A 72,089-nucleotide genomic window follows, 5' to 3' on the forward strand; every position below is an offset into this window, starting at 1 on the left:
CTTTCCACCTCCACCACTATCCACCACAGCCACTGTCACCATTTATTTTAAAAAAATTATTAGAGAATGTCATTTTGTTAATTTAATTTATTTGTTACTAAGAGGGATATTTTGGAGAATTTAATTTGAAATTTATTTCATTCTAAATTTTAAATTGGTCCAACCAAAACACTACAATGATTATTTTCATTCCATTTCTACACATTTAATATTTACAACCAAACAATAAAATGAGAATGACCATTTAATTTAATTTCCATTCTCATTTTATTCTTACTTGCATTTTATTCCATTCTTGCACGCTAAACGCAACTTTAAAGCTGTTGTTCACATAAATATGTCTATATTCATATTTTTGGCTCTTTAGACTTTTTAAATTTGAGGAATCCCTAATAGAATAGACTAGGAGCTGGTAGCGCGCTGTAATTTTGTTCTTTAGCTTTTTATTTTTTTTATCTTTTTATAAATATGATTTTATTCATTTTATAAAGTATTGTAATATTATCAAATACTTCATAAAAACGCTTTTATTTATTTATTTATTTATTTTATGGAAGGTCCTTAAAGGGTATTATTGTAAAACTAAAATTAAAAATACTTTTAAAACCCTATTTAGTAACAATAATTTTTTGGCAGTTCGATCTACCCTTTTTTTTTATATTACGTATAACAAGTCAAACGGCCCACAGCAAAATCATAGAAAAAGATACAGGATTATGAATGAGAAATTTGATTTATTAGCTACTAAAAGTTATCCAACTTAAAAAAAAAAAAGAAAAAAAAAAAGAAAGAAAGAGAGAGAGAGAGTAAAAGTAATCCAAATTAACCCCTCAAACACACACAAATAAAATAATAATATGCTACTGAATAAGTTACTTAGCTTTTTCATATGCTTAATTCTTTTACCAATTGACCCTGTGGTTCGATCATCTCTCTTTCTTTTTTCTTTTTATCTGATAACGGTATCTATAACTCTAGCTTCATGAGAATCATGACTAAAAAGATACTAGTATGTAGCTATTGAAAAAAATAATAATAATAATAAAAAAAAAAAGGGAGAATATGGAAAAAAAAAATGGAAATAACATTAAAAAAAAAAAAAAAAAGGTCAATTTCACCTAATGTTTACTAAACTTGTTAACACTTCAAATTTTGGTTGCATAGTATCTCCAAATTTACTCAAATCCTGAGTGAATGCCATAAAGCTGTTATCATTCAGTTTGAGTTTTCAATCTCGCTATCGGAATGAAAATTAGCTAGTATCATATGGTTTAATAACAAAATCAAGTCTGGATATCACTAATTCATGGGCTTCGATCAGTTCTGAAGAGGAAATATTTTTAGTTTTTATTTTTTAATTAATACAATTAACCCATATTCAAAATGCACCAAATTTCAAAAAATAAAATCGCATTCAACATCAAGTTTTACCATTACAATCACGAGTGAATCTTCTCAAGTAGATTTGGTTGCCAAAATAGTCAACCAACTGGGCCTTGAAAAATTATTCAAAAGACGTAAGAAGCAATTTTTTTTTTCTTTTCTAGAAAGAGTGTCCAAAAGCAATAAAGTGTTGATCGAATGCCATAGAACAAGGCACAAACCAAGTTGATTAAGAATCAGACATGAACAATGCCCAAAAGTTAACATTTTTAGGTATCTTCCCATTTTAAACTAATTAATACTCGATCATGCTAAAAAGAAAGATGTACCTGGGTAGTTGGAATCGGTTGAAAGGTTCAAATTATCATGTTTAAGATATGTTCCATTGGATTAAAAATGCATAGCATCTAATGGCAAAGATTAATGATCAGTCGGTGCATAAAACTTATCTATAATCATAGTAAAAGGGCCCAAAGTTACTTTGTGATAAAAAAGAAGATACACACACAAGATTCGTAGTTAAAGAAAGGATTAAAAATGTCATCGAAGACAGAAAGGAAAGGAAAGGAAAGGGAAAAAATAAAGAGAGAATCATCATGTTCTAATGATTTAATACGTAGCCATGTCAATGAACATGCATTTTGATAGAGAGGGAAAAAAAAATGTGGACTGAATCTCAGTCAAAAAGGATGGGAGAGGGAGGACATGGATGAGCATTACGCTAGGAACACTGTCTTCAAAGCAAAGCAAGAACATATTCTTGTGGGGTTGTCTGCCTTTTCCAAGGGCAGTGTGTCCTAAAACCTAACATGCATGCAACCAATTTGGTTATATATATATATATATATATATATATATATATATATATATAGTTTTGTTTTGGTAAAGTTATTCTTTAAGGATTTTAAAATTCAATGCGATCCCTATTAAGCCCGTGTGAGCCCAATATTGTCTTTTTATTGCTAGTTTATGCTTCTCTGATCCAAGTTTGAGATAGTTTGTTCTCATAATTTGGGCTGGTTTAGTCCATTGCAGATTTTTGAACTTAAATTAGCAAAGCCCTAGCTTACAGATGTATATTTGGGCTGAAAGCCCAAATTTGATTCAGTTGATCAGACAAATGTTGGTCGCCCAAACATCTAAGCGGGCTCGTATAAAAATACAACTTAAAAATATAGACAGAAAACATATATATATGAGAAAGAAAAATATAAAGAAGAAGAAACGATAAGCTACAATTAAAAAGAAAATAGATACTTCATCAATTGTTTTATTTTTGAAAGAAAAAAATTTGAGTACTTTGATTACAATTTAGAAAAAATATATCACTATTATCGAAAAAAAAAAAAAATCTCCCAAGTTTAAACTAAACAAGATTATTACTTTAGTAACTTATACAAATAGTTATAGAATTTGTTACTTAGTAAGTGACAATTAAAAGTATTAACATGTCTGATATTGTAGTTGTTATTAATGGTTTCACAATATTTTGGTTTATTTTCCTTCCCAATGCTTCTAAGACTTGCAAATATATACGTTTATTCAATGGTTGATCCGAGAAAGTAGAGAAATGTGTGGATTATTTTATTATTATATATAATGTGTTATTTTGTTATTGGACCATATAGAGGTGATTAGTTTCACCTTACTCATCAGTGAGTAACTAAATATTGTCCTTTTAAAATTTAGTTTATGTCAATTTTGATCAAAAAGTAATTAGAGTTACAATTTGCACATTTTTTAATTTTATGAACTGAAATACACATTTTCAAAAAGTATAAATTATTTATGCACAAAACCTATATTTCAAGAAGTTTTATGTACTTAACCCTTATTTTTAGTATATATATTTATATATACACATATGGTACTGTTAATTGAGAAATGTCTAGAAATTTTGATTTCCATCTAATCAGAACAGGCACACGGAGCATTAAAAATAAAAAAGTATATACAATACCCATCAAAACTTGAATTTCATTAAAATAAAAAGGCAAAGACAATGTATGAGAAATTCTAAGTTATAATAAAATATTCTTATCGTTGCACTAAGTTTCACTCTACGTGATCTTTTTAAAGTTATCGTTCTTTTAAATGAAAAATGGTAACACAAGCGAAGATATGGGTGGGCAAATTTTATATTCTTATTACTACCCTTATTTTTTTTTTTTTTCAGAACACTTATATATTGATATTTAAATAAAGAGTTTGAAAATAAATTTAGCTTGTAGGCCATTAAAACTTATAGAATTTCAACTGAGACATTTTTAGCTATACATTTGATGCTCAAATACTGTGAAACAGAAATTTAAATTTATTATTATTTTAGTCCTTACCACACAATACATCATTATTTCATGGGTTAAGTGCAAAAAACCCCCCTTGATATATAGACTTTGTGCAGAACAAGTCCCTACTTTTTGAAAAAGTGCATGCAAATCCTCAAAATTCAAAAAATGTGCATAACCGGTCCCTCTGACAACTTTTTACAAAAAGTAAAACTTAAAACCCCATTTTACCCTTTTGTTTCCCATTTTGCCCCTCACCATTTGTGCATAAAAGTCCCTCAGCGTTGTGCATAAAAGGCTCCCCCATACTGTGTTCAGCAGCCAATATTTTGATATAGATATAGAAAAAATATTAACAGAAAAAAAAAGAACTTTAACAAAAATAAATAAATTAAATTTCACGTTATCATCACTAGTAAAATATACCCTTTTCTTGTTTTTTTTTTTTCTTTTTTTCTTTTTTTTATCAATAGGAAGGGGAAAAAAAAAAGAAAAGAAAAGAAAAAAAACGGTGGGTACGTTTGGTTATGGAATTAAATTACAATTCTAGTTCAATTTATTTTTTTTTAATTATATTAGAATTCTAATTCTGTTTGATTCACCTTTAGAATTTGTATGGATGTATAGAGTAATATTTATTTATTTTTTAACAAAAATATAATATTTATCTTATACTTATTAAATTATTATATATTATAGCAAAACAATATTAGCACCAATTTTGATTAAAAATGGCAAACATGCAAATATAGAATATATATATATATATATATATATATACAAACCCAAAGAACCCAACAACTAGAGAGATGTAATATTTTTTTATTTTGTAACAGAAATATAATATTTATCTTATATGTATTTATTAAATTATTATATAAGCAAAACAATATTAGCACCAATTTTGATTAAAAAGGCAAACGTGTGTATACAGAATGTACATACACGCATATATACATACAACCCCAAAGAACCACCCAACAACTAGAGAGAGAAACGGCGCCCTCCACCAAATTGCCTCCGCCGCACCAAACTGAAACGTCGCCTTCAGCCTCTTTTGCCTCACCTCACGCATATAAGCGGCAAGGATCCGAGTCAAATAGCAACACCCGTGGATCTCTACCATGGAGTCTCTGTTGTGCAGTCGTCTAGAGAGAGAAAGGGAGAGAGAAGAAGAGGTCATTTATGGATCCAAAAACAATTCTTTCTCTACTCATCTATGCCTAACCGCGACACCACCCATCTGCCTTTTTTTTCTTTTTTGGTTGAATCCCATCTGTCTCTTTCTCATATGATATATGATGATTATATGTTAATATTCCAACCCATCCCCAATTTACAATGGCCATTAATCATTTATTTAGACAAAAAAAAAAAAAAAAAAAAAAAAAAAAAAAAAACGGCGAATCCGAACTGGAACAACGGCTGAAGCTTGCGACGGCGAACCCGAACTGGAAGAGCGGGCGATGGGTTTTGATTTTTTGAACAATCTGAAATGATATGCCGATATGGGTTTTGAACTTTTGATTCTTGCAGCAGGTAGATAAACTAAAATATATGGGTTTTGAACTTCTGATTCTGCAGAGAGAGAGAGAGAGAGAGAGAGAGAGAGAGAGGGGGGGGGGGGGGGGGTTGTCAAGTTCAGAGTTGAGGATGAGAATAGCCATGGAGGTGGAGGCTAAAATGATTTGCCCTAATGATATATGGTGTGTGCACGTGTGTGTGTGTGTGTGTGTGTATGTATATAAATGACAAATTTATTTAAATTTTAAAATATGAAAGGGCTTGGTTTTAAATTTAATTATATTCAGCTTTAGGTTATTCTAATTTTATACAATTTGAGGTTTATATTATTCTTCTTCCAAACAAATCCCATTTTATACAAATTTGGACAAAAGGGTCATTTTACATGCTTGTATTTATAATCATTAATTTATTCAACTGAAGTGATGGTATTATCGTCATTTTACACCACCAGGGATCCAATCGCACCAAATTGATAGTATAGGAGAGTTTTTTTACCACACAGGGACTGATATGCATTATATCGATAGTAGAGAGGAGTTTTTTTCACTTAACCCTTATTTCATGTCCGTATACATATATAGAATGTATATATCTATTATATTAATTCAACAGAGAAAAATCAATCATCTTCTCTCATATTTAGTGAAAATGCACCAACCTATTTCGTCAATTATTCTGATTTTATTTCATAATTCACATGCCAAATTTCAATGAGAAATTAAAAGGCTCTGTTTGGTAGGCATAACAATGGAGGCCCTCCGATTAGGCCACAACGAAATCCTCAAGATATGGCAATCGCTTCAGTTGGACCTAGTCCAAGTCCTGTGCTCTTCATTCCTCATTATCTTCATAATAGCCATTGTCTACTTCATGTCCAAGCCTCGCTCAATATACCTAGTCGACTATGCCTGTTACAAGCTTCCAGTCACCTGCCGAGTCCCCTTCTCAACCTTCATGGAACACTCACGACTCAACCTCAAGAACAACCCCAAGAGTGTTGATTTCCAAAAGCACATTCTCGAGAAGTCAGGCCTTGGAGAAGAGACTGCTTTGCCACCTCCAGTTCACTATATCCCTCCAAACCCTACCATGGAATCTTCTAGACGCGAAGCCAAGCTGGTCATTTTCACCGCCATTGATTCACTGATGGAAAAGACCGGGATTAATCCGATAGACATTGACATACTCGTTGTCAATTGCAGTGTCTTTACGCCAAATCCATCGCTGTCCACTATGGTACGTGGTGAACAAGTATATGCTGAGAAGTGATATAAAGAGCTTTAATCTTTCTGGGATGGGTTGTAGTGCTGGTTTGATATCAATAGACTTCGCTAAAATTAAAACCTCCTTCAAGTTCATCCCAATTCAAATGCACTTGTTGTTAGTACTGAAATCATCACACCCAACTATTATCAAGGTAAAGAGAGACCCATGCTTCGATCTTCCCAATTGCTTGTTTCGTATGGGTGGGGCTGCCATTATTCTCTCCAACAAGAGGCGTGACCAGAGTACGTCGATCCAAGTACCGGTTAGTCCACGTTGTCCGGACACACAAGGGTTCCAACGACAAGGCTTACCGGTAGTACTTCCTGTTTGGGAGCAACTCCTCGTCCTTTTCACACTCATCGGCAGGAAAATCATTAACCCTAAGTGGAAGCCATACATTCCTGACTTCAAACAAGCATTCGAACACTTTTGTGTCCACGCAGGTGGCCGTGCACGTGGAGGCATCAAGGATGACCTTGCACAGGTTTGGTAACACATCATCATCTTCACTGTGGTATGAGATGAGCTACCTTGAGGCCAAAGGTAGGATGAAGAAAGGTGATGGGATTTGGCAGATAGCACTTGGGAGTGGTTTCAAGTGTAACAGTGCAGTTTGGAAGTGCATTCGCACCATTGAGACCCCAACTGATGGTCCTTGGATTGACTGCATTCATAGGTATCCAGTGCACATCCCAGAGATTGTGAAGCTCTAATTTTATAGGTTATTGCATGTTATTATTTCTTCTTCTTCTTTCTTTTCCACTTTTGATTTTTTAAACTTCATGTCTTTTTTATTTTTATTTTTTATGTTGCAAAACATGTCCACAAAACATATGGATCGAATAACAGTCCTAATAATTCAAACATGCACATCTCTCTCGCTCGATAGTCGATCCTGTAATTATGTGAACAAGACAACAGACTGATGACCCAATGAATTGATCCAAGCCCACCAACGTGCAAACTTTTTCTTTCCCTTTCTTTTATTTTTTATTTTTCTTCTTTCATTTTTTTTTCCCCTAAAACTTGTGTCATTCAAGTCCAACAGTGGTAGTGAAAATTTTGTTCTTGCCTTAGTCGTGGTAAATAGCAAATAGGGAAGCATGCAGAAATGAAACTGATCGAGAACAATAATTTAGAAATCAAACTTTTCTCAAGTGGAGGATTAGCTATTCAAAGTTGAGCAAGCTCTATGTAAATTTGTATAATTTTTTTGCTTTTAATTTAATTCTATTACCAAATATAAAAAAAATCCTTAACCCAGCTTGGGAGATGATGTCATAATGACATCATTTCTCGAAGTAATATAAACTAATACAATTATAATTTTTCATAAAATTTGAAAAAAAAAAAAAAACTGCCAACCTTCTAGACGTACACATATCTTTGGTACATCATTATATTAATTAGGAGCAACTAACGTTATCCATTAAACGCTTATGAAAGTGAAGTGAAGGGATTTATAATAAGATCCTCTTAATTGAGCCTTTCGGTGCTCTTCCCTCAAATGTCTAATACTTCATTGGTTGACATGGCGCAACTTCCACCCACCTTTTGGAGAAATTATTTTGTTAAGCAAGTTGAATGACTACAAAATTAACACTGTTACTTTTTGAGTTATGGGTGTCTTTAGCAACGGTGTTAATTTTTATTATGTACGGGTACTGAGATCTTGTCGAGCGAAACAAATGTTAAGAAATGTCATTATTAAAAAAATGGGTCAAGTTTGTATCTGAGTACATCCATTGGATCAAAGTTGAGGACGTTGTTCGTCAATAGAACAAATTATAAAGAATGTGTAATACTTCATTGGTTGACATGGCGCAACTTCCACCCGCCTTTTGGAGAAATTATTTTGTAACCAAGTTGAATGACTACAAAATTAGCACTGTTACTTTTTGAGTTGTGGGTGTCTTTAGTAGCGGTGTTAATTTTTTATCATGTGCGTGTATCGGCAGCGGTTAAGAGTGTCTTGTCGAGTAAAACAAATGTTAAGGGATATTGTTATTAAAAAAATGGATCAAGTTTGTATCTGGATACACCCATTAAAAAAAGTTATATGTCAATAGAGCAAATTATAAAGAATGTCACTATAATTTAAACAAAAATTAATATATGTAAAGTTGTCTGTAGCAATGAGGAGTAAGATAACACAAGATGAGACAATATACTAACGCGTAGAAATAACCAATATCTAATGTGTGAGATTATATAACTATTACTATGCGATTACTTAATAGAATTGGTAATTTTTGTAACAAACAAAAGGTGAGATTATATAATTAACACACCGTTAAACATAGAGATGACAAATTTTCCATTCTCGCTCCACCCCGTTTATAGCGGGGATAGAGATCCTTTTAACGAAACGGGGAAGGGGATAGGGGCAAATTATGAATTCCGGTCGGGGCGGGGACCGGGGCCGGATATGGGGTAAACCCGCCCCTCCTCGCCCTGTTTAAATGTGAAGTTATTAATATATTCTTACATATAATAATTTATTACTAATTAAATTAGATTTAGAATATATATGAAAATAAGAAAAATTGTATTTTTTTTTAAATAAAATAAAAAAAATGGGGCCGGGGCCAGGGGCGAGTATGAGGATGGTGGCAAAATTTTAAGTGGAGATTGAAAAATTCATTAGGAATGGGATGATGAGGAATGGAATATCCGATCCGTTATCAACTCTAATTAAGTATTTTGTTATTTATCATCTTGTACTTTTTAAAGGTGTGTTTATGTGGCTTACTGTGAACCAAGTATTTTGCACCTCATGGAATTGCATCAAAGGGCTCAACGGAGAGGATTTTAAACCCTTACCTTCACTTTCATTAGGATTTTGATGTTGTTCTCTCAAGTGTTCACGGGTCAATTAAAATTTAAAATGCTCATAATCTTGTCATATCAATGTCACCAACTTAACTGTGTTTAAGTGTGAAGTTACTAATATATATATCAAATAGTGACTACTGAACTATTATCGCATCAACCATAATGGGGACGCATTAAATTTAGTTAGTTCATTTAATTCATTGTGTTTCAATTTCAGCCTATAAATGCCTCCCTTCCTTTCCATCTTTTTATATAACCACATTCTTCATCTGTCACTCCCTCTTTAGTCTCAAAATGGCAAAAATATTGCCTGATTTCTCAATGTCCATCGAGCTCAAGTATGTCACCTTTTTGCTCATCCCAATCGTCATGGTAGCCATAACCACGGAGGTCCTCCGATTAGGCCCCGGCGAAATTCTCAACTTATGGCAATCAGTTCATCACTTGGACTTGGTCCAAGTCCTATGCTCTTCCTTCCTCATCATCTTCATATCCACTGTCTACTTCATGTCCATGCCTCGTTCCATATACCTGGTAGACTATGTCTGTTACAAGCCTCCCGTCAGTCTCCAATTCCCGCACTCAACCTTCATGGAACACACAAGACTCAACTTCAACAACTCTAAGAGTGTCGATTTCCAAATTCGCATTCTGGAGAGGTCCGGCCTCGGAGAAGAGACTGCTTTTCCTCCTGCAATTCACCTTATCCCTCCAAACGCTACCGTGGAAGCTTCTAGATCCGAAGCCAACCTCGTTATCTTCTCCATCATCGATTCATTGATGGAGAAGACCGGGGTTAAGCCCAAAGACATAGACATACTCATCATCAACTGCACAGTCTTTTCGCCAACGCCGTCCTTGTCCTCCATGGTGGTGAACAAGTACAAGTTGAGAAGCAATATAAAAACCTTTAATCTTTCCGGCATGGGTTGTAGTGCTGGTGTGATATCAATAGACTTGGCTAGAGACCTTCTTCAAGTTCATCCCAATTCAAATGCACTTATTGTTAGTGCTGAAATCATCACACCCAACTATTATCTAGGCAATGAGAGAGCTATGCTTCTTCCCAATTGTTTGTTTCGTATGGGTGGTGCTGCCATTCTTCTCTCCAACAAGAGACGTGACCGGAGTCGGGCCAAGTACAGGTTAGTACACATCGTCCGGACCCACAAGGGCGCGGACGACAAGGCTTATCGGTGCATTTTCGTAGAGGAAGACAGTGAAGGTAAAGTAGGCATTTCACTATCTAAAAACCTAAGTGTAATAGCCGGCGAAGCCTTGAAGTCAAACATGACCACAATCGGGGTATTAGTCCTTCCTGCTTCAGAAAAAATCTTATTCCTGTTCAATCTCATCGGCAGGAAAGTCTTTAACACCAAGTACTGGAAGCCATACATCCCTAACTTCAAAAAAGCCTTTGAACACATGTGCATCCACGCCGGTGGACGGGCTGTCATCGACGAGCTCGAGAAGAAGCTTCATCTGTCCGCAGAAGACGTAGAGGCATCAAGGATGACCTTGCACAGGTTTGGAAACACATCATCATCTTCAATATGGTATGAGATGAGCTATGTTGAGGCCAAAGGTCGAATGAAGAAAGGTGACAGGATTTGGCAGGTTGGACTTGGAAGCGGTTTCAAGTGTAACAGTGCAGTTTGGAAATGTAATCGCACCATTAAGAGCCCAGCTGATAGTCCTTGGATTGACTGCATTCATAGGTATCCAGTACTGTGAATCCCACAGATTTTGGAGCTCTAACTTCACGGGCGGCGGCGGCGGCGGCGGTTATTATTATTATTATTATTATTATCCAGTACGTCTTTTTTTTTTTTAAATTTGTCTTTTTATTTTTCTTTTTCTAGCAAAACTTGTCTACTAATAATTTATGCATGCTTGTATGCATCCAGTATTGATATAGACCGTGTCCTATATGTATGTATATTATTTGAGTTTCGTTTGGTATTTCTAATTGTTCAAGCATGCACATATAATTATCTCCGCCTTTTGGAAGTGTGTGAGCAAGTAAAAGATTTTAGAGCATTGACTTAGGGCGCCATGGCATGAATTTTAATGTGGGCGCATAATTAAAAAATAATAATAAAAATAAAAAAGTCAGTTCAGCTTAGGACACTCCTGTTGAGAGCAGAACTTGTATAATGTGATTAAAAATTAAAAAAAAAAATTATAAATCAATCCTAATATAATTTTCTTTATAATATTATTCTTAATAGCATCTATATTGAGGAAAATACAATCTAAAAAAATGAAAAAAGCGTACCTAAATAAGTAGTTAGTAGAACTGATATGAAAAATCAAAAAAAAAAAAAAAATTATAAATCAATCCTAATATAATTTTCTCAATATGCATAAAAATAAAATTTTCTCTATCAGTTCAGATTGATGACCCAATGAATTGATCGAAGCCCAGTGCAAACTTTTTCTTTCCCTTTCTTTTATGTTTTTTCTTTCCATTTCTTCATTTTTTTTTTTTTTTTTCTCTCTCTCTCCTAAAAATAGTGTCATTCAAGTCTAACAGTGGTAGGACGGCAATTTCCTCCTACCCGGCAGGTTTTCGTCCCGCCGGCCCCTAATGAAGTGGATTTAGTGGTCCCTAAATGGGTTTGGGATAGATATGATAAAATAATTGAAAATCCGCTTGGATTTAGTGGTCCCTAAATGGGTTTGGGATAGATATGATAAAATAATTGAAAACCCGAAGCGGATTTGGAGCGGGGGCGGATTTAGTGATGAACCCGCCCCGATTATATATGTACCTTTTATTATATATATATTTAATATTTTTAAGATTCAGTGTTATTTTGTTGGAAGTGTCCGTTAATATATTAATATTCACTACTTAGTAATTTCAAATTTGGGTCAGCTTATTTATCAGTCCAATTTGAGTACATTAGGCTAGTTTTTTTTTTTACATAATAAAAGTTGCATAACTCGGCCTGCCCTTGCTGCGCCCTGCGTTTAAACGAAGTACATAGGGTTGAGTCGGTATTTTGTCTGCCGAAGTATGAGCGATGATGGTATAACAATTATAAATCCGTTTCGAAGTAGGGACGGAGTTGATATGTTAGATTTTCTGCCTGACAACTCTGTCCCATTGCTATTTCTAAATGGTGATAGTGAAAATTTTATTCTTGCCTCAGCGGGGTAAATATTATAGAGGCGAGGACGCAGATATATAAATCTGAGATTATTTCAGTTTTACACACATATACATATTTCTTGAACATTTCTAAAATGTGAACTATATGAGTTATGTGAATATGTGATTAATAATCAATAGGTTTTAGATGGTTTTACTTGGAAAATTGAGCCCTACAAGGTAGGAATATAGGATGTTTATTTGTAAGAGCGTTTGAATTTAATCTGGTTATCTAAAGCCCACATGAGCCCAATGTTGTGGTTTCATTGCTCATCCCTGAGTGAATAAGGATTTTTGAAACGAATCTGATCTAGTAGTATCTCAAGCCCACATGAGCCCAATGTTGTTTATTAATTGCACACCCAGGGACGGCATAAAATTCAAGTAGCCACAAAGATGAAAGTCCATTGGGTCACTATTGAATATCCAGCCCAGATGAAAGAAAGTCCAATGGGCTCTAAACGCGATTTAAGTTCATTGGGCTGCATCTTACATACTTTTTGGTTGTTTGAATGAAGTGACACTTGGATTACCGTATATTATAACGGGAACACAATTTAAAAATAGGAAATAAAAACCAACCAAAAGATATATATATATATATATAGTGCTGTATTCACTCTCCATAAATTCATAACAATGTGTAACCTCAATAGTGGAGACTTAAAGCACTCACAAATAAACTCCACAAGAGGGATCCGTGTCTAGTGTTGATGTGAAAATCCTCGCGACTCGGAACGACGGCGTTTACCTGCAAAACAAAAAAGGATATTACCTCGAATAGCACCGGTGGGGTGCCAACCAAGGACCCTCAAACAATCAAGTTAGTACTTGTAATCATATCACGTAATAATTATGTATATTCTGTTTCACGTACCTTCTTTAATGGCTTGGTGCCCTATTTATGGTTGTCGATTGGAATCAAATTCGTTCCGCAGGTCTCCCTATATCTGTTTGTTACCAGATTTGTCGGGATAAGATTTACTCATTTGACTTCCTTAAATTGTGCTAAGGTTATCTTTACCCTGTTGAACCACGTCATATTTCATTATCCTTGATTTGTATTTGTATCAGTCTTATCCAATGGAATTTTTTCCCTATCATCTAGTAAATTTGTATTGTTTTTTTTATATTATTATTTATTCAAATTTTTTTTTTATTAAAAGAAAAAAACAAAGTGATTTAACCCACTAATAAAATTTTTATACAAAAGCTTAATACTCATCCTTTAGTCCGTACCATCAACTGATCGACCATTGCATATGGGCCACAATTTCTGGACCCAAACTTGATTATGGGACTGCTTCATTTTCCACTTCATAATTATTTAGTAGAACTCGTACTCGGATTTGAATTTATTAATTCTCTTATATTGTTCTTAATCAAGTTTCTTCAAATCTTCGTCTTTCAACTCATGTATTTTAGAGTATAACTTCTTCTTCTTCTTTTTTTTCCCCCATCAAGAAGATATTATTATTATTGCAAAAAGAAATATATTGAATTTAGGAGGGAAAAATGATGGGCTTTCAACCCTAATGGTCGTTCTTAGTGAAAGCCCATCATATTTAATATCAGGAATATATGAAATGGATTCAGGTCTGAATTTAAAATTGGGACTATCAAAACAAACGATTTTGAGCCAACTCTTAAAAACCAAGATAAAGACCGAATTTTGCTATTCTTGGGCTTTTGATACAAATCTGTTTGGAAACGTTCTTTTCTCAATTACATAAAAGATGAGCCTACTCAAAATGGTTTTAGGAAGGTGGTTTTAGATTACACAAGGCTACTCAAAATGGTTTTTATTTCTAAATTTTATATTTATTACACAAAATTAGGATAAAACTTATTTCTTTTTAGATAACAAATATATTTCATTTTTTGATTAAAAATTTATTATTGTCCGATTGTTTTATAAATTTGTATTTGCTTTGATAAGTCAATGGTTGGTGCAGAGTCATTGATTTTTTTTTGAAAGGTTCAAAAAAAAAAAAGTTATGTTTCAGAACCAAATTGAACCGGACCCTTTCAAAAAAAAAAAAGTTATGTTTCAGAACCAAATTGAACCGGACTTTAACCTTTCAGTTCAGTTCCAAATCTCAACGATTCTGAATTTAATTTTTCAGAAACCATTAGAATCGAAAGTTAGCCTGAAACCTTATCGAACTGAACACGCGCATCACTAGTTTGTGCCATACCCATTTTGTACATATTTTTCTGAAAAGGTTGAAATGATGTGCTTAAAAGTAAAAAGGCGTATTAAGCAATTCAAAATTTTAAAATATTGTGTAATATTTTTTTATATCCATTTCGAAGAATTTACCTATTTAAAATTTTAAGATTTTGACTTCTTGTGACTTTGAAAAAGGTATCCTAATTTCATGTATATATAATTTTTCCTAATAAAAAAAGTAGCCAATGGTTTGAGGAATTGTATTCAACTCTTTTACCTAAAAAAAAAAATTGTTTTCAACTCCGCCCATGTCACATGACAACATTAATGGTGATTAAGCACATCCATCAGTTTCAAGAATTGGATGAGAGGTGCAGTTTAATTTACATCTATAAACTTTGATTCATGAGATTTCTCAAAAATTAATCATTAATTTGTATTTAATATGAAGTCTAAGAGGAGTCGAGCAACAAGGTACATCACTGGTAGACTGGTAGTAAGCAATTGGTATCTTGAAATTAGAAAAAAAAAATTTATTTTAAAATTTGAATTAAATTTTTTAAACTTTTTAATTTCAAAACATTAATTCCATGTAATCCAAAATTGAAAAACAACTTTGAAACGGAAACTTTCACAACAAAAATTTGGGTCAAATGGGTTCCATTAGTACTGTCATTCTCTATACATAACGGATTGATAATGACCACTATTGACTTAAAATTCTTATATTTTTTATAGTAGGAATTTTTCAATTTTTTCATATTTTATATACTTGATTGAAAAACTTAAATAATATGCAAAAATAAAAGAAGTGAGTAATATTAAGCATCAAATTTTCATGCTTATAATATCACTCATCTAGTTCGGCCAGTTATAACCAGGGATGATTAGTCCAACCAAACACGCCATAGGTGGTCCAACTCATTTATTCAAGCTAAATGCCAGTACCTGATACAGTGGCTTTTATTGTCCCTTTAATACGGGTCCCGTCGTATGATGTATATTTATATGCTTAGGAGTACTATTTTTTGTTAATTTATTTTCTAAAAATATAGGTTGCCAATTCAAGTGTATGTGCTACTAACTCACGAATAGACTTAAATCAAAAGCAAACAATTTAATTAACGCTACAAATTGATAATTAATCTTTTATTAACTCTTAAAATATTTATGTCATTAAATGATATATCAATCTATTCCAACTAATATGTCTCTTTTAAAAGTCTGAGACACTGGTCATTAGAGTCCCCCAAATAAACCATTCAGTCAATTGAAACATTATTATATAGAGATAAGTGCAAAAAACACTCTTAAAATATATATTTCATAATATTTTTATCCTTATTTAAAAAGGTGTACAAAAAACACTTATTTTCTTTTCAATTTATATGATAACACCTCTCAATTAATATAATGCTCATTTTACCTTTTTATTCTTTCAAAAATGCTCTTACCAGACCGATCTTCTCTGATCAAATCCCAAATCCCTAGTTAGTTAGTAGTAGTTTTTTTTTTTTTTTTTTTCGAGACCGTCCGCAACCTCCACCTCTCCATCAGTGACCTTCAGCATCTTCTTCCCATAACAGCTCCGATGACGACGTGCCCAGTTAGAATCTCGTTGTTGGGTGCCATATATCTGTTGCTTGATATGCTGCCAAAAAATCTGACCCACATATGGCGATGTGGACCGACAAGCAAGGTGGTTCTCAGAAGGGTAGAATGGCCACTGATGAGGATAAAAATAATAGGCAACTCAAAGTCAAAATAAGATAAGGGTAAGGGATTTATCCTCCCCAAAATTTCTATGGAATTATAAAAAATCTTTGGTTACCATGTGTAACGACAGTTATCATTCCTGTAAGAAGGAAACGATATCATCTTGGATCAGGGAGAATCTCGCTTTAACAACTACTACCATCAATGCTTCTATAAAAGAAATGATCAGTTAACCTAAAAAGGTACGCCATAAATTTTATAAGTAATCCTTATCGGATATTAGATCGTCAAGTACTAACTTGACCGTCGGAGTGCACCCGGCCGGCACCACGCAGGTCATTACTTCTCTTGTTTTGCAGGAATCGCCACCGACTCCGGAGCGTATAGATTTTTGGCATCAACAGCTGCAACGAGCTCGACTGGCCGACGACGGTTGAGAGGGGTCTGAACGGCGAGCAAGGCGATGACGAACCGGCGAGGATGAAGAAGGTCGGCGAGCAAGGAGAAGCTCGTACGGAACTAATGGTGGTTCGCGAAGGCAGTGAACTTGGAACAGCGGCCCTGCAATTAAAGGGGAATCTCGGCAGGTGGTGGCGATAGCAGCGAACAGCGATTCTAGCAATGGGCTGTGGAGATAATTGGTTTGATCGTGAGCTTGCGACGCCTCCGTCTTTATCTCCCTCTCCGACGATGCCTCCATCTTTATCTCCCTCCCCAACGATGCCTCCGTCTTTATCTCTTCCACTCCCCCGCGACGTTGACATCAACCTTTCACTCCCTTCCCGGCGACGTGGACATCAACCTTTCACTCCATCCCTAGTGACGTGTATATATGTGTGTGTCTGTGGCTGTGTATGTATATATATATTTATAATTTGTAAATTTACAATAAATTGAGGGATATTTTAGTCATTTCACAATTTATTATTATTTTTATATATTAAAATGTGTTACTAAAGGCATTTTAGTCCAATTTTTATACATAGGATCTATTTGCACAACTGTCATAGTTTAGGGGTGTTTTTAGCACAAAAAGGGTACAATATGTATTATAAACATACTATAAGGATGTTTTTTGCACTTCACCCTATTATATATAGAGTCAAGTGCAAAAAACACTCACTATGTACAAAATGTGTAATAAACGCCCTTAAATAATAATTAAAATTTGTCTTTGGAGCAAATTGCCCATTGATCATCAATTTTGACCAAATATTTTATAAAAATTCCAAAATACCCTTAAACAATTATTTTATTTTATTTCTTCTCTCCATCCTTTCTTTCTCTTAAAAACCGTCTTATGTACACTCAAAAAAGGAGAGAACTTGGGCGACAGTGACGCTTGCAGTTGGAGTTCAGAACTCGGTCATCATCGGATTTGCCGCCACAATATATAGAGTTTTTCGGTCAATTTGGAAGATAGTCACCAAGCTCATCATCACCGTAGCGTCACTGTCGATAACTTCAATCCATACTTGCCCACCTTTTGTCGCCGGTTCTGTCCTCGCATATTCGCTAGAGTTCATCCAAGCCATTATTCCCTGTCGCCGCTTTAAGCTTGCTGTTCTCCAAGCTCGCCGGTAAGCTAGGTGGGCATGGGTCTCGTGTAGAGCTTAGCTAACTGTTGGTTGTCTTTCGAAATGGTGATTGATTAATAGATCGGAACTAGAATTAAAGCTTTGTTGTAGTGGGTCTAGTTTGCTCAAGGGTTCACGCGGTTTAGGTTGCTCCACTCTCTCTCTTTGGTGGTGGAGGAGAGAAAAAATATTTTGTTAATTAACTTAATTTATTATGGACAATGCTTAGCTACTCACCTGTGAGTATCTTCACCTTGAACAATTTACCACATTAACTTTAATAAAAAAAATAATTCACGCTTATTCAATAGTTAATCTGAGAAAATACAGGATTATCGATTTATTATTGTTTTGTTTATTTATTTTAGGGAGGTATTTTAGACATATCAATTGTTAAATTGATGTGATGTTCTTATTTGCACAAATTAAAATAATAGGGAGTTTCTTGCACATCTTATGTACAATGAGGCTTTTTTGGCAATTAACCCTTCTCTATATAAATTTAAATGTTCATGAAATGGTCTCTAAGATATACGTACGGAGTAATTAAATCCCAAAAAACAGGATTTACGTACCTTAGTCAGCAAAAGTAGTTGTACAAACTTTATGATTACGACTGTTCATAATGATATATAATACAGCTCATATACAGAGATATATATATATATTGACATGTCCTCTAATGAAATCCAAAAATTTATAAATGCTATAAGAAGGGCCTTTTCAGCTCAAGTCGTCACAGTTGTTGGATAAAAACATGCACGTAAGATATCTCCATCCAACACACAGGTTGCCAGCTAGCTCATCTAACATAGCCCTCATAAAAGCTGTCAATAATTACCAGTAGTATATATTAAGAACATGCAGTTGTGTGGTATATCTTCGTTTATAAGACATTAAAATAATACACAATATTGCTTGATGAGTATCTCAGAAATTACAACTTTATGACATTACAGCAGTAAATCTCGTGGCATCTAAAACTAAATGCAATCCAGAATCTTTCCAGACACTTATTTTTTTTCCTGTACGTATTTTTTGGTTTGCAGACAATTCTAGCTAGGAAAAGAAACAAAAAAAAAGAAAAAGAAAAAGAAAAAGAAAAAGAAATGAAATTAACAAGTTTTGAAATCACGAAAAGTGGCAAATTAAACAACAGTAGTAATGAATATCGAGTAACCCCACCCATAGGATTAGAGCTTCACAATCTCCGGGATGTGTACTGGATACTTCTGAATGCAATCATTCCAAGGGCCATCAGTTGGGGTCTTAACGGTCCGATTACACTTCCAAACTGCACTGTTACACTTGAAACCACTTCCAAATGCTATCTGCCAAATCCGATCACCTTTCTTCATCCTACCTTTTGCTTCAAGATAGCTCATCTCATACCACAATGAAGATGATGATGTGTTGCCAAACCTGTGCAACGTCATCCTCGACGCCTCCACGTGCTCCGCCGACAGCTGGAGGTTCTTCTGGAGCTCGTCGATCACAGCCCGGCCACCGGCATGGATGCAGAAGTGTTCAAACGCTTGTTTGAAGTCTGGGATGTATGGCTTCCACTTAGGGTTAAAGATTTTCCGACCGATGAGTGTGAAGAGGAAGAGGAGTTGCTCCGAAGCAGGAAGGACTAATGGCCCTATTGTTGTTATATTCGATTTCAACGCCTCACCGGCTATAACCATCAAATCTTTAGACAGTGAAATGCCTACTTTACCTTCACGGTCTTCCTCTTCGAAAACACAGCGGTAGGCCTTGTCGTCTGCGCCCTTGTGGGTCCGGACGATGTGTACTAACCTGTACTTGGCTCGACTCCGGTCACGTCTCTTGTTGGAGAGAAGAATGGCAGCACCACCCATACGAAACAAGCAATTGGGAAGAAGCATAGCTCTCTCTTTGCCTTGATAGTAGTTGGGTGTGATGATCTCAGTACTAACAACAAGTGCATTTGAATTGGGATGAACTTGAAGAAGGTCTCTAGCCAAGTCTATTGATATCACACCAGCACTACAACCCATACCGGAGAGATTAAAGCTCTTTATATTGCTTCTCAGCTTGTACTTGTTCACCACCATAGCCGACAACGACGGCGTTGGGGAGAAGAGACTACAATTCACAATGAGTATGTCGATGTCTTTGGCCTTAATCCCGGTCTTCTCCATCAACGAATCGATGGCGGAGAAGATGACGAGCTCGGCTTCGTATCTAGAAGCTTCCATGGTTGGAGTTGGAGGGATGTAGTGAATTGCAGGAGGCAAACAAGTCTCTTCTCCGAGTCCTGACCTCTCGAGAATGCGCATTTGGAAATCAACGCTCTTGGGGTTGTTCTTGAGATTGAGTCTGGAGTGTTCCATGAAGGTTGAGTAGGGGACTCGGAAGGTGACGGGAGGCTTGTAACAGGCGTAGTCGACTAGGTATATGGAGCGAGGCTTGGACATGAAGTAGACAGTAGCTATGAAGATGATGAGGAAGGAAGAGCAGAGGACTTGGACTAAGTCGAAGTGAAGTGATTGCCAAATCTTGATAATTTCGTCGGGGCCTAATCGGAGGACCTCCATGGTTATGCCTGCCATGATGGGTATGAGCAAGAAGGTTAGCATATGTTTGGCTAGGTACTGGTACCCAAGTTTCACATACTTGAGCTTCACTGAGTTTGAGAAATCCGGCAATATTTGTGGCATTTTTAGTGAGAGAAAATCCTAGAGAGAGAGAGAATGGGTGAAGGGAGGGATGTGGGAATATAGATCCCGGGGTAAGGGGAAGGTGGGGATTTAAAGGCTGAAATGGAGGGGCAATGAATGGAGGCAGATGAGATGATTAAATGAACACTTACACTTCATACAACGCTCTCTTAGCTGGACCTAATTTATGTCCTAACTTCTGCAAATAATTAACATCATCCAATTATCTTTTTTTTTTCTTTTTTTTTTTTTGTTTTGTTTTATTCCTTAGTTTTAAGAATGAATGTGATTAAATTAAATGGAGTCTCTTGTTTTTTTTTGCATCATCCACAAAAGAGTAAATTCAGACACACCTCAATTTAGCTGGTGAATGATGAGTTAATGTTAGAAGTGGTGTTTTAATCAAGAATTAATGGTGATATATGATAGTGTCACGCTGACAGTTGGGGGTGGTTGTAAGATAGGGTCGTGACCCTTACCTATATTCTTAATTTTAAGGTCACTCACACAAGTATGTTTCGGTTAAGTATTTTACATAGATATGCTAACACGTACTTTGTTTTGTGATTGGCACTTATCATTTGCAATTGTCTAAATATATATATATATCTCTATCCATCTCTCTCTTTCTATTATGCTTGTCACCCAACATAACGACTCTGTAATTAGAACCTAAGATCTCACAAACAAAAAAAGCCAAAATTTAGTGAAGTGAGTCCTTAACCCGTACTCACTTCACACTTTATTATCGATATATATCTATATGTATATTACTATTAAAAGTGTTAAGATTTTATTATTATTATTATATATAATATTTTTTTTATTAAATAAAATGTTTACTTTGATTACCCAACTTGTTCAACAGTTCACCTCTTACAATTTCCAAGAGTTAAAAACTCTTTAATCTCCCCTTACACCTCTTTGAATCCTCTTAATCTGAATGGTAAGAACATCTCCAGTGCCGTACTAAAACACCATTTTGTAAAAATATACACAATGTGTAAAAAAATAATTATATCCAACAATATATTAAGATACATTATTACCTTATTAATGTATAAAATCGCGCGTTATGTATTTTGCATAACCCTTTTTACGCAACCACATCAACATATTTTATCTCTCGTCCCTCTTTCTCATTTCATTAATAAATCAACATATGTTAAATAGGTTTGTAAAAGTTATTTGAGATCTTGGGTATGACACGTAATTGTCAGATATATTTTTACACAAAATATATAAAATAATGGCTGGAACTAAAAAAAATTAGTCCAATATTTTTGTATAAATTTATTATGACTCGTCGAATTTACAAATATATATATATATATAGACAATAATTAGAGATGCTCTAAGAATGTCAAAGGTAAACTATTTTTCTTTTTTTAATTGTTAAATCACACAAGCATTTATTTTTATTTAATTACGTTTTTCATTTGAAAGACAGAGAAGATGTTAGTATGTTACTTGGGCTAAGCCCTTCATGGTGTAAAGCAATTTTTGCTGCGTAAAAGCAGAAAAAAAGGTGCATGATGCATCATGCATTCATGGCAAGTTTATTTTTTTCTTTCAGTAATTAGAAATGTATTGATAAAAGGCCAAAAAAATATAGGAAAAATTACAAATAAGGTGAGTTCGGTGTCCTAAATAATAAAATAGTCTATTTTAAAATTTTATTTTTTAATTTGATTAAATCGAATAAAATAATTACAAATGCATCAAGAATTATAATTAGGGTTAAATGCTCTTACATCCTTTCAAGTTTGCTTTTATTGCTCACAGATTAAACTAGTGGGAAAAAAAGCCTAAACCTCCCTCAAGTTTGGTTAACTTTGCCTCGACACCCCTTTCTTTAATCGACTGTTAAAAAAGTCAAAAGTCAATTAATTAAAAAAAATAATGCCGAAACTACCCTTGACTAGTGAATATGAGATGTATGAGGTCATAAATAAATTTGAGTCCAACTAGGCTATAGATAACGTGGACCTTGACCTTTTTTTGTTTCATTTTCTATTCGGTTGGATATTTATGATTGAGAGGCGTATGATTGGTAAAGTTAACTATATGTTTCATGCTAACTAATTTTTTGTGTATAATCAATTCAATTCATAAAATGAAGGAAGGCAGAGGGAAATAAATAAATAGAGAAAAAATATGACATCATATTATGAACATTATATAATATATATTAAGTAATGGTCGATTTATATTGTTGGCTTAATAAGTAAAATTGTGTATCATGATTCAAAAAATCAGATTGGGAACATACGTACACTAAATGTTGTTTTTTGAATTTTCTTCATGAGATGACCAATCGTACAGGTGTATTCCAGATTCTTATAAATATGGTACCTGCACTTCTTTGATTCATGGCTTATGTCTAAATTAAAATGATATTTTTAAGTTAATTTAGGTCGATATTTGTGTCCAAATTAAAATAACTTAAATTGGGGAAGAGTAGTTTTGGCATTATATATTTTTAATTAGTTGACTTTTGACTTTTCTAATGATCAACTAAAAGACCAAATATGGTGGAGGTTTGGACTTTTTTTTCACTAGTTTAATCCATAGATAAAGGCAAACCTGAGGGGAGTGTGAGAGCATTTAACCATTATTATTGAAACCCAAAATATCCTCCAAAACCTTATTATAAAATACCAAAATAACCTTCATATAATCATATATTTCCAAAATACTAAAAAAAAAAAAAAAAATTAGGAAACTATAACCTTACCCAATACTAATAACTAAAATTAAGGTGCTAAATTTAGCAGGTGTTAATTACGACCAAAAGTTTAACATATAGCAGAGGTGAAATAAAATGTGTTAATTACTATAAATATAAATTAAACACCTTTTAATCAATACTATTTAATCTTGTTTTCACTATCTTTAATCTCTAACTCAACATCTTTTAACCAATACCTCAATACATTTTAATTTTTATCTCAACACTTTTAATCTTTGCCTCAATACCTTTTAATCTTTACATCAATACCTTTCAACACTTTTTAATCTTTTTTCTCAATACTTTTAATTTTGTTCTCAATACTTTTTAATATTTTTTTCTCAACACCTTCAATCTTGTTATCAACATTATTCTTCATTTTTTCTCAACACCTTTAATCTTAATTTTAATTTCTTTAATCTTGTTCTCAACACTTTTTTTTTTTTATTTTTTTTATTTTATCTTATTCTCAACACCTTTAATCTTGTTCTCAACACTTTTTAATCTTTTTTTCTCAACACATTTAATCTTGCATGTTTTCAACATTTTTTAATCTTTTTCCTCAACACCTTTAATCTTGTTTTCAACACCATTTAATTTTATTTTTAACACATTTTAATCATTACCTCAATACCTTTTAATCTTTATCTCAACACTTTTAATCTTTACCTTAATACATTTAATCTGGTTCTGAACACCATTTAATCTTATACTCAACATTATTTAATCTTACTATCAACACCTTTAATTTTTTTCTCAACCCCTTCAACACTTTTTTTTTTTTTTTTTCTCGATACCTTTTAATCTTATTCACCTTTAAAGATAACATTTTTTAATCTTTTTCTCAATACCTTTAATCTTATTTTCAACACTTTTTAATATTTTTTCTTAACACTTTCAATTTTGTTATAAAAACCTCTTTTCTTTTCTTTTTTTTCTTTTTTTTCTCTCTCTCTCTCTCTCTCTCTCTCTTAACACCTTTAATCTTATTCTCAACTACTTTAATTTTGTTTTCAACATTTTTATTTTTATTTTTTTTTTCTCAACACCTTTAATCTTTTTCTCAACTTATTTAATTTTGTTTTCAACACTTTTTAATCTTTTTAACAACACATTTTAATCTTATTTTCAACACTTTTAATCTTATTTTCAACACTTTTTAATAATTTTCTCAACACCTTAAATCTTATTCTCAACAATTTTTAATCTTTTTCTCAACACATTTAATGTTGTTATCAATACATTTAATCTTGTTCTCAACATCCTTTAATCTTGTTATCAATACCTTTAATATTGTTTTCGGCACTTTTTAATCTTATTCTCAACACTACTTAATCTTATTTTCAACACCTTGAATCTCTAACTCGACACATTTTAATCATTACCATAATACCTTTTAATCTTTATCTTAACATTTTTAATTTTTACCTTAATACCTTTTAATTTTTACCTCAGTACCTTTTAACATTCTTTAATCTTTTTTTCTCAACACCTTTAATCTTATTCTCAACACCATTTAATCGTGTTTTCAACACCTTTAATCTGTAACTCAACACCTTTTAATCATTACCTCAATACCTTTTAATCGTTATCTCAACACTTTTAATCTTCAACTCAATACATTTAATCTTATTCTCAACACCTTTTATAGGAAAGTTGATTGAAGATTATATATGATATAAAGCTTCATAATACAAGGCAATTATTAAAAAATGTACAACTTTTTAGGTACACAAAAGGTGGTTCTAATAGTGATTTCCTTCTTCTTTTTGATTGACAAATCCAATATTATCTTGATTATAATATGAAATAATAATAATCTTTTTCTTAACACCTTAAATCTTGTTCCCAAAATTTTTTAATCTTTTTTATCAACACTTTTAATCTTATTCTTAACACTTTTAATCTTTTCATCAACACCTTAAATCTTGTTCGATCTCTAACACTTTTTAATCTTTTTCTCAACACCTTAAATCTTATTCTTAACACTTTTTTATCTTTTTTCTCGACACCTTCAATCTTGTTATCAAAACCTTTTTTTTTTAAACACCTTTAATCTGATTCTCAACCTCTTTAATCTTGTTCTCAACACTTTTTTTTTTTTTTTTTAACACCTTTAATCTTTTTATCAACTTATTTAATCTTATTCTCAACACTTTTTAATCTTTTTATCAACATTTTTTAATCTTATTCTCAACACTTTTAATCTTATTCTCAACACTTTTTAATATTTTTCTCAACACATTAAATCTTGTCTTTAACAATTTTTAATCTTTTTCTCAACACATTTAATGTTATTATCAATACATTTAATCTTATTCTCAATACCTTTTAATCTTGTTATTTACAACTTTAATTTTGTTTTCAATACCTATAATTTCTAGCTCAGTACTTTTTAACCTTTATCTCAGTACTTTTTAATCTTTATCTCAGTACTTTTTAATCATTATCTCAACACTTTTGAAAATACGATTAAAAAGTGTTAAGAATAAGATTAAAAAGTGTTTAAGAACAAAATTAAATGTATTAATAACAACATATATTGAATGTGTTGAGAAAAATATTAAAAATTGTTGAGGATAAGATTTAAGGTGTTGAAAAAAAGATTAAAAAGTGTTGAGAATAAGATTAAAATGTGTTGATAAAAAGATTAAAAAGTATTAAGAACAAAATTAAATAAGTTGAAAAAAATATTAAAGGTGATACCTGGACATACAACTATTTTATTTTGAGAACAACCTAATTGATTAATGAAGAACGGATGTATCATGTGGTAGTTTTCGGATGCTTTTCCGTACGTGTCGAAAAAAGAAAACCAAATTCTTTCTAGTAATTTAAAGTACTGGTAATGAGACCATTAAAAACTCAAGGCGATAAAAAATAAAAATTTGTGTGAAATGGTGTTACATTTTACTTATTAGCAATTTATGCAATTGAATTGTTATATTGAAAATAATAATATTTGGGTCTAACACATCGTCCAACATGTTCATCCAATCTAATTCAAGTATTGTTTGATGAAAAAAGTAATTTTATTTCAAATAACTTATTTTTTTTAAAAATCCGGTCTTGTTATAATACTGTGGTGCAAAAATTCAGATACCTTAAATGTTCTCGTCTATTACATAATTAGCTATATGAATCACTCCTAATTGACAAGGACATGATCCAATTAATCATTTATGTCCCTCGTCACAACCGCTTCGCATTAATAAGTTTCTGTCTCTCAAGGCATTCTAGCTGAATTTGTAGCCTCATCATCATAACTACCACGTTTAGAGGCTTCCTTTGAATCATATCATAGCCCTTTATTTATTTATTTATTTTTAATTTTTTTTTATCCTCTATATAGATGCAATTACACTTGCCCATAAAAGGAAAAGAAAAAGAAAAAGTAGTTAGTTTGATATCCTCGATCTAGTCTAGTATTTGATCTTATAATATTATTAATATTACTTTTAAGAGTATTTAATAGACATATTAAATTTTCAAAAAAAAAAATTAAGATGCCATCCAAACATAACATAAACGTCTAGTGTGATGGAACTCTTTAATTGCCCCACAGCCAAGAAAAAATTTCTTCCAACCAGACGACTAAAGATTTAGTATTGCTGAAGGAAAACACCAATGAATCATAGTTCAATTACATGAAGTAGTAAAAGCTGTTATATAATATCATAGAAAAATACAATGCTGTAATTAGAGGTTCAAATATCATCACTTTCAACCAAAAAAAAAATGAAAAAAAAAAAATGCATTGACAAAAGTTCATTTTATCACATCTAAAATTTTGGCATTTAGTTTAAAGGCCAAATACCAAGTGTTGAGGTTAAATTTCGCCGCGGTCTAGTACGACATCGTTTCCTGCAAAATAAGGATGGCAAAGTCAAACACCGGTGTGGTGCCGGCCATTGACCCTCCGACGATCAAGTCAGCAAGGATTCTCGATAGAGAATTTTAATCGTAATTTGCTTAGTAGGAGTTTTTTTGTGCGTACCTTATCCCCGAGTCGTCTTTGTCTTTATAGTCACTTCCCTTATTCTTGATAAGGGAGTTCCATCGTCCTTAGCCCATGGAGCCTACCTCGTGGAAATCCTATCCTTGATAAGATTTGAACTTATCCCATGACAAATCCTATCCTATATACGATTTGTCATCATTCTTATCTAACAGAATGGTTATCTTTAATAACGAGATATTATCGTCTGAGAGTTGGAGAAATCTGGTGGCAGGTTAATATTTAATTCCCTTTTTTGTTAAGTCAAGATAGGCTAGGGTTATTTTTCCCTATCAGTTGCCCCCTATTTCTGGGTACGTGGTGGACCAAGGAAATACTTTCTATATTCCATTTGTTTCCTTTTTACTACAGGCCCCTTCCATATTGTAGTAGGACTCCTTTACAAGAACTTCACTGTTACTTGAAAAAGAATTTTCTTTCCTATAAATAGATAAATATATATTTATTTATTTACCTTCCTTTTCTTTTTGGTCTGAAATCCTCCAAACTGGATCCTAACTGTGAGTTTATTGTGGATCGTTGTAGATACGTAATTAGGTCAAGTTGTCTCTACCAGGTTATTGGTGTAATTCCAAAGTGGTTTTTCTATTTTCGCGATATCCGATACCTCATCATGTTCGTGCAGAAAAATAACTTGAATACTGAATCTCAATCCGAGGACTCAACCTCTGAAAGTGTTGAAGAACTCGATCCTGACTATGCTGATGAATCTGGTGTTGATTACTCCTCAAGACCAAGGACTGCTTTTTCCAAGCAACCTCCTCGCGAAGGAGAATCCTTAATGAAGGATGAGAATTTACAGAGTTGTAGAGTTAAATATTCCATTCCTTCATCTATTCGTCTTCACAAACCCAAACCAGAAGATAGATGTTCTTCTATTCGTTTGGGTGAGGTATGTTTTTTCGAGTCGACTTTTGCTGCGGGCTTGCGTTTTCCGATTCACCCATTTGTAGAAGAAATTCTTTCTCATCTGAAGATAGCTCCTTCTCAAATTGCTCCTAATTCATGGAGAATTATTATAGGCTGTTTGATTGTTTGGGGAAAGTGTGGCAATAGCCGTCTAACAGTAAATCAATTCCTGCATTTTTATTATGCCAAGAAGAAAAAAGACAATTTTTGGTACTTCCAGTGTAGATCAAAGAAGACATTCCTCCTTGTTGCAACCCCTGAAAATAATAAAGGTTGGAAGAGTCGTTTCTTCTTTATTTCCGGTGCATACGGGAAATTTCCAACTATTTGGAATAATTCAGATCCAACAGGTAAGATTTATTTGTATATAGTTTCCAAATTAATAATTTTTTTTTTTGCACCCGAGGGAAAAGTACCCTCGGGTACTGTTCACGAATAGGATTTTTTTTTTTTTTTTTTTTTTTTTTTTTTTTTTTTTGTTGCACCCGAGGGAATAGTACCCTCGGGTACTGTTCATGAATAGGATTTTTTTTTTTTTTTTTTTTTTGCACCCGAGGGAAAAGTACCCTCGGGGTACTGTTCATGAATAGAAATTTTTATTTTATTTTTTATGTGCAACTTATTATTCTTTTTCCCAGAATTTAAGGACAAACCAACCCTCTCCATTCCAGAAGTCGAGCATGTTGGTAATGCCTCTTCTTACCCAGTAAAGACCTTTAGCGATCTCATAACTGACGAGGCTTTAGATTTGTATGTACGAGCTCATAGCTTAAAGGAAACCTCCACCCACTTAGAGAAAGGTAAGAAAAACAAACATACTTATATGTGAACTTATTGATTTTTAGTTAATATCTCATTAAGTATTTCCCTTATTACTTTTCATGCAGGCAAGAAGCTTAGTACAAGACTCCTAGCCCAAGTCCGGTCAAGTAATCTCCCTTCTACTCCTGCTTCCAAAAAATTACGAAGGGTAGGAGAAGGGAATCATGGTACATCCGCAAGCCCTGGAGTGTTATCAGGTCCTACTCTTGTACCTCTAGGTTTCAGCGGATTTGGTGGGGTTCCTACTAGTTTCGAAAGTTTTTGTTCAGTATCAACCAACCAAGCCTTTTCCCACGGGGAATCGATTCTCGATGACGCTAATGTCGCAAATGACAGGTTACATAAAATGGTAGTAAAAGACGACACTGCCAGATTGCAGAGTCTGCCAGCATCTGAGCTTTCAAAGAAATTTCTTCATCTAATCGGCTAGGTGAGATTTTACCCTTATTATGCGCATCTATTTTTTTTCGTTTATTTATTTATTTATTTTTAACTGTTCGCCACTATTTATTTATTTATAGGGCACTACATACTCTGTTGTTATCGCCAAAGAATACGAGAAGCTTTCCTTAGAGATGGCTTCCCTCAAGGCTAAATATGAAGATGTTACTTCTACACTTAAAATAAAAGAAGATGACTTGACTAATGCAAAATTAAACTTTCAAGATGAGAAAGTGAAACTTACCAAAGAATACTCTGATAAGATGGAATTCGAGAAGCTAGCTGCCGTGGAGAATTTTAAAAATTCTAATGAATTCAAGGTGCTCATAGGCAAGGCTTGCTGTGATGGTTTTGACCGGTTCAAAGCTCTTGTCGGCAAAGATCGTCCAGACATAGACTTTTCTAGGTATGACGTTCTAAGTGAGAGCGAAGAGGAAGATTGAATTCCATAGTATTAGTCATATATATATATATATATATATATATATATATATATATATATATTAGGTTTTTTGATTTCTCAGTATGTTGTTCCTTTAAAACTTTTCAGAATATCTTTGAATCCAGAGAATAGTTGCTCTACTTTTGTCTTTCATGGTATTGTTCCATACTTGTTATTTCCTTATACAGAACTCATTTTACTTTCCCAGGCTTCACTCAGCCCGTCCTTCTTTCGAAGGAACATATTTTTACGAGCTTCACCCAGCTCGTCCCTTTAGTAAGGAAAAGTCACTTACTTCTTTTAATAAAGAAGGGGACTTAATGTGTCACTAGTCCTTATGTGACTTATAAACTTCAGTAGAAACACGTGCAATAAATACGAATAACCATTTTATTAAAGACCTATCGAAAATAATAATCGATAGTTGAATATCAGCATCCGTTACACACTGGTCTACTTTATTGTGGCTGAAAACATTCTATCACTTTTAAAAGTGAGATAATAAAATAAAACACAGCCTGGCATGAGTACCTACTGGTAATATTTCCTCAAATGTTTTGCATTCCACGGGTGGGGAAGCTGGCTCCCACCAAGTGACTCTAACCAGTATGCCCCCGGTCTGTTGCTTTTGGTTACTCGATAAGGGCCCTCCCAATTGGGAGCTAACTTTCCTTCCCCCTTTTCCTTAGTAGCTGGGGTAACCTCACTAAGCACCAGGTCTCCTGGCTCGAACCTCCTTGGCTTGACTCGGGCATTGTAGTACTTGGATATCATCCGCTGGTAAGCCGCAACCTTGACCTGGGCCTGCTCCCTTTTCTCTTCTACCAGGTCTAGGTTTAATCGTAGTTCCACTCCGTTCTGTTGAGGTTCAAAATACTTGGTTCTGAAGGTAGCAACCTTGGTTTCTACCGGGATCACAGCTTCACTTCCAAAAGCTAACCCAAAAGGGGTCTCCCCAGTAGGGGTTCTTACGGAAGTGCGATAGGCCCATAAAACTCCGGGTAGTTGTTCAGGCCACAAGCCCTTGGCCTTTTCTAGGCGTGTCTTGATCATCTTCAATATTGTCCTATTCGTGACTTTAACCTGCCCATTGGCTTGGGGATGGGCAGGAGAGGAGAAATGAACTTTGATCCCAAGTTCATTACAAAAATCGAGGAACTGCTCACTTTCAAACTGCTTCCCATTATCGGTCACAATTACCCTTGGTGCTCCGAACCTGCAGATTATTATCTTCCAGAAAAACTTTTTTACTTCATTCACTCTAATATGAGCTAATGGCTCAGCTTCTACCCATTTGGTGAAATAATCGATAGCCACAATTACGTATTTAGTTTGTCCCTTCCCTTGGGGTAAGGGGCCGATGAGGTCTGTCCCCCATTGGGCAAAAGGCCACGGCCCTGTAAGAGGGGTTAACTTTTCTGCTGGTTGTTTTGGGACATTGGCAAATCTTTGACACTTGTCACATTTCTTCACAAACTCAAGTGCATCTGTCCTCATAGTAGGCCAAAAATATCCTTGTCGGATAGCTTTATGCGCTAGTGATCTGCCCCAAGCATGATTTCCACAAAGGCCTTCATGTATGTCCTTTAGAATGTAATTTGCCTCATCAATGGAGACACAACGCAAGTAGGGTAGAGAAAATCCCTTCTTGTAGAGAACCCCATTAACGAGGGAATATTTTGCCGCACGCTTCCTAATCTTTCGTGCTTCCATGCGGTCCTGGGGTAGCTCTTCGTTCTCAATGTACCTGATAATGGGTTCTGTCCACTCCATGCCATGGGCCACCTGGTGTATTTTCTGTGGCCAATCCCAGACCGTGCTAGGCTCATCCAAATATCCCACGGGTATGGCTTTATCTTCCTCTGTGGTTGCCAATCGAGCCAGGGCGTCTGCCTGCGCATTCTCTTCTCGGGGAATCCAGTGAATAGAAAACTTCTTAAAAAAGCCCTTGATATCCTCTATCTTATGTAAATAGGTCTTCATCTTCTCATCCTTGGCTTCATATTCCCCCTGGACTTGTCCAGTTATTAGTTGAGAGTCAGTATATGCTACTAGTCGTTCAACTTCCAAAGCTTTCGCCATCCTGAGGCCTGCTAGGAGGGCTTCATACTCTGCCTCATTTGATGCATATTTGATGCATTCCCCATTTGGGGAGATAATTACTAGCCCTACCCCACTTGCACGGGCGTTGACAGACCCATCCACATATAACGTCCAAGTAGATTCGGCTTCTTCCTGCTCATCTGCAGCATGCTTGGGCCCATCTTCTGGTGTGAATTCCGCTATAACATCTGCCAGTACCTGGGTTTTTAAGGCTGTTCGGGGTTTGTATTGGATTTCGAACTCTCCAAGTTCTACCGACCACTTCATGAGTCGCCCTGAAGTATCAGGTTTGCGGAGAACCTGCCTAAGTGGTTGGTCCGTCAATACTATTATTGTATGAGCTTGGAAGTAAGGCCTGAGTTTCCTCGCGGAGATAACTAGAGCAAATGCCAACTTTTCTATCCTTGGGTATCTTTCTTCCGCCCCCCTGAATGCACGACTAATATAATATACCGGTTTCTGGTTTCCATCCTCTTCGTGGACCAAGGCTGAGCTTACTGCCGACGGAGAAACTGCCAAGTACAAATACAACTGTTCTCCTTGCATCGCCCGCGACAATAATGGTGGTGAAGTGAGATACTCCTTTAGCTCTGTAAAAGCTTGCTTGCACTCAGGGGTCTATGAAAAAGCTTTCCTGAGCAGACGGAAAAAAGCAAACACCTATCGGTCGCCCTGGAAATCAACCTGTTCAGAGCTGCGATCCTTCCTGTCAATCTTTGAAGTTCCTTGGTTGATGCTGGAGACTGAATGTTGAGAATCGCCTGGACCTTCTCAGGGTTAGCTTCTATCCCTCTTCTACTTACCATGTAACCGAGGAATTTCCCAGAGGAGACTCCGAAGGCACATTTACTTGGGTTGAGCTTCATCTGGTGTTTCCTGAGGACTTGGAACGTTTCCTGTAGATCAACCAGATGGTCTTGAGCTTTCAAGCTTTTTACAAGCATGTCATCCAAATACACTTCCATATTCCTTCCGATTTGGTTCTTAAACATCAGGTTTACTAGCCGCTGATATGTTGCACCAGCATTTTTTAGCCCGAAAGGCATCACCTTATAGCAATATAAACCTCTGTCCGTGATGAAAGAGGTTTTATCTCTGTCTGGCGTGTGCATTGAGATTTGGTTATACCCTGAATATGCATCCATAAAACTGAGCAACTCATGGCCAGCTGTCCCTTCTACCAACATATCAATTCTTGGTAGAGGGAAACTGTCTTTGGGGCACGCCTTATTTAAATCCGTAAAGTCTACACACAACCTCCATTTTCCATTGGCCTTTTTTACCAAAACAACATTGGCCAACCAGTCGGGATAATGAACCTCCTGGATGAAATCAGCTTTCATAAGCTTATTCACTTCTTCTGATATAGCCATGTTCCTTTCCGCGGCAAATGTTCTTCGCTTTTGCCTGATAGGTTTGAATGTAGGATCTGTGTTTAATCGATGCTCAATCGTAGCTGGATTAATACCGGGCATGTCTTTATGTGACCAAGCGAATACATCTTGATTCTGTCTGAGGAACTGTATAAGAATATTTGTGAAATCTGAGGGGAGCAGAGACCCTATCTTCACCTTTTTTGTTATGTCAGTGTCATTCAAGCATATCTCCACCAAGTCCTCGATTGGCTTAGCCCGGTCTTGCTCATTCTCTTCAACTTCATCGACAATCAAAGCCTCATGCTGTTTCTTTTCTTTGAGAGATGTAACGTAGCATTCTCTGGCAATGGACTGATCTCCTCTTAGTTCGCCCACGCCATGCTCGGTAGGGAAGCGCATTAATAGGTGATAAGTCGAAGTGATAGCCCTCATCGAATTTAAGGTCGCTCTTCCTAGGATGACATTGTAAGCAGATGGACAATCCACCACCAGGAAGTCGACCATGACAGTGACTTGCTTTGGGCTGGTTCCTGCAGTGACAGGAAGGATGACTGCTCCTAGAGGATAGACTTTGTCTCCCGTGAATCCTACCAATGGTGATCTGGTAGGTCTGAGTTTCTCCTTACCAATCTTCATCTTGCTGAATGCATCAAGAAAAATGATATCAGCTGAACTTCCATTATCTACCAAGATTCACCGAGTATTATAGTTAGCGATCATCATGGTGACGACAAGAGGGTCGTCATGAGGTTGCTGCACATCTTTCATGTCTTCATCTGAGAATGTAATAACTGGATCACCTAAACGAGGCATCTTTCGATGTTGAATCTGTACTCCCGCTTCGCACACCTCAGATGAGCTTCGCATTCTCCTTGCATAGGCCTTACGGGCTGAGCTCGATTCTCCACCTCCTGCACACCCCCCGGCTATGACCCTGATCTCTCCTATTGGTTGTTGATCAGGAGGGTGGTTATCTCGGCCTGCTCTTAGTGGGTTAATGTCGATTCTGTCATTCCCCACAATAAATTTTCGCATGTGCCCATTCGGATCAGAGTCTTAATTTGATCCTTAAGGTCGAAGCAATCCTCTGTAGCGTGCCCATGGTCTTTATGGAACCTGCAATAGTTATCACGAGGTCTCCTTGCCAGATCTGACTTCAACTTCGGTGGCCACTTCAGATATGGTTCATCCTGGATCTGTAGGAAAACTTTATCTATCGGCATATTTAAAGGAGTGTAATTTGTATACCTCTCCGTGTTCTTATAGCGAGATGCCCTTTCATTCTGGTTGACCATGGGTTTCTTATACTTGGTTTCCTTTTCATCTCTGATCATCAGGGCCGGCCTTTTCTTGTCTGACTTCTTATCCTCCCCTTCTTTTCCCTTTCTCGCAATCATTGCATCTTCAGCATTCATATGTCTTTTAGCTCGAACCAATAACTCGGCCATGTTGGTAGGAGGTTCCTCTGATAAAGAGAAGAGAAATCTTGAGGTTTGAAGTCCTCCCATTAAGGCGGCTAGGGCCACCTTGTCATCCGCTTCCTCCACCTGTAACATCTCCGTGTTAAAACGACTAATGTAATCTCGCAGTGACTCTCCCTTCTGTTGCTTCACAGTAAGGAGGTGGGTAGCCGGCCTTCTATGCCTCTGGCCAGCAATGAAATGGCCCACGAAGCCTTTACTCAATTCTTCAAAGGTTTCGATGATTCCTGGCTTTAGTTTGTTGAACCATACCCGTGTTGATCCTTTAAGAGTAATTGGGAAAGCCCTGCACATGATCTCATCCGGCATCGCGTGTAGGTGCATAAGCGCCTGAAAAGTCTCCAAGTGGTCGAGGGGATCTTTAGTTCCGTCGAAACTCTCAATTGTGGGTATTCTAAATTTGCTTGGCAAAGGGCATTTCACAACCGAAGGGCTGAATGGCAAATTGGTTTTCTGCACCAAACCATCTATGGCTGCAATGCCTTTTCCCTTCATGGCCTGCATCACACCCTCCATCTTTGCCTTGAGATCCTATATCTCTAGGTCAACGTGGGAAATTTCCTCGGTCTTTTCAATGACAGTCGTGTCTTCATGGGGTCGGGAACTCCGTGGAAGAAAGGGGTGGATCACCTCTCTATGTCGGTTTCCCACCTGGCTTTGTTCAACTTCGGTCTCATGTCGGGGAGGATGAGTATCCTGCTCTTCCAGATTCCCATTACCCCTGTTTGGATTCGAGAGGTCTTGGCGTGGCAAACCCTGTTGAACCGGTGGAACAAGGTGTTGCAGGAGTGCTGCATTTTGTTGGATCAACTGGTCCATACCCTGATTCAGAGTTTGGACCTGCAGTTCCAACGCTGCAAATCGTGTCTAGTCATTTGGGACGTCTAGATTTTCACCCGACTCTTCCCTTTGACCAGATCCCTGCGACGGTGTTCCTTCGGTAACCATACCGGACCGCAAACGTCTATACCCAACGAGTAATAAATCGATTCAAGGGAATCGATTTTCCCACAGACGGCGCCAACTGTTGAGGTTGAATTTCGCCGCGGTCTAGTACGACACCGTTTCCTGCAAAATAAGGATGGCAAAGTCAAACACCGGTGTGGTGCCGGCCGTTGACCCTCCGACGATCAAGTCAGCAAGGATTCTCGATAGAGAATTTTAATCGTAATTTGCTTAGTAGGAGTTTTTTTGTGCGTACCTTATCCCCGAGTCGTCTTTGTCTTTATAGTCACTTCCCTTATTCTTGATAAGGGAGTTCCATCGTCCTTAGCCCATGGAGCCTACCTCGTGGAAATCCTATCATTGATAAGATTTGAACTTATCCCATGACAAATCCTATCCTAGATACGATTTGTCATCATTCTTATCTAACAGAATGGTTATCCTTAATAACGAGATATTATCGTCTGAGAGTTGGAGAAATCTGGTGGCAGGTCAATATTTAATTCCCTTTTTTGTTAAGTCAAGATAGGCTAGGGTTATTTTTCCCTATCACCAAGTTTGAATCAATTTGATTTTTTTAAGATTAGTTGTGATTAATACTTTTTAGGCATTTTCTCAGTGAACAAATTGAAGTGAATGTATGTATGTTCCCTTCTCTAACAACCATATATCTTAATATTATAAAATTTCCAATCTTAACTAATCAATTTGATTGTTTTACGATTGTTTTAAGATTAGTTGTGATTAATACATTTTGGCATTCTGTTTCTTTCTTTTATTATGAGTTAGTTTATGCGTGAGGTTTATATAATAACTAAAGTCACATACAAGGATTATTATTGTCCATCTCATCTCTTTCAAGTTAACAAGAAAAAAACTTCTATATAATGCTTTTCTCTCAAAAGGGAAAGGTTATAATGAAATCAAGATTAGTACAAAAGTTAAATTACATTACAAATATAAACTACAATTAATGGATGTGGCTCCCAAGTTCCCAACCCCCCCTCTTCAATTAGAGTTGCAGAACAATTTTAGGTCCATCCGATTTGTTCATTAAATTAGTGTAGTTTAAGTGTCCTCTCACAAAATAATTAAAATTAATAGCATACCCTGTGTCTCTGTGTGTGTGTGTGCGCGTGTGATTAGTGTAGTTTAAGTGTCCTCTCACAAAATAATTAAAATTAATGGCGTACCCTCTTATCCATCCCTACAAGGCTAAATATATGGGGACCGGGGAGAGTCGAGTTTCAACAACTTCACGGACCGTATCATAAATTATAAACTTCCCAATGCTCAAGAAACCCTGAAAACCATGATCTCATTGAGTTTTAACAACTTTAAGTTGAGGCCAAAATGTTTGTTCTTTTGTCACATGGTCTGGAGTTGCTCCAGACCATGTGACAATAGGCTGCTTATATTCTCTTCTTCGTTCTTCTTTTATTTATTTATTATTATTATTAGTATTTTAACAATCTATTAAAGGCAAACCCATAATTTATATTAATTTTATCACTGTAATATTTATTGCAACTTCAAAACAAAATGAATTAAAACAAGAGTAATGTGCTTGACTGGGACTTGCAACTAGAATTTCAATCAAAATTTAATGTGATGACTCAAATATGTATTAAATATTTAATCAATTAATCTGTTATTGATAGAATTCAATAATATGTTAAATTAATAAATCAGATTTGGATGGTCAATCCGATCCAGTCAAATATAATATAAAATATGTTGTGCATATATTTTTAGTCATTCACGATAGGTAGTTTATGAAAAATTTAATAAAAATGTTGTTTAGATAGAGTTTTAACATGTATAGTATTAGAACTTTTTTCTTCATGTTTTCAATTATTTTCTTCTTCCTATTGATTATATATATATATACACACTTATTAAATGGATCATGTTATCGGATTGATAATCCGATAAACTCTTTAAAATAGTAAATGGAATCACTAATATATAATCTTTCGAGTAATCAGAACGAATTAAGATATATCTGATCTGAATCAAATTTGTTAACAGGTATACTTGCAACCCCAAATGCGTCAATAATAGAAGGCAAAGTGATACTTTGTAAGGATTTATGGGGCGGCGAGTTTCTTGTTAAAAAAATAAATAAAAAAACACAAAAATAAGGCATCAAAGGCCGACCACATACATCATCTGCGAGTAGTTCCATCAGAGTTAGACGTGTTGGCTCGAATTTGGGGTGCCAGGGATGACAATTGAGTGAGTTTAGACTGATTATAAATAAACGAGTCAATAATAAATCAATAACTCATTATCAATTTATTTATGATGAGTCGGGTTGAGTGTTAAATGGACTAATTAACATACGCCTAACTTAATTACCCAAATATTTTTAAGTACAAATTGTCAGATTATTTTAATTGTTGAACACCAAAAAAATATATAACTTGATTTTGTTTTATATTGGACTTGGACGGTTTAATGGGTTTGAATTATATTGGGCTTGAGAAATGGCTTTGCATTCAACAAATAAAACTATTGGTTTGAAATCAACTCTTAATAATTGATATGCAATGCATGCATTCAGGAACGGACTTGTTATGGGCACAGCAGGAACAATTGCACCAAATGGGATAATTTCACTGACACCCCCACTAGTTTGGCCAAATATCAGTCTAAAATATCTTTCGAAAATAACTATCACTTAGGTCCATTTTCGCTTTTCCGTCACAGTCTCCGTTAAAAACACGTGAAAAGACAACTTTGCCCCTATTTTTTTAATAACATATATTTCAAAATTTCAGATTAGTTAAAAGATAATTATACCCCTGACAATGAATGAGCATTGGGTAGATGGTGTTGTTAGCCGTCGTGGTGGTGGTGGGTGGTGGTTCCAGAAGTTGAGTGTTGCAGAAGAGAAAGAGAAAGTGTAAAGAAAGATTGGTGGTTGGTGGTTGGTGGTTGGTGGTCGGCGATGATGGGGGGTGGTGGTGGTGGTGCCGCCGGCAATTGTGGTTGCATAACCCAAACCCATTTTTGTTATGTTAGAGAAAATGATATATTTTCTAAATTTGGAATAACCAAAACAAAATTTTGATTAGAAGTGCCTCCAATCCAGTCCCCAAACACTGTAATTGATTATTCTGTTTTCATATTGGTATGTGTGATAGAGAGAGAAAGAGATGAAGATGAATTAGAGGTTTTGCACCAAACACGCAGATCCACTAATAAAACAAAAAAATTGATCACAAATCAACCAAGCCACACAAAACCACGGCGGCGATCTGTGACCTTCCACTTCCAATTCCAGCGATGGCGAAGAAAAGCGGACCGGACAATGACGACGATGAGTAAACTATTCGATGAGGACCAGCCGATCCACAGCCATCCTCTCCACTGCCGGCCACCATCATCCAAAGCTAAGCTAGCAGCCGTTAAATCCCGCCGGTCGCCATCAAACCCAATCACGGCCCATCACCGGAATCGTGACTTTTTTATTCGTTGATTCAATGCCGTCCCGAACTAACCATCTCCACCGGCCGAGCACACTGCCGTTAATGTTCCGAGCACCGCCGCAAGCTCACCTCTGCCTTCTTCACAGCCGACACCATCAAACCATGGCAAATACAAGCTCAGCACCCCGTCGCTGGAATTGCGCCACACGCGCCGATCGACATCTTCTTAAGGAGAGTAGTCGAGGCGTGTTGGAGGTCCTCTTTACGGCGATCGACGGCGATTGGTGGTGGTGTTGTGCTTGTGTGTGTGTGTGTGTGTGTGTGTGTGTGTGTATGTATATATATGTCTCTGTGTGTATATATAGGAGTATATATAAATGTGTGTGTGTGTGTGTGTGTGTGTGTGTGTGCGTGTCTGTGTGTGTATATAGGAGTATATATATATATGTGTGTGTCTGTGTGTATATATATATGTCTCTGTATGTACCGATCAGTAGGAGGAAACAAAATTAAGTTTTCTGCCTTCTTGTTACCATCCTCTAACTGCATGACACAAAGCAATAAATTAAGATATACCCAAATTGGGGAGTCAGTGTATTCATTCAACTAAGTGATCATTTTTCCAATGAATCGAACCTGAGAATCACCAGGAAAAAACGCGAAGCAACGCTGAACAAGAGAGGAAGCGTAACCTATACACGCAGTGGAGAATTACTGGACGAGGGAATCAAGATCGGGCGAAACCGGACAATGGCATATTCCAATAACGGCGTATATAACATAATTTGTAAATTTACAAATTTTTAAGGGGCCATATTGTCTTTTAATACTGATATTTTGTAAAAAAATAAATTAAAAAAATGAGGGTAGACCAAAGTCCAAGGTCAAACCAAAGTCAAAGGGTAAAAATGTATTTTTACATGTAAAAGTAATCTGACACACTTGTAAACTAACTTTTGGGGTGTGAGTGAAAAACGGAACAAACGTTTGTAATGTGAGTGATAGTTATTTTCGAAAGATATTTTAAACTGATATTTGGCCAAATTAGTGGAGGTGTCAGTGAAATTATCTCATGAAATTTTATTTTTTTGTTATTATACCCATTATTTTTACTAGTTTTGAATTTACCCTCACTAAAATTAAAAAAAAACACTATTGTCTCCTTAACATTTTTTTTTTTTTTTTTTTAATTCGCCCTCTCTCACATACTTTTCCCATTACGGCTATCTGAAATCAATCACCATTTTATGATTTATTGGTTCTGATTTTTTTTGCAAACATTTTATGATAATTGATATGAGATATTCGGACTAATAATCAAGGATCCATGAAGGAGCCTCCCCGCCATCTTGAAGTTTCTTCTGTACACGTGGAACATTTAAGGGAAAATGAGTGAATTAAAATATTTTAATAAGATAAAAGGAATAGGTGTTGGGCTTAATCATAAAGTGGGCCCATTTTGTTTTGGACCAATAAATGAAGTTTGATGCTGGTGTAACGAACCCGGAGTGTCCTTGTGGTCCGTCTAAATATATACTGTATACAGAGTAAGTTCCAATGTTGACGTGTCAACGCTGATTGGTCAACAAAAACCCACGTCAACGCTGCTGATTTAATGCGCTTGATTACGAAGAAGATACATCAACCGTTCAACTCCCAACCACTACAATGTGATCGCAATGGTCACGTTTGCACTGAACCCCACTTGTAACAATGAGTGGCAATTTCGCACATTTGATTGTTTGCATCATCACACCTTAGCATTAATAAATTGAATAAGACGTCTTTGTTTTGATAATTTTGGTAAGAGAGAGTGCGCTAAATTGAAATGCTAAGAAAAGTGGTTCATGGGTTACACTGGAATCATTCATATAATGACATTTACCTATACGGACAATATCTCCACGTGTGACGTGTAGACAACCATCTTAAATGGTAACGTATCACTCATTCTAGGGAATTTGTTATGGTCTTGCTAAAAAATGTCTTCTCCTCCTTTTAACAATTTTTCAAAAAAATAAAAAATAAAAAACGGAGTCACAAGTCATGTCGATTTCACTAAGCCTATACTCAGTAAGCAGAAAAGGAAAGGTCAATTTCTTTATAATATATTAATATATTTTTGTGAGGTCCATTTTTAATTCAAGAGCCTGAAATGAATTGATTTATCAAGTGTCAATGATGTAGAATTATCAAAAATTTGAATTAGTTCACCAAGTGTTAATGGTTTAGAAACATCGAAGGGTCTAGTTCAATTTAGACTGTTGTTGAGATTTCTTTATAATATATTAATACATTTTTATGGGGTTATTTCCTTAATTGAATAGTTTTAATTTAATTAGTTCACCAAGTGTCAATAATTCACGACTATCTAATAATTTCAAACCCGTATTCATTACGCGCGCGCGTGTATATATATATTTTATATATAATTTTTGCTTCACATGAAATTTAAATTTGTTACCAAAATGATTCATAATATCCATATTTTATGTTTTCGAATTTTTTTTATTACAATTATTTTTAAAATTATGAAATACTATATGAATTTTGATTTATCAGTGGATTGACTTGCTGCATTGTTAGCTTTTCCTGACCCTATCCGTGCAAGGAAGGTAGCCTTTCCATTGAATACATAAATGATGTGTGTGTGAAATTGCATGGAAAGAGGAAATAAGGAAAACCAAAAGGCCCTGCTACTATTAGTCCTACACTTTAATTATGGTAGACTTGACAAAATGTGATCTCTCACGGACATTCACACACTCACACCAACAAACAGAGTAGTGGAAAATTCATACAAATTTACCAAATCTCTCATAAGTGGTCCACTCCATTGAACGACAGAGCCACCATAGACCATAGGCTTTATCCTTAGCCCTTAGGCTTCATGTATATGTAAAATTTCAGAAAACGTCCTTCCAAATTCCCTCTTTTCTAAAATTTCCCTCTTTTACTCCTCTTCTTCTTCAATTCTTTTGTTTCTCTTCAATAATAATTTTCTCCTTTCGTCCTCTCATTTTTTCTTTTCTTTTTATTTTCTTCCTCTCTTTTTTTTTTTTTTTTATATATTTTTATTTTTATGTCTTCTTAAAATTTATTCTTCTTGCTCATGTATAATGACATAATGTATTTATTGTAACTTTTTTTCTCCCTCTATTTATTATTTAAATGTATTACTGTAATGACAATAATATTATATTAGAAGTTAAAGATGAGAGTGTCGAAGAAGCTGAGCTCCCAATTATAGCGTTGGCGTAATTTTATGAAATTAATGTATGTATTTTGTATTTTTAAAATTTTCAATGTTATAACTTATTGTGAATAGTTACTGTACTTCTATATTCCATTTGCTATCTTACTGTGCTATTAATTGTCATGTTAATTGAAGAAAAAAAAATTAATATTGCTAACTAAATTTTTGACTCCGTCACTCAATCCATTAATTCATACCTCTTCAGCTAATAAGAAAAACAACAAAGATATAGGATAATAGGAATCTAAGTCACATAAAGCGAGAGTGGGAGCCAGAGCAAATTCAAGAGTAGGAGCGTGAAAGTGACAAATTTTAAGCTACATATAGCGAGAATGGGAGCAAAACTGTGTTTGGAGTATAAGAGTAATACTCATTGAGAAAAATTGTGTGACTTATATAGAAATCATAAAATGTTTTTATTTTTATTATTATTTTTTTTTGGAAGTTAAAAATAAAAGGCATAGGAACTAGGAAGTACTGGGAGAGGGTAGGGGTTTCAAATGGGCTGGGAAGGGATGTGTCGGGTCAGAGAAGTTTATTATATGGGTGGTGGTATAAATTGGCCCAGATCAGACAAGTACATAATTTAAAAATTTTGGATAGTGCCCGTCAAGTTTTGGGCCTGACTTAGTTGGGTCAAGTAAAATCCAAGGCTAAAGTGGGCTTAGTATGGCCCGGTCTTCAGGCCTAGCCCATTACTGCTTTACTGATTCGCGTTCAGCGCTCCCATCTTTCTAAAGAGAAAATGCCAACCCTTCCAATGTATCGACCCTATAAAACTCAGTAAGCTTAAAAAGTGGGATCTTCAAAACAATTCAACGTGGGTACTATGAAATGTAGATAACTGGGCAAATAGATTTGGGCATCCAAGAACAATAATTTGTATATATATATATATATGGTATTAGCCTATTACATTTGCCTTAAATAAGTAGATTCATGCAGTTAATTTTAAATAGTCAAGATTGAGACTCAATTGAATTTGAAAACAAATCAATAAAAATATCATCTTTTATTTTCTTACAATTCAAAGAAAAAAATAAAACGGCACTAATTAGTTTTTTCATAAGGGAGGCACTTCCTGTTTCTACAATTATACTCCGCTTGTCTTTTATTTTCTTAAAAATAAAAATAAAAAAATTCAAGGCCTCTAAACTCATTAATGCTATAATTATCCTTTATACTATAAATTTTACCTCCTTTACTTTCTCTAGTTAAAAGTGATAATTTATTTCACATGGAATAGAAATAAAATGAATTGTTACCAGGTTTAAAAGGGGTTCACGAACCAACAAAATATATGGTGAATGTTGCAAATTAATAAAATAAACACCATAAAAGGAGAGAGATTGTATTTTTATCTAATACTGACAAGAGTTCTTGTTGAATATTGTTAAAAATAAAATCTGTTTCTTTTACGCTGTGAAGACAATAAAATTAAATAAAAAAGAAGAAGATCAAGCTAGATTGGTTTTACTAAAAACTACTTGTACCAACTCTGCTAGGAGCCTTTTGATAGGAGAAATTGCTGTGAAGACCAGCAACCCTGTAAAATGAATTATGTAAGTATCAAGTACCAACCGTTTGTTTTCGCCTTTCGTCTCCTGAGGTGGAAAATAGCCCATAGTTCCATTCTTGCTAAGTAAGATATACACCAAACAAAGGGTGCACCCATTTGACAAATTGTCTTTACTAAAACAACCCCCAAGTAATCCAATTGGTTTATGTTTAAAGGGTAGTTATGATATTTTAAAATAAGAAATGATGTATTAATGAGTTAGAGATTTTCTGGTCATTTAATTAAAGAAAAAAAAGGATAAAAAAAAGAAAGTGAAGTGGGTTAAAAACAAGGGATAATTCGAAGTAATACTCATTTTATCTCCCCCATTTAGATTCTTTGAAGTGGTAGAGTGATTTCAACCTTATTATTAAGATATTATTGTTGTTCATTGAGTCACTGTTATTAGTATTTTTATATTGATGAGATTAAAAATAAGAATATTGAATTAAATTTATAATATTAAATTGAAAAATACTCATGTCTTACTGCCAATCCTATCCAATCCGTCAAAAGATTTAATCCATTTCGATCAAATTAATAAAAGAACAATATTTGGATCCAATTCAGATTGGATGAACTTTATCCAACTTGTTAACGGGTGCAACAAAGATTAAAATTAATTATAAAATTAAATTGGGCATTTCCTAACTTTTATTTTTAAACATGTGTTTTAAATCATAATTTTTGTTTTTGGACACTTATTTTAGATTTATTGGGTCACATCAACAGGTTGGATGAATCAGCCTGGGTTGGACTCAAGTATAATATTAATAGTATTATAATATTAATAAAATAATGATTTGAATCAAATATAATTTTTAATAATCTGTAAGGATGAAATTATATTAGATTAGATTTCCCTATGTAGTGACCCTAATGAGAATCCTTAATCCCCTGTGAAGTATAGATACTTTTCACGTATTTATGTACTGCGTTTAGGTCCACACGGATCACACACCCATAGACAAATCAATCCAATCCGTTCAATCTAGTGAAAGTCAAACAATCCTAAGGTGGTTGGATAAGCTAATAAGAACCGGTGATTCACCAAAATGAACGGCGAAGATTAAAACCTTTCGCGTAGGGATAATCCCAAACCCTTTCCAGCTCATTTGCCAGGCGCAGAAAATCTAGCTCATTCCATTACTTGGAAAGGGTTAGATAACAACACCAAAAATCAATTGTCATCCAATAACAATAGCACACGTAGTCATAAAAGTTCAAAGTCGCTCAATTTCTTTCTTTCTTTTCTACGCGTTATATTTTTATTGGACGAAAAGACACCGTGCGAAACAGGACTGTCATCTGAGCATAACCTACCCTTCAGCATACAAAAGGTCGACAGCGAGGTCGGCTTTCCGTTCTCACTGTGACTTGTGCTTTGGTTCTCTCTCTCTCTTTCTCTCTCTACCTCAAATTCGATATCTCTGTTGTCTCTATTTATTACCGGCGGCGACCGGAGAATCGGTGACGTCGGAGATCGGGGACTGTACGGACCAACGGAAGGACAAAGATGAAGGTTTTCGTCAAGACTCTCAAAGGCACTCACTTCGAGATCGAAGTGAAACCCGAAGACACTGTACGAATCTTTTTTCTCCCTCTCTATTTCTATCTATCTATATATATATACAGGCATAATGATGTATAGATTATTTTAAAAAAAAAAACAATTGTGTGCGTCTCGAATTGAGTTGTTATTTGCCTGACTCGTCTGAATTAGGGTTTTTCTTGTGCAACCATGACATCTAGGTTTTGGCTTTTCGTGCTGCGTTGATTTGTTATAAAGTGGAATTTGATATCAATTACGTGTTTACATTTTTGAAGTACTTTTGTTGTTGGGTGATTTTGTGTATTGATTTTGTTTTTGATGTGGTTTAGTGCTGGAGTATTTCTAATTGACAAATACTTGATTTTTAGAACTTTATGGTCTATGGAATATGCAAATGAATTCGAAGTCGTGATTCATATGATTTACTGCTGAATGAGTTTATTGATCAAATTACAGTTTTGTTCCTCTGCCCTATATTTTACTACGTGGGAACTGTTCAAAAATTAACTCGCTATGCTTTCCTGGTTATAATGGGAATAGTTTACATTTGTACTTTTTTTTTTATTTTTTTTATTTTTTTATTTTAAAATTAATTTCCCGCTAAATTAGTTCTGGCCTGGGGCAATGTCATGATACTCTTAGGCTTAACTTGCTTGACAAGTAAGAATAATTTTTTTTAATAATTTTAGAAATATCATCCATGCATGTGTTATCTGTCCAAGTTCTTTAATTTATTACTGTATTCAATTATAATGTTGATCATCATCGTTATACTGTTAAATCTTGTGTTTGGTGCCTGGTTTCTAACATGTTCCATTTGCCATCTGGTATGTGGTCATGTCTTCATCTATTTAAATCTCATCGTTACCATAGGAAGCTCCATCATAAGGCGATTGAGTTAGTTGCCTAAGGCTCCATGTGTTAAAAAGGGCTGCAGCCTAAAACATTATGAAGTGGGTCACATTATACCAATTGTAAGGTTCCTTTGTTGTCTAAAGTATTAACAATAATGATTTTAAAGTCAAAGAGTTTGAACGAAATGGAGAGCCGAAGACTCCCTATCCGTAAGATACACTCAATTAGGAGTGATATGGGACCTAGTTGAGTGTATCCATTAAATGGGGAGCCTTCGGCTTCCCATTTCGTTCAAATTCTTCACATCGGTGTGAATAGCATTAAGTATTAATTACCAAATGTAACCAATTCTCTCCCCAATCTTCTCAGCCATGCAAGTAGATTTAACATAAAAATAATACTCCCTCCGTCCCAATTTAGCTGTCCATCTTTCCTTTTTGGGATGTCCCAAAATACTTTCCCACTTAAAAAGTTCAAACAACATATTTCACATCTTTCCATAAAATTCACTTGAAGTTTAAAAAAAATTCATACTCGATTACGCCTTACCTCAGATGCTCCCTCTGTCCTATATTAGACGTCCCTTTTGGGGAGTAGAAAATTTTAAGGGGACATGTAATTATTGCATTGGATAACTTGGTGTGAGATGTTATGCGTCTTTACTTGTCTTCTTTTTCTTGCAGTCTCACATATTTTGTTTGTCTAGACTTCTCTACTTTTGATGTCTTACACATCGGGTCTTGTATGCCAAACTTAAGTTTTTCTACTATTTATAAAGGTAATTGATATTATTTATATTAAGATATTAAATACAGAAAAAGTCTTTATTTAGAATTTTTGCCTAGGCATCAAATTGTGCTGGGCTGACCTTGCCAAACACCAGATGCAAGGACAGTATTTTATTTCTTTTGTGGGTTTACTGTATTGAGCACGTACTGGTTTTGTCTCTAGATGTATCATAGGAAATTTAATGAAGAGAGTAATGAGCACACAATAGGTTAAAAAATAGATGGAATTGATATGATGCAACAGATTTCGGTATGGATACATGGTGATGATACAAAATGTAGACATGTTGACTTGATAAATTGCAAAAAAGAAAATGCTGCAGATACACCTTTGACATGACAATATATGCATCTATAGTGTGTCTGGTTATATGGGGACTGCAAAAGGCTTCATTATTTGAAGGGAAGTAGACTTCTCAAGAGATATTGGGTCTCCTGGTGAAAAGTAATTTTGTTCAATTTGCTAGAGCTTGTGCAATGAGCTGTGAGCAGAGCTTGAGATAGTTTGGATTTTGCTCGTTTATATGTGGGCTTAATTGGGTTTGTTTAGGGCTCTTGATGAGCTCGGAAAGCTTTGTGAGCTGGATTGGCTTGAGTTTTAAGCTTGTGAAACATATATATATTTTTTTTTTCATAAAATTTTTTATTTTAAATTATTATTAGGAAAATAATGTTTGAATTCAACTTGCTTATTTAAAAAAGGGAAATGACATAGTTGTCCTGTAAAAACACTGTTTCATGCTGCAATTGTCCTGAAAAGTACTCTTACGCTCTTCTTTTGATGGGTAGGTATGTATTTTATTAAAAAAGAAAAAGTTGCGTGCAAGAGTAGAAATGGAGTGCTATCACATCCCTTTTACTATATTTTATTAATATCTTTACCATTTCGCCCCAGAAAGAAGAAGAAAACCCTCCAAGGCTTGGGTTCATAAGCCTACTGTTGAAGTTCGGGTATTAAAAGCAAGCTATAGTTGAGGATCGTGTTAGGCTTATCTACTTAAATAATGAATGAACTTGAGTTGAGCTTGTTGTTCACGAACACTTTGGTTCATTTTCAGCCTTGCGAGTACTTTAAAATTAAAGGGAAATAAGTATCTGTCATGATGTATATTTATATATGCATATAATATGAGGCATTGCCTTTTATTTTATATTGATATACTAAGAAGCACGGACACGGATACGGGACACGGATATGACACGACACGGACACGGCGACACGGCAAATCCAAAAAAGTTAGGACACGGACACGGCGAATAGTATATATATATATCAGCATTAATAATTTTTTTTAAAAAAACACTGATATGTTTAGGTTGGAATATATATATATATATCACTGATATGTTAGTATATATATATATCAGCATCTTTAGGACACGGACATGGCGAATTGTGGCATCTTTAGGTTAGTATATATATATATCAGCATCTTTAGGGTAGTACAAAACAAAAAATAGAACATATCAGCATTAAAAATTTAAAAAAAAAAAAAAAATCCAGAAAAGTGTGTCCGAGCCGTGTCCAATCTGTTTGAGCCGTGTCCGAAAATAAAAAAAAATAAAAAAATTCCAGACACGTTTTTTGGCGTGTCCGACACGTGTCGGAGCGTGTCCGACTCGTGTCCGTGTCGGACACGGATTCTTCGCCCATTTTGGAGTGTCCGTGCTTCCTAGTTGATATATCAAATTTTATAATTTTCAAACCTATATAATTTTCAAACCTATACTATTACATTCCCATTATAAAATTTAGGATTATGTTGCATGAATATGGACTTGTACCAAATTCAGCACGATTTATCCCTACTGTATATTTATGTCTCTGTTATTATTCTCTAAATAATACTAAAGTACCATGTTTTTCCAAATATTAGCTATACAGACATTTTGCACCTCAATCATGTCAGATACATGTCTTGAAGGATATGAAAAGTATCATACATACATACATACATACATACATACATATATATATATTATTTTCGTATCATGGATACTTTTGGGAAGTATCGAACAAGCATCCATGTGTATTTTAAGAGTAACGCATCCAATATGGATATCGTATGAATTCAACAATCTTTCAGAAGCAATGTGATTCATAACTTAAACCCCACTCATTAGTTTGAAAATTTCCATGCCTATCAAAAGTTTAATGCTTTTGAAGTAGTTTGGAAACCAAGTGTACAACTTACTTTTTGTGTATAAAGATCTAGTGCAAGGGATAAAGATGTCAAACCATATGGTGCCTCTGGGCAACTTTTAACTCTTTTGTTGCTCAAGAGATGTCTTTACTCTTTAGGGCTGGATATTTTTGTTGTAGAATATGAAAGATAATTTTAAGGAGCTCTCGTTAATACCTTGACAACTGCCCTGTGATTTTGTACTTTTTAAATTGTTTCCCAGCTATTGACAGCTCACACTTTCCACAATGCAACTCACACTTCTCCACAATAATGCATATTTTATGGAGGAGAAGTAAATATTTTGTAATTTTTTATATATGTTACAGATCTGCATTTTGGAACAGGGGAAAAAAAAAAAACCTTTGTGGAGGGAAAGAATAATATTTTTGTTTGCTGAAGTGTGTTGAAAATAATTGTATGGTTCTTCTTTATTTTACTTGTTAGGAATTTTTTTGTCGATGATTCATTGTGTTGCATATTATAATATTATAACAAGTAGCGATATACAACAAGACAAGCTCAGGCAATGAGCAGTCTTCATTTTGGACAATGTATTTTATGGTGTTGCTTTAGTGTTCTATCTTGCATGGTCCTAGAACTTTCTAGTATTTGTGGTATATAAGTAGGATCACATTCTGGTTCAATTCATAAAACAATTGTCTGTTGCAAGTTCTTTTGTGGATGTGGTTTAGGGAATCAGGAAATTCTGTTTTGAATTCAATGGATTGTTTGGTTAGAAGTATTTGTAATTTTCTGTTCTCTGAAAGCAGATTTGAGGATATTGTGCAATTTTATTTGGCACTCCATGTCACGACATTGCAAGATATAAATAGTGTATAAGTTGGTTTGCATAATCAAACGTGGGTTGCAAAACTAGTCAATGGCCAGAGGCATTTGGTCTTTTTCTGTTGTGTTGGGCGTATTAGGAGGAGCTTGACTTCCAATTAAACATCTCTTTGTCCACGACATAAGGTGGTTTCTTTTGTAGTGACATTTTTATTTTGGATATTATTGTTGGTGGTGTCATATTAGTGGTTGTCTGACATGATGATTGTTGTTTATAGCTAGAAGTTACATGTTTTATAGAACTTTTAGTAACTAACTAGAACTACATTGCAGTATGGTTATTAGATATATTTATGTTTTCTGTGTGGTCCAATGCAGTTTTAGAGATGGAGATGGTGGATTAGTCATTTGCAGTGTTATTTTTTATTTTCTACTTCTTTATCTTATTGTTATTATTTTAATTTTCAAGTTGAGAAGTTATTTTGATCCACAGGAACTTTCTAATTAATTGTACTTTTTCTATTTTTATGAGAACTGATTGAAATAGTCACTCATGTTGGGATAACTTCAATGTTGATTTATTGCATAACAAGATATCACGATAGGTAGCCTGTAGGACCTGTACTATAAGAGAAGTCAAATTGCAGCACTACTTTCACACGTGATCCTCAACGCTTATATGAGATTTATCTTGCCTTCTTATTGACATGTTTTTTTATTTATTTACTTTTTATCTGTCTTGGCTGCTTTCACTCGTGGTTGTCATGTTTGTTTTTGAAGTCAATATTGTAGTTGTGCTTGCTAAAGCATGCAATAAATAGTTTGGAGTGTTGTTACCTTAGTTTCACTTTTTGATTTTTTCATAAATATTTACCGGTTTGATTAATCAAGTTGAAAGGAAAGGTTTCCAGGACACTCATCATGCTTGGTGAAATCCAAAGACCAAAGCTTGTTCTCATGCCAAATTAAGACCAAATGCTCTATCAAATGCGGGGTTTAGGGTTTTGAGAAAGGTTGAAGTAATTTTGATCTTATTATAATTGTTTTTGAAATTTAAATAAAATAAATGGAAGTATATAAGTAAATAATTTGCTGATTAACACAAAAAGAGGAAGAAAGGATGACCCAATTTTACAAGCCACTATAATAATAATAATAAAAAATTCCAGTGTCATCATTTGTGATATAAATATATATATATATATATATATATATGAATATTTCACTTGATATTTTTCATGTCAGATCTAAACTTTTGGTGATAGCATAAGGGGCTCTTTTATGTCAGTCATCTACATTTATATTGTAACTGCACATAAAAATTACAGCTGTGATGTATGGCTGGCACTTGAAAACGGCTCTTCTGCTCATAAATGAAGTGTTCTTATTCATCCTCTTGATATTTTGAAAATTGGTTTATTGCTCTCGAAACTATATATATATATCTGTGTGTGTGTATATTTCACTTGATATTGTTAATTTCAGCTTCTAAACTTTTGGTAATGGGACATAAGGGGCTCTTGTATGTCCTTCATCTATGTTTATATTGTTACTGCACATAAAAATGTCAGTTTTCTTGTATGACTGGCATGTAAACTTCTTGGTTTGTATTAGTTTTTGTTATGAGGTTTAGTTAGGCTGATCGACAGATATAAAGTAATACATGATGCTTTCACAAGTCAATTGGGTTGACCAGTCCTTTTGAAACGGATTGCCTTGGTTGTTGGTGTCACGAGTTTTGCTGCTTTATTGTTTTTCTTAACAAGTTTTCTATGCAAGCATATATATGTTGAAAAGGATTAACTACTGTGTTTCATTCTTACTGGTCTCTTTGAAAAATCAGTTTACGGTGTTATGCTTCTCATTTTTATATACACCCCCCCCTCCCCTCCGCATTTGGAACTCACACTCATTTTTATTTTACTATTTTCTTGTTGATTGTATACGCAGGTTGCTGATGTGAAGAAAAATATAGAAACAGTTCAAGGTCCAGATGTTTATCCTGCCACCCAACAGATGCTTATCCATCAGGGGAAAGTTCTGAAGGATGCAACAACTCTGGAGGAAAATAAAGTTGCTGAAAATACTTTTATTGTCATTATGTTAACTAAAGTAAGTTCGGTTATATCAATTGAATTTGTCCAACTTCAATCACATCTCTTTATGATTTTAGTTGGGAAAGGAAGACATGCTTAAAGTAGTGTTGTGATATTTTTGAATTTGCTGTTCAGGTTGATTTAAAATGTAATAAAGTAAAGATGTTGGTTAGAAGAAATGATTTAGATCAGTTGAGAATTGAGATTATTAATTATCATAGGAGGTCAATGTATCTTATTAGGTGGTAATTGACTAAAGTAAATAGCAAGTGGTGGTCTATCAAAGGGGGAGGATGGGGGGAAGAAAGGATAAGGAAAACAAAAAAGAAAGTAGAAGTTTTTTTTCATCTCTGTCTCTCCAACTTAAAATTTAGCTTTCATGATATGGTACTTAGTTTTATGGTGATGTGGATGTTAACTTGGCATTTATAATTTTGTGAGAGTTCAATATGGAACTAATTCTGTACGCTCGCTTAAACAATTGTAGAATAAGGTTGCATCAAGTGGGTCTTCAACCACATCAGCTGCGCCTTCAACTCAGGTATGTGCAATGCATGTTGGACAAGTGTATTCTGCTAGTTAACATTCCTTACAATAGCATGATGTTGTTAGCTCACCTCTCATTTTATTAGAGAAAAGGGCTGGTTAGGAATTCTTTTAAAACCTTCTCTTAGCTTATTCCTCCCCTTGCTGTCGTAAACAAACTCCCCCAGACCCACCCACCCACCCACCCACACCACAAAATGTGTGCGCACGTGCCTGCGAGCACAAATGCCTGTGGTGTGCGTTTTTGTCATTTATAGTATAGCAGAAACCTTGTTCATTGGTGCCACTAAAATTCAGGCGTGTGGCTATGATGGTGACTTGGTGAGTACAGGAGCTTGAACCTCACTGGATGATGTTGCAGTTATTAGTAAGGCAGTTGGGGTTTGAGGAGGATGATAGTTGTTCAGCTGAGATGGGTGAATATGTCGTTATGTGGTGTTAGGTTGTGGTGATGGGCGATCGTATTTTTTGGTGAATCAGGTGGTGGAGATTGTGGGTTAAGTGTTATATCAGGTAGGTGTTTTTGTACACGATAGCTGGGAAATTTTCACTATCAATTCTAGTCAGGCAGATACCAAAGCTCCTTTAAGTAGGAAAGCACCTTTAATGCATTAATAAGCACTGGATGTCAGGACTCCTCGAAAGAGACTATAGGATAGCACCTTCATTGTTTTTTTTCCCAATACATAATATAAATGCATTAATAAATGAATTCATAGATATAATAAGGAAAATGCTAACATCCCCTAGAAAATGCCAACAACCATAGATTGCTCTAGAAGAAATCTTGTAAATTGCACGATGGTGTGGGGATTCATTTTTTACTTGATCAAAAATTACAAATCCTTACTGTAACCTATGTATGGTAGACACGTTCTCTATGTGCTAAGAGAGGTTGGGTTGGGGTGAATATCCTCTGGGCCATATTCAATTGTTGTTGGAAACAGTATCAACTATAAATCACTTAGCCTGAGCCATTTTATTGACCATTTCATTATCTTGACTTGTCATATAAGGTGCTAATTGAACAGCTTAACTGTGTAGGCTCAACCTGCAAGTGCATTGCCTCCCCCGACAACAGCATCTCAAGCTCCTGCCTCAACCGTGGTTCCGTGAGTTCTAAATTATTTCTTTTATTTCTTCTTGTAAGCTTGTTTAAAACTACCTCGAAGTTTGTTTTCTTAGTTTTCCTATTTGACACACCTTACTATGTTGGTTCAACTTTTCCCATTTGTTGATCTGTGCAGTCCACAATCAGCCCCAGAATCTTCTCCAGCCCCAGCTCCAGCTCCAGCTCCGGCTCCAGCTCCGGTCTCTGCTGCTGCTGCTCCTGCTCCTGCTTCGTGAGTATATATATTCTGCCAATTTCTGCTATAATTTTTACCTTGTTTTAACTTTTAAGTGTTTAAGACCATCTGTTGTATCCTATATATATATATCGTGTCTCTCCCATTTTGTTTGAAGAATTTAAAGTGTTCTATATTTTATTTACCTTTTGTTTTGTTTTTTGTTTTGTTTTTTGTTCAAGCAGTTCAGAATCAGATGTCTATGGCCAAGCAGCATCAAATCTTGTTGCTGGAAATAACTTAGAGTCTACCATTCAACAAATTCTTGATATGGGTGGAGGGAGTTGGGATAGGGATACAGTTGTCCGTGCTCTGCGTGCTGCGTATAACAACCCTGAGAGAGCTGTTGAATACCTATATTCTGTGAGTTAACTCTCATTTCTTGGTATGTTGATTGTTGGTAGTTCACCCAATTACTTTTACCTTGTATTTAGCTGGAAGCTGCATGCCAAAAATTTGTCGTCGGGTGGTTTAACATAGTTGGTTTGGCAGGATTCCTGTTTATAAAACCCTTTTATTCTGGTGAGAAGCTCTGTAATCTTTTTTAAGATGTTTTTTTTCTTGGTGCTCCAAGAATTCTAGATTTGATTTTTGGCCTTGCACGGTAACTCGATGTATTAGTTCCATTTCCCCTCTTATTTTGTTGGCATTCCTTGTGCTGTAAAGCATTAAATTGGAATAAAACCATGTTTGTCTTTATGCTCTTATTACTCATATTTGATTCCCTGATCACTGTAATTTAGCTGTTATTTTATCCCATTCTCAGTTACATAAATTTCTCTAAATGTGAGGAAAAAATTTATCAGGGTATTCCTCAGCAAGCTGAAGTTCCACCTGCAACCCAAGCTCCTGCAAGTGGGCAGGCCGTAAATCCTCCTGTCCAGGCTCCACAACCAGCAGTTCCTTCCAGTGGGCCCAATGCAAATCCTTTAGACCTCTTTCCACAGGTAGGTGGCATTCAATTCCATAGATTTCATTTTCCTTTTAGTCTGCCACTCATGTTAATAGACCTTTCCCCCACCTGGAATCAGGGCCTTCCAAATGTAGGTTCAAACACAAGTGCAGGCACCTTGGATTTCCTACGCAACAGTCAACAGGTAGATAGAATACTTTTTCTATGGTTACCAAGTTTTGTATTATTAATAATCTTGGAGATAATTTTTTCTTCTTTCTTTTGGATTTAGTTTCAAGCTTTGCGAGCTATGGTGCAAGCCAACCCTCAAATCTTGCAGGTATTACTTATCTAGTTATGTCCCCCTCTTGTTGTCAACAATTTTCATTATTAATCCAAGTAACTTTTTTCTTGGAGGACTCACGATCACTCTTTCAATTGCAGCATATGCTTCAGGAGTTGGGAAAACAAAATCCAAACCTGATGCGGCTCATTCAAGAGCACCAGGCCGACTTTCTGCGCTTGATCAATGAACCTGTTGAAGGGGGGGAGGGGTGAGAGAACATCTGTCTTCATTTTTCTTGAATTATTTCTATCGTTTTTTGGTTATAACGTTCAATACTGATTTGCTTATTAATGTGCAATTAGGAATGTGCTGGGACAATTGGCTGGAGCAATGCCACAGGCTGTGACCGTCACACCTGAAGAGCGTGAGGCAATTGAGCGTGTATGTTTAACAGCATTTGCTTTTCTATTAAAATCAAGTTGTCTCAATATACTCCCTCCTTCCCATATTAGTAGTCCATCTTTCTATTTTTAGTTGTCCCATAATATTTGTCCCATTTTGAAAATCAATGTACTATATTTTGAAACATTCCCTAATTTACCCTCATTACACTGAAATGATAAGCATCACTGTGGATCCCACCAATTTAAAAACAGAGGGCAAATTTGAATATTCATTCATGCCAATATAATAAAGAAATATAAAATGTCAAATCTCTTAAAAAGCTAAAATCTTAAAAGCGGACATCTAAAGTGGGACGGGGAGTAATTAAATATGTCAAGAGTACTAGTCTGTCTGTTCATAATTTTTTTCCCAGTTGGTAAATCACACACAGACACACACCCATTTATTCCATCGGGGACTCGAACTCCGAACCTTCCATTTGGAAGGTGGAGGAGATACCACTTGGGCTAAGCCTTGGTAAAAAGTTGAAGGTCCATGGTCTGTTCATGTTTCTATTGTTAATGATGGTAATATATTTACAAAGTTGAAAAACCCCTTGATGTTTTCCTTCAAGTATTGCATTTGGAAATTGCTTTGGAGTTGAAGCCATGGGAATCTAGTCCAACGGCAACTGCACCCAAAAGTGAGGGCAGTAATGTGGCTTGTGCCTTGCAGCACCGTTGGATTTTTTAGATCTACGCCTTGTTATCAACACCGGTGACAATGTGATGAAGCACTTGGATTTGCATTTAGTCATCACTGAAGTGTAAAGTAGGCACGTACCATATTTGTTACGATTTGTGGCAAACTGGTAATATTGTTTTTTGCTTCATTATTTACATTTCGTATACAGTGATTTGATTTGACTTGACTTTTTGTGAAAATTGAGTTGTGGAATCCATATTCTCGAATTTCCTCTTAAGAATTGGTGGCTCTGTTGTCTTTCAGTTTGAATTGTTTGTCCTATTTATGATGAGATATTTCTTCTTTATTTTATTATATGGTTAAACATCCAATCTAATTTGAAGTGTTATAATTACTAAATACAAAGTATGATCATATTGGCGTTGATACTTGTTCATAATATGATTTTGGCAGCTTGAAGCAATGGGTTTTGATCGAGCTTTAGTGTTGGAAGTTTTTTTTGCGTGCAACAAGAATGAGGAGCTGGCTGCAAACTATCTTTTAGATCACATGCACGAGTTTGATGAGTGATGCAGGTTGAAATACGAAGTGTTCTTTCCTGTTTCTTATCAATTTCTACTTCTAAAGTGTTCTGACTCTATCTGGTATGGTGGTCAAATTTAATTTCATTATTAAGTGTCTCAAGGTGTTTCAACTTTTAAGGCTTAGTTATTAAAATTATCTGAATCACAACTTTTAAGATGTTCATGGCCTCTTCCTATCCTCGGACCTTACAGCATTTTTCTCATTTTTCTTGTTTTGGAGGTACGTGTAAATTTGTGATGGACTATGATATATGTCCTTTCCGTTCCCTGTTTTACTCCTGGTGTGTGTGTTGTTATTATTATTATTATTATTATTATTAATCTTTTGAATTAAACTCCATATATAGGCTGCCAGCTCTTTTATCGGAATTGATATTCTTATAAGAATCCTCACCAGATTGAAAGTGGGCGTGATAAATGTAATTCACATCCTCTACATAACTAGTAGCTTTTAACCGGAACAATGCACGGTAAAAAATTACCAGTCAATAAAATTACAAGACTGAAATTGTATGTTATAAGAAGTTTTTTTACAAGAAAATACATTACTGCCAAAAATTTTAATATAGTTATTGGTGATCTTGTCAAGTTCTACGAAATATAACATGGTGAAATCAAACGGTTAGGAATCAATTACATTCCCAATCACAGCTGCCAAAAGTTTAAATATAGTAGTTATTACCTTGCAACGAGCCACGAAATCGAAAGGTGAAATCAAGCGGTTCAATCCCAAACACAACTCTTAAAATGGGTAGAATCGGATTCTGATTCGAATTCGGTAATTCGATTCTTTAACAAATCGGAACAAATCGGATCAGATAAAATGTTTATCAGATTCGGATTGGATCAGGCCGAATCTAACCCATTGGCAAGTCTAGACTTAGGAAGCGTCCGGCTTGGGAAAATAGTAAAATCACTTGCTCTCATAATGAAATTAAATATCCCAGGGGTATGATAATCTGGGGTAGTGAAAGCCGTTAGATCATGAATGTGGTGATGAATTCTATCACATCCAAGTGTTGGTATGATCCCGAGAAACCATACCCGGGGTATTTAATACTTTCTTGAAAAACACACATATATATATATATATATATATATATATATTTTCCTGAATGGTGGATTTTTGTTTTATATATAAAGAAAAAGTAGTACAATTACAAACAGGAGATCAAATCTCCAGCAGAAACTATAAAATGGAACTAAGTCCAAATATATAGCACAGCAAAGTAAACCTAAACAGACTAAAAACTAAAATTTTCAGCCCATTATGAAGACCTAAAAACAACCCAATTGCTGCACTTAAAAATTCTTGTCACAAAACAAAGCTTGTGTCATGACCTTCCAGTTCAGCTGAACTTAAACCAGTTGAGCAGCCAAGCTTCTCTCAGCAACTTGAAAGCCACTCTCTTTACAAAAACCATGAAATGAATCGAATCCATTTCCAAAACAAGCTAACACCTAGCAGTAAAAACATTATACCACATCAAAGATAGCTAGCATATCAGCAAGCCCAAGAGAGAAGTTTAAAACTTCCCAAACAATATCCTTCGCAGCAGTTGCAGATGAAACCTGAGAGCTACTATGTAAAGCTAAATTCCTTTCCATCCAAATCTTCCAAACAAATACAGCAAACAGTCCTTTTAACAACTTGGATTTGAAGCCCTTAACCTGTGTAACCTGTAGCATCCACTCCACGAACACACTCATCTCTTGAAATCGAATATCTGTAATATTTAGCCAAAGAACAACCTGCTGCCACACTTCCACCGCATACTCACAAGTACAGAATAAATGATTATTAGTATCTTCTGCCTAAAAACAATTGTGGCAAACTTATGGTCCATGAAACCCCCTTCTTTGTAAGTTAACAAATGATAAATTCTTATTATGCATGATAATTACAAAAGTCACATCAACTCTTGGTCTGCAATATTTCCAGCACAAACTCATCCACTTGACCACTTGCCCCCTAGCTCTACAAGCAGTCCAGGCATTCTTCAAGCAGAATTTACCATGAATCCAACTGATCTCATCAGTTCCAGCCTTCAAAGTTACATTAGCAACAAACTCAGCAGCAATTTCTGGAAAGAAAGGAGGGAAAACTCATCCACCATCAACAATAAGTGTATTTGCTTTGGCTTGTTTATCAAAATTTCTGAACAATCTCGAGTCAGGAACAAACCTCCTTACCAAGGATCAAATAACATATTAAAAAGAGCCACCATTTCCAATCTTGAACACCACATTTTCTTGAATGAAGTCTCTTGTATCCAGAATTTGTTTCCAAATACGAATCCAGAGTTTTTGGTGAAATCATTCAGAAATTATATTGTTGTAAGTACCTAGCATGCATCCATTGCACCCAAAGAGTCTCCTTATTCCTCAAAAAATCCCAGCAAATAGATACCTTAGCTGCGAAATCAATATTTAGAAATTCTACGTAAATTAAAGCCATCTTCTGCATAAGGAAATGTAACTTAACTCCATTTGAGTTGAGACATTTTCTTTGAATCCAATTTCCCACTCCACAGAAAGTGTTTGAACTTTTTCTCCAAAGCAATAATATAGCCCCATGGAATTTTAAATCCAAAAACCCTGTGATACAAGAAAGAATATAAGACTGATCTGATAAGCTCAATTCGTCCTGCAAGTGATAGATTTATTGTGTTCCAATTGTCCAACCTGGCATTTACTTTATCAAATAACCCCTTGCAATCAACACTCTTTAGAACTCTGTTTACTATGGTAATACCAAGATATTTTATAGGAAAAACTTCATTCTTCATTTGCAATAGCTGTAAGATCCTTCTCTTCCCTCTGACATCCTTAGAGAATACACATATATCTATATCTATACATATACAACTATCTATGGTAATTATCCATACCCATTAAACCTCTTATCTAAGTACTCCATGGGACCTAATTGGTTGGCCCATTACTACTGACCATAACCATAAAATAAAATAAAACAAAATAAATATTTAATCATTTAATCTACAATAAATTACAATTAATCAAACACATCATTTAAGTACACAATTTAATTAAACAAATAACAGAAATAACACCTAGACAAAAAGCCAGTTAATCAAGTAATATTCAATTCAATTAAACACATAAGTAATTAGTTAAATAATCAATTAAACAATTAAAAATGCAATTAAAATAAATAATTAAATACCAAGACTATCCTTTTAAAATTAGGTATATTACAAAGACTATAATGCTTTTCCGGTACATTATAGGAAAATACTGCTTTCCTCTCCCACAACACTTGAAGCAACACTACCCAGAAAGAGTAAACATCAAATTGACCAGTTAGAAAATACTCTGGATCAAGATACACAAATGTGCCCATAACCTTTGTGGAATGAATGACTTATCCTCAGGAACCAACAAGGATGGCTGGAAATCTGAAATCTTTGTGACCCAATTTTGATCAAAGAGAATGTTGGTTGACTTCATGTCACGAAGAAAAGTTCTCTGCCATGCCCCTGTATGAAGGTAGTTGAGTCCTCAAGCGACATTGATGTGATCTGTAACATTGCTTAAAAAAAAAATAAAAAAATAAAAAATACATTCACTTTTACTAGGATTAGGATTAAGACCCGATAATATGCAATTAGAAAACCGTGACCTATAATATGCAATATTTCAATACTTCATACCATTTTTTTACACTTTTGCCAAGTAATGAACAAGTGGAGGACTTACATAAATATAAACTGTTTTAAAAACAATATAGAAAAATTTCACTAAAATATTACTAGATGATTCTCTTGACGAGGTAATCACTTGTCTCTAAACTATTCATATTGGTAGAAAATGGAAAGGAAAGGCATTGCTGTTGTTAAAACGGAGATGCAATTTATATATATTTTTATTTTGGTAATGTTGTTTTTGGAAAATTTAAATGAATAAAATATTAGTTTTGTTAGATTAAAAAAAGAAAAGAAGAGAAAGGTGGGTTTGTAATACGGCGGTTGGATTATATATTCAACTTTTATATTCGGTGTGGAAAAAATCTCTTACTATCAAGAGATCATTCACACACACACACATATATATAAAACTTTCAACACTTACATAAACTGTGGTAGCACATCCAGAGTTGGCAAGGCTTTCACATTTAGGGATTTGGTTCTTATTAAAAAATTCATATTTTGACTTCTTTTTTTATTTTTTTAGTATAAGATTATGGTGTTGGTCCAAACAATCTACATTCATAATGTAGATTGTTTGGACCAACACCATAATCTTATACTAAAAAAATAACTAAATGAGCTGAGTTTGAGCATAAATTTTAAGTCCGTTAAGCCCTTGAACAAGCTCTTTTAAATTAAATACATTATATTTAATTTATTATATCTAACAACCTAGCCAAATATAAAAGTTTAGCCCAAGTTAACATTTATATTTCATGGGCCCAATTAATATATGGCTATCTACAAGCCCATCTTATATATGAAGTCCATTTAATGGCCAAAGTCATGATTCCTCTCATTCCCAGCCATTAGATTCCTTTTATAATTTTATGGGCCAGATTAGAAAACCCTAATGTCACGGGCCTAGAGATTTGGCGCAGCGGCACGGCCCGTGCGGCGCCAAGGCGTTGCTTCAGCTCGCGCAAGCGCCCTGGTCAGCCACCACGACCTGCCCTCCCAAGGATACATGCTGACTGGTTTCGGCCTGCCATGGCCTCGTCAGGGGAACGGCTCCAGCTCCGGACCAGTTTGTGCAGGGATGGCCAACTCCCTTCTTCATAGTCAAGTCCACGACCAGCGACAAACACCTCGAACTGAACCGAGTCGACCTGCCTGAACTCTGAAGAGGTTCCATCCTGTGCTCCTGCACGCCCCTTCCCTGGAACCATTCCCAGTCAAACTCTGCTCTTTGCCAACCAGCATGCGTGTCTTCCATCCTCCAAGCGTCTTAGGAATCACTTCGTGACATTCTCCCCCACCCAAATCCTGCGACGTCCTCGTCGCAGTGCGGCGCTTCACTACTGCGTCCACTCCCTTCCAAAGTCTGCCTCCATGCGGTATGCTCGCCTTCCCACCATCGCTTCCTTGTGCAGCTCCCTGCACTGCACTCGCCCAATGATAGGCCTCGGACCAAGGGGACGTCCACTCCTCAAGGACGTGACTCTTCTCCGTCATGCCGCCTCCGCGACATCCCGAGCAAGCAATGGCCTTCTGCCGACTTGATGCTCGCCCTTCACCATGGTTTGCATCACCCAAGGACTAAGCACGAACTTTGGTGCGCGCGGCCCTCCGGCCCTTCAATGCGCAACTTCAACGGACGCCTCTTCCTGGGGAAATGGAGGCTCTCCCCCCCAACTGCATTGATTCCTCCACATCGACGCAACTTCAATGCACCGTCTTCATTCTCTGACCCCTCCCGGACCGACAAGGGGGCACCCCACCGTGCTTTACCCCAAGTCCTGCTCTGATACCATTTGTCACGGGCCTAGAGATTTGGCGCAGCGGCACGGCCCGTGCGGCACCAAGGCGTTGCTTCAGCTCGCGCAAGCGCCCTGGTCAGCCACCACGACCTGCCCTCCCAAGGATACATGCTGACTGGTTTCGGCCTGCCATGGCCTCGTCAGGGGAACGGCTCCAGCTCCGGACCAGTTTGTGCAGGGATGGCCAACTCCCTTCTTCATAGTCAAGTCCACGACCAGCGACAAACACCTCGAACTGAACCGAGTCGACCTGCCTGAACTCTGAAGAGGTACCATCCTGTGCTCCTGCACGCCCCTTCCCTGGAACCATTCCCAGTCAAACTCTGCTCTTTGCCAACCAGCATGCGTGTCTTCCATCCTCCAAGCGTCTTAGGAATCACTTCGTGACACTAAGCTCAGCTCGACAAGCAATCTAAACTTTCCAGTTTGCATCGCCTTTCTTTCTAATCCACAAGAAAATCAACATTTCTTTTATTCTCTCTCTTTATATATATCCTCCCTATATGTTTTTTTGCCAATCTCGTTTGATGATGAAGAATAGAGAAGACAACAGTGATGTTCCTTCAGCAAAATCAAATTGTTGAAGAAACCTGGTTGCATTTGAAGCTGATGAAAATTATAAAAAATTGGTGATTAATGTTGGAACACAAAAAATTGATTTAAAGGAGATGATGGTGCCATTTTTGTTGCCGAAAACGATATCATATCCTTTCAATTCATCTGATATATATATATGGATACACGAGCTCGAGCCGAGCCAAGCTCGGGCTCGTTGAAAAATTGGCGAGCCCGAGCAAGCCAAAGATCGGCTCGGCTCGGTTTATTTGTAACCCTAATTATGAACTATAAATACGGGTCAAGAGACTTCATGTGTCCGATGTTAGATTATGAGATGTTCTAAGAAGCCCACCAATATTATGATTGAAAAAAAGAAAAAATTTATTAACGTTCACCTAACTAAATATTGATTTTTTAATTCAAAATTTCTCTGCAAGCATGAAAATGACTTGAAGTATTTTTTTTATTAAAATTAAATTACATTATACAATAACAAAGAAAAATGATATTTAAGTGGACTATTGCGAGTATGAAATGGAGATATAGATTTAAGAAATTCAGAAATTATGAACGAGAAAAATAAAAAAAACAATTACAATACAATTAGCTCCATTCAGTGTAATAGTGAGCTTGATATCTGTATCTATATGTGAACTAATCCGCTGTAATTTCTATCTATTACTTATAAAAATATAAAGTAGATAGTGATTAAATGCTAAAATATTACACACACATATATATAACAAGAATTAAAATATGGCCATACATCAATAATTAGCTAGCTTCTTTTTTTTCTTTTTTTTGCCTGGAACCGAAACTCACCTGGGCAGGGCTCCTTCGGGACCCACCCCAGGCTACACCAGAACTCACTTGGACAGGGCCCCTTCAGGACCCACCCCAAGCTACAAACTAGGGATGCTGTAAACGATTCCACACTTCAGCAACAATTCCAATCGAAGGTTATAATGGCGATGGACATGTTCGACCTGGGACCTGAGGTAGTTCAGGTCGTGACCTTACCAACTTGATCAAGCACCCGGGGCTATAATTAGCTAGCTTTGCCAATTAGTCATCCACCTAACTAAATATTGATATCTTTAATTCAAAATTTCCCTACTAGCATGAAAATGACTTGAAGTATTTTTTTTATAATAATTAAATTATATTATACAATGACAAAGGAAAATGATATTTAAGTGGACAATTGTGAGTAGGAAAGAGAGATTTAGATTTAAGAAATTATGAAATTATTAACCAAAAAAGAAAAGAAAAAAAAAAATTACAATAAAATTAGACCCTTTCAGTGTAATAGTACGTTTAATATCTATTAGGGGTGCATGTGATACCCCCGAATTTTCGAATGCGGGTTGGCCAGGCCCACGCCCGAATACCCGAGGATATCAAAACAAATTGATAATAAACGAACACAGAGTACAAAAGAATAAAGAAGAATAAATAAAATGCTGACAAAAAAGAAAATGATAATCTAATAATAAACCTCATAATATATTTCCATTAATTAATAAACTCTTCTGATACAACTGATCCTCCAAAAATAACTCGGGAATCCATACTGTGTGGACCCCTAGAAAATCCAAACTAAACAAATGACAGTAATCTAAAACAGGAAACTGAATCATAAAGGAACTCCTATGTAGCATCGGAAGAATGAAGTAGACTGATCCCCGCTCAGCACGAACAACCTCTACTCGTGACGAACACCTGAAAAATAATGGTGGGTCAGGCCCACAAACAAGTTCTACTCTACTACAGTCCAAGCAGAGATTCGATACACGTATACATCCTAGTCAATCCAACAGTAACTAATAGTCCGTATATATATATATACACACTAAAGGAACCTCACTAGACTATAGGGTTGTCTCAACCTGAATAGTAGGCAACATGCAAAACGCACATATAGTGGGCATGAGTACCTAGACCTACCAGGGTACACAACTACACTATATCTAGCTACACATCCCTGGCGATATACGCGCCCTAACCATTGATCCTGAGACTCAAGCTCATATCATGGCACCATATTTATATATATAAAATCTAGTAACCATCCTATCCAGTATAAATTAATCCTCCATAAGTCATTCAACTTGTTCAGCTGACCTGACTTGAATATAAGTAGGACTTAACATTTTAGTTAATCCATTCCCTTATATAATAAATTAATCCTCCATAAGTCATTCAACTTGTTCAGCTGACCTGACTTAAATATAAGTAGGACTTAACATTTTAGTTAATCCATTCCCTTATATAAAATAGGTAGGACTTAACTGATAAGTTAATCCATCCCTAGAATGCCACCGTCCCATACCGGTGCATTAAACCACACAATCCAACAATTGATGTAACAATTAAGGAAATACATCAAACATTCCATAAATAACTATGATAAATATGATATCAAGTTATCACATAATAGGAATGACTTATTATTTCTTTAAACTTCCTATATCATATGTCCTACACAAACTGAATCTTATACATAATGATATTTTATTATACCGTTAAATAATGATTCTCTATATCCAATTCATCCTACACATTTAATCTCAATTGCTAAAATATTTTAAAAGATTAAATCCATTCGTTTGTTTAAAACATTCAAATAGCAAGCATCATTATGATTGAGTCTATTCAAATTTATGAAAACCCAAACCTAGTCCCTATTTAATGTTCAGGAATCCTAGGTATATTTCTATGTTCCATAATTCCACAGATATGAAAAATACATAATTTAAACATGTAAAAATTCACATAAGAAATCAAATCAAAATCATGCATTTTATCAATTCATAACACAAGAACAGATATAAACCAATTTCATAAAACCTATGTTCTAACCCAATTAAACATGCATAATTATTTAATTTTATGTGTTTAATAAATTCTGGAATTTCCTAGGCATGTACAGAAACACAAATCAAAGGGAAAGAGATAGAAGAAGAACTTGCCTTAAACTTTCGAATCGAAAGTTAAACTTCTTCTTCCTTGATCTTCTCTCTACAGGGTTTTCTCCTCATTCCTTCTTCTTTCTCCTTCTCTCTCTAACTCTTTCTTTATAGAATATATTACGTGATATATTTTCACTCATTTTTCAACCTATAGTTGTGTATTTATAGGCTAAATAATAACCCTATTCCTTTTCCCAATCCAAGTCAACTTAATAAAGAAAAATAAAAAAATAAAAATATTAAAAAGGTAACTTAAAATATGTTACGTATATAATTTATGTATATCCTTATTAATTAAATAAAATATATACATTAGATTATTTATTAATACTAAAGTTACCATAATATTAAAAGGTAACTTAAAACATGTTACGTATATAATCTATCTATATCCTCATTAAATAAATAAAATATATACATCAGATTATTTATTTATACTAAAGTTACTATAATATTAAAAAGTAACTTAAAACATGTTACGTATATAATCTATCTGTATCCTTATTAAATAAATAAAATATATACATCAGATTATTTATTTATACTAAAGTTACCATAATATTAAAAAGGTAACTTAAACCATGTTACGTATAAAATATATGTATATCCTTATTATATAAATATATAAAATATATACATCAGATTATTTATTAATACTAAAGTTACTATAATATTAATAAATTACTTTCCTTTTTATATATATGTATATACATATATATCTATATATATATATATACAACTATCCATGGGTAATTATCCATACCCATCCAACCTCCTATTCAAGTAGTCCGTGGGACCCAATTAGTTAGTCCATTACCACTAATCATAACCATAAAATAAAATAAAATAAAATAAAACATTTAATCATTTAATTTATAATTAATTACAATTAATCAAATACATCATTTAAGTGCACAATCTAATTAAACAAATAATACAAATAACACCTAGACAAAATACAAATAACACATAGATAAGTAGCCAATTAACCAAGTAACACTTAATTCAATTAAACACATAAACAATTAGTCAAATAATCAATTAAACAATTAAAAAATACAATAAAAATAAATAAATAAATACCGAGACTATCCTTTTAAAATTAGGAGTATTACATTCTTCCCCCCTAAAAAAAGGAATTCCGTCCTCGGAATTCGCCCTTACTTCCTTTCATTATGTTTGGAAACTGTGAGCGAAAAACATCATCATATTCCCAAATAGACGCAACCTCACTATAAGGGCTCCACTTAACTCTAATATACCCAGTGGTATACAGAGTTCCTATATTTTAAGAAACACAATAATCATACAATGTGTAGGTCATATCAAATAACAACGTAATCCTCCTATGTCGACAAGGGAAAGATCTACATACCTCCAAGTGCCATAGAATATACGCACAAACTCCTATGCACCCAGCGCTAATAATTTGGTAACGCTAATTCAGAGGTGACTGCCTCAATTGCGAAACACAATCGTGTAAAAGTCAATGTAATAAGTAAAATTGACATTTCTCCAAAAATCGTCTTTCTTCCTACATAGAAAACAGAACGAGCAAACTACTCCCTGATAGAAAAACTCTAGTATACGAGTTCAACTATTTACAACATCCTACTGTTGCTTCCCAACCGCGCGCAGTTCAATATAAAGGGAAGTATCTATTTCCGACATATTTTTAAATGAAGTCAAGGTCTAATTGTACAATCCTTACTTCCATTTCCAACCAACAAATGAGAGGTATGAATTGTGAAAGATACAAAACCTCCAAAGTTGTCACACTAACCTCCTTGTGCCAACAATATCACAGACAAAATTCCGACAAGTGAAGTAAATTCTTCCAACAGTCCATGAAAATCTAGGATATACGCCTCAAACATATCCTTTATGGTCTAATTTAATCTCTCGATTAATTCCCCCGTCTATATTTATGAAGTAGAGCTGCTACTCTAAAATCTTCATAAAGCTCCTTCGAAATAGCACTTTGCATCCACTAATATGGACATCCACATGCTATAACACCACTATCACTGAACTATAAAACTACTATGAAGTTCTAAAATAAGCATCACTCAAATTTATGTCCTCAAGCGATCTTTCTCAATCCACCACTCGGATTCCATATGGAAAATTGAAATTCCAAATCAATGTCGATCCTTCCCACCAACTATCACTCCTGTTTAGTTCAACTTTCATATTTGTTATAGGAAGTGGCTAAAGATTCCTATGATATCTAATGATCAACTTTCCACCTTTTTAGCAGGTTTTACACTTGGGGCAATTATATACACGTCCCTATCCGTACCTGTACACCAAAACTGACATTTGATGTCGTGATGTACCTTCTAACCGTCTGGGTGTACCAAGAAAAATTATAAATTTCCATCTCAGTCGCCCGACAGTCATATCACTATTTATAGAAACTATTAACTCCTCCTCCAGTACCTTAAACTCCATCTGAGTAAGGTAACACCTTCTCTAGGGTCAGCTCCGATATTCAAAATTGACCTCCTGAACTACCTTGGTAATAACAAGTGTTATTATTCACACTTTGCATCCATCTAAGCCGTCTCGTGATCCGTTATATTCGTATGAACTGATATCTTACCAGCTCGATCAAAATAGACAAAATGAAACTGATTTAATTTTATCAGTCAACCAATATCCCATCTAGAATCCTGACCCTTGCATTAAATCAGCAATCCCTCAACTAAATCCGTGAAAATGCTCTGTCATTTCCACTTCAGTATAGAAAATAGCTGCAAGAATCCAGTGATCTCTGATGGTCCATCTCTACTATTTAATAAATATTAGACTTAGAGAAAAAACACTATATTCCTCTTCCTGCCTGTCCTCCAAACATCTGCTTCATACTGTGAAGCATCATGTTTCTACTAGGGTGAATAAAGTACTAAGAGTTGTGAAACTCAGTCTTTGCATCCTCCATCCAATTTATCTGCAGAAAGTACTGTTAATCCAGTACCACCAGTTTTCGTTTGTACCCATTATTTAAATTGGACCATCTTCAAAAGCGAATTCTGCAACTAAATCTATCCACTACTGATCTGTGAGAAACTTACCGATATTGAAAGTCAATCGGTAATTCCATTTATCAATAGTCAACTATGACTTTAACTCAACAAAAGTCAACAAACTACGACCTTTCCATATATACCATGCACCTCATCTTTATATAGGTGTTTGGTCTTACCATCTTATCTTTGACACACCCTGCTTCTTTAAGACAAGTTAGTGTCAATCCAACTTCTTTGTCTAACTTCAAAAGAATATGAAATCTTTGCATCCTCCACATAAGTCATCAATTTCCTTGCAACAACTATTTGTTGCAAATTGTGACTAAAAAAATAATTCCATATTATTTATGGAAATAAAAATACTTAGCTTCCTCTTCCATGTGCAACACCGGTAAATTCCTCCTAATGACACACCCTCTTGAATAAATTCTTGATTAAGAATTTAGTGCTGAATATTTATTCAGTCTCCTATCCTCACTCGGTGTCATTCCAATAAGTACTTAATCCAGTACTAAATCCTCCTTCCGACTTGGTAACAACTTCTAAAATTTTCAAGAAGATGTTCAGCAAATCCAGCACCTCTGATATATCATCATGGCGTTTTAGTGATCTTTATTTACCACTACCTCACGCATACCGAAACATTAACAATCACCAATATCATGGCGTTGTAATATGATACGAATCCACACCTAACGTAAAGTATATCAAATTAATCGTTCTAGATTGTTTGACTCGTAGTGATGGTTTAATTATCCCATCCCAAAACGCACCATAATGACACATGTCCAGGTCCAATAGATTGGTTAGATTTATGTGTATCTACCAAATCCTATGACCGTATGCTCACAAATTTAGCGTAAATAGCGCTATGACTCCATGTTATGTTATTAAATTAATAGTTGGCTGATCACACACTTGTGTCCCCAACTAAACCACATACCAAATCCCGAGTAATTAACAAAAAATAAAAATAAAAAACACGTATGATAAACACAATAAAACAAAATATACTCCTATTTAGGACATCGTTCTTTCTAGAAAAGAAAGTCTCCTTTGAAATCAACCTTACTAGATTGTTTCAAAATTTCCTTTTATAGTTTTGTAAATAATCATTCAACCTCGAAACATATCCTTTAAAACATAGCTTAAAAGCAACATTTGTTAGTCTAAGCAAATACTAAGGGCTTAACCCTCATCCTCCCTATACACGGAATGTAAACTATCTAACTTGGCTTTATAAAGTGAATTAGAACGTCACAACATAATCCATATGCCTTTTTGTATGTGATTTAAAAATTATGTATTTCGTTCTGATAAGAACACATCCGATCCCCAAACTCCTGAACAATACTTCTTATATACCTCTTTTAGAGATGATAAGAAAGCTTAATTATTTGTAGATTGATCAACCCTAATTCTACTAATAACATTCGCTATACTATTAGTAATTCAGATCACCTTGTGCGATCATCCATCTTCAAGATTTACTACCCTCTCTACTGAATGCACATAAATCTCCTCCATTAGGATCCTCTTCGGCTCCTACTCTTCGCTTGTCTCCTTTTTGAGATCAACTGAAGTCGGGTTGGTTCCGATATGCGGTGACCTATCACGTACACCTAAATCATTCCTTGGCTTATACTTTTAAAGTAACGCCAAACGAACCTAAACCGTCAATCCTTAACTCTGCTTTCGGGCAATGAAATCGATAACTTACTCCTTTACTTCTTTGGGTTTTTATTGCTTTCGCCTTGAACCCAATCCTCCTCCTAATGCCAACCATTCTGTAACTACAGAATCTAATTGACATCAGCTCCTCCTAACGAACCGTAAATAGAGTACAACGAATCCTAATATGTGCTCTAAGTTTTAAGAGACGCAACGCGGAAGTCACATAACGAAAGACACTCCTAAGGACACTTGAACCTGGAGTGCTCTGATACCAACTGTGATACCCCCGAATTTTCGAATGCGGGTTGGCCAGGCCCACGCCCGAATACCCGAGGATATCAAAACAAATTGATAATAAACGAACACAGAGTACAAAAGAATAAAGAAGAATAAATAAAATGCTGACAAAAAAGAAAATGATAATCTAATAATAAACCTCATAATATATTTCCATTAATTAATAAACTCTTCTGATACAACTGATCCTCCAAAAATAACTCGGGAATCCATACTGTGTGGACCCCTAGAAAATCCAAACTAAACAAATGACAGTAATCTAAAACAGGAAACTGAATCATAAAGGAACTCCTATGTAGCATCGGAAGAATGAAGTAGACTGATCCCCGCTCAGCACGAACAACCTCTACTCGTGACGAACACCTGAAAAATAATGGTGGGTCAGGCCCACAAACAAGTTCTACTCTACTACAGTCCAAGCAGAGATTCGATACACGTATACATCCTAGTCAATCCAACAGTAACTAATAGTCCGTATATATATATATACACACTAAAGGAACCTCACTAGACTATAGGGTTGTCTCAACCTGAATAGTAGGCAACATGCAAAACGCACATATAGTGGGCATGAGTACCTAGACCTACCAGGGTACACAACTACACTATATCTAGCTACACATCCCTGGCGATATACGCGCCCTAACCATTGATCCTGAGACTCAAGCTCATATCATGGCACCATATTTATATATATAAAATCTAGTAACCATCCTATCCAGTATAAATTAATCCTCCATAAGTCATTCAACTTGTTCAGCTGACCTGACTTGAATATAAGTAGGACTTAACATTTTAGTTAATCCATTCCCTTATATAATAAATTAATCCTCCATAAGTCATTCAACTTGTTCAGCTGACCTGACTTAAATATAAGTAGGACTTAACATTTTAGTTAATCCATTCCCTTATATAAAATAGGTAGGACTTAACTGATAAGTTAATCCATCCCTAGAAT

At 35.1% G+C, this 72,089-nt stretch overlaps 4 protein-coding genes and 1 pseudogene across 5 annotated transcripts; 3 read left to right on the forward strand and 2 right to left on the reverse strand.

Moving 5' to 3' along the window:
- Nucleotides 1-5,945: 5,945 nt before the first annotated feature.
- On the forward strand, nucleotides 5,946-8,002 carry LOC132286809 (3-ketoacyl-CoA synthase 6-like; annotated as a pseudogene).
- A 1,566-nt stretch (nucleotides 8,003-9,568) lies between these two features.
- On the forward strand, nucleotides 9,569-11,944 carry LOC132286559 (3-ketoacyl-CoA synthase 6-like). Its single transcript, XM_059788907.1, has one exon. The coding sequence runs from the start codon at nucleotides 9,594-9,596 to the stop codon at nucleotides 11,031-11,033; it is 1,440 nt and encodes a 479-aa protein (XP_059644890.1). The 5' UTR covers nucleotides 9,569-9,593; the 3' UTR covers nucleotides 11,034-11,944.
- A 6,863-nt stretch (nucleotides 11,945-18,807) lies between these two features.
- LOC132282486 (3-ketoacyl-CoA synthase 6) lies at nucleotides 18,808-20,686 on the reverse strand. Its single transcript, XM_059784188.1, has one exon. It carries the CDS (start codon nucleotides 20,604-20,606, stop codon nucleotides 19,116-19,118), a length of 1,491 nt encoding a protein of 496 aa, XP_059640171.1. The 5' UTR covers nucleotides 20,607-20,686; the 3' UTR covers nucleotides 18,808-19,115.
- A 13,455-nt stretch (nucleotides 20,687-34,141) lies between these two features.
- Nucleotides 34,142-35,445, reverse strand: LOC132282162 (uncharacterized). Its single transcript, XM_059783783.1, has 2 exons — nucleotides 34,565-35,445; nucleotides 34,142-34,454 (listed from the first exon to the last, which is right to left on the reverse strand). The coding sequence occupies exons 1-2, from the start codon at nucleotides 35,443-35,445 to the stop codon at nucleotides 34,142-34,144; spliced, it is 1,194 nt and encodes a 397-aa protein (XP_059639766.1).
- A 10,028-nt stretch (nucleotides 35,446-45,473) lies between these two features.
- On the forward strand, nucleotides 45,474-57,403 carry LOC132287002 (ubiquitin receptor RAD23c-like). 2 transcript variants are annotated; one of them, XM_059789459.1, is made up of 12 exons: nucleotides 45,475-45,704; nucleotides 52,240-52,401; nucleotides 52,873-52,926; nucleotides 53,976-54,043; nucleotides 54,179-54,274; nucleotides 54,463-54,640; nucleotides 55,084-55,224; nucleotides 55,309-55,374; nucleotides 55,462-55,509; nucleotides 55,614-55,723; nucleotides 55,818-55,896; nucleotides 56,998-57,403. In XM_059789459.1, the coding sequence occupies exons 1-12, from the start codon at nucleotides 45,639-45,641 to the stop codon at nucleotides 57,112-57,114; spliced, it is 1,185 nt and encodes a 394-aa protein (XP_059645442.1). In that variant the 5' UTR covers nucleotides 45,475-45,638; the 3' UTR covers nucleotides 57,115-57,403. The 2 variants fall into 2 exon arrangements, with proteins under 2 accessions (XP_059645443.1, XP_059645442.1); XM_059789460.1 differs by lacking the exon at nucleotides 52,873-52,926 and having other exon boundaries at nucleotides 45,474-45,704.
- The last annotated feature ends 14,686 nt before the right edge of the window (nucleotides 57,404-72,089 follow it).

Source organism: Cornus florida, unplaced genomic scaffold (assembly GCF_030987335.1).
Source record: "Cornus florida cultivar Cherokee Brave unplaced genomic scaffold, ASM3098733v1 CherokeeBrave_3.0.0_Hap2_Chr11, whole genome shotgun sequence".
NCBI classification, from domain to species: Eukaryota; Viridiplantae; Streptophyta; class Magnoliopsida; order Cornales; family Cornaceae; genus Cornus; species Cornus florida.

Coding starts and splice junctions, on each gene's coding strand:
- LOC132286559 (XM_059788907.1), top strand. CDS start 9,594: ATGGCAAAAATATTGCCTGATTTCTCAATGTCCATCGAGCTCAAGTAT.
- LOC132282486 (XM_059784188.1), bottom strand. CDS start 20,606: ATGCCACAAATATTGCCGGATTTCTCAAACTCAGTGAAGCTCAAGTAT.
- LOC132282162 (XM_059783783.1), bottom strand. CDS start 35,445: ATGGAGGGTGTGATGCAGGCCATGAAGGGAAAAGGCATTGCAGCCATA. Junction 34,455..34,564: donor CCTCGTGATAACTATTGCAG/GTTCCATAAAGA, acceptor GGGGAATGACAG/AATCGACATTAACCCACTAA.
- LOC132287002 (XM_059789459.1), top strand. CDS start 45,639: ATGAAGGTTTTCGTCAAGACTCTCAAAGGCACTCACTTCGAGATCGAA. Junction 54,275..54,462: donor GCTGCTCCTGCTCCTGCTTC/GTGAGTATATAT, acceptor TTGTTCAAGCAG/TTCAGAATCAGATGTCTATG. Junction 55,897..56,997: donor AGCGTGAGGCAATTGAGCGT/GTATGTTTAACA, acceptor TGATTTTGGCAG/CTTGAAGCAATGGGTTTTGA.